Source organism: Emydura macquarii, unplaced genomic scaffold (assembly GCF_026122565.2).
Source record: "Emydura macquarii macquarii isolate MOO-44397 ecotype Brisbane River unplaced genomic scaffold, CSIRO-AGI_Emac_v2 contig_2932, whole genome shotgun sequence".
NCBI classification, from domain to species: Eukaryota; Metazoa; Chordata; order Testudines; family Chelidae; genus Emydura; species Emydura macquarii.
Genome location: NW_027133069.1, coordinates 1 through 59,599, shown reverse-complemented (window position 1 = coordinate 59,599; position 59,599 = coordinate 1). Strand labels below are relative to the sequence as shown.

General features: G+C 50.0%; 1 protein-coding gene and 1 pseudogene across 1 annotated transcript; one reads left to right on the top strand and one right to left on the bottom strand.

Annotated features, from left to right (window-relative positions):
* The first annotated feature begins 2,097 nt into the window (after nt 1–2,097).
* On the top strand, nt 2,098–3,031 carry LOC137167536 (olfactory receptor 8S1-like; annotated as a pseudogene).
* Nucleotides 3,032–16,120: 13,089 nt separating this feature from the next.
* On the bottom strand, nt 16,121–45,536 carry LOC137167537 (butyrophilin subfamily 1 member A1-like). The gene is made up of 9 exons (XM_067569752.1): nt 45,459–45,536; nt 38,212–38,328; nt 34,343–34,690; nt 29,818–30,099; nt 25,237–25,353; nt 20,588–20,608; nt 19,808–19,828; nt 19,677–19,703; nt 16,121–16,680 (listed from the first exon to the last, which is right to left on the bottom strand). Exons 2-9 carry the CDS (start codon nt 38,315–38,317, stop codon nt 16,121–16,123), a joined length of 1,482 nt encoding a protein of 493 aa, XP_067425853.1. The 5' UTR covers nt 38,318–38,328; nt 45,459–45,536.
* Nucleotides 45,537–59,599: the final 14,063 nt, after the last annotated feature.

Sequence of the window (59,599 nt, the reverse complement as noted above, 5' to 3'; positions counted from 1 at the left end):
TGGTTACTCATACATCAATCTCTAGCTCCTTTTGGATTGTTCATCTCCTTTTAGTTCATCCATGTCTAATAAATGGCTAACTCAGAGTTACTCTTTGCTGATACAATAACCAAAATTTATCTCACAGAGCTTCCACGTCTGTGGCAGCATGGCTACCACAAGCTGCTCTAAATAATCTTTGGATGAACCCCGTGCATTTTCAGTGTCTCAACGGTCAATGATTGTGAGAGTCAGTTGTACTTTTTTTCTAGTAGTCTACCCACATAATTCCTGATTCTTTTCTTTCTTTCTTGTGTGTCTTCTGTGTTGCTCCCATTCAGCCTAAGGTGATCTTTTGTCCCTTTCAGGTTTACTGAGGTGTCTTTTTGCTCAGGAGGCAACATTCCACTGTGAGATAAAGATCTTTGCCAGAATTGTTGATAGAAATTTCCATATAGTTAGTAAAAAAGTGGTCAGTCCATAATTCATAGGATCACTGCAGCTTTCTTATACTTTCCAACCCATACTTCTTTAACTTCCTGGAAAGAATACTGTGGAAGACCATATCAAAAGCTTTGCTAAAGTCAAGGTATATCAGGTCCACTGCTTTCCTCACATCCACAGAGCCAGTCACCTCTTCATAGAAGGCAATCAGGTTGGTCATGCATGACTTGTCCTTGGTGAATCCATGTTGACTGTTCCTGATCACCTTCCTCTTTTCCAAGTGCCTCAAAATGGATTATTTGAGGACATGCTCCACGATTTTTCCAGGGATTGAAGTGAGGCTGACCGGTCTCTTGTTCTCCGGATCCTCCTTCTTCACTTTTTTGAAGATGGGCACTATATTTGCCTTTTTCCAGTCATACGCGACCTCCCCCAATCACCACGAGTTTTCAAAGATAATGGCCAATGGCTCTGCAACCACATCAGCCAATTCCCTCAGCACCTTCGTATGCATTGCACCCAGCCCCATTGACTTATGCATGTCCAGCATTTCTAAGTAGTCCTGAACCTGTTCTTTCACCACCGAGGGATGTTCACCTCCTCCCCATACTGTGCTGCCCAGTGCAGTAGTCTGGGAGCTGACTTTGTCCGTGAAAACAGAGGGGAAAAAAGCACTTACTACATCAGCTTTTCCCACATCATCTGTCACCAGGTTGCCTCCCCCATTCAGGAAGGGGCCCACACTTTCCCTGACTTTCTTTTTGTTACTATCATACCTGTAGAAACCCTTCTTGTTACCCTTCATGGCCAGTGCTAGTGGACTATCACACAAAACACCTTGCCAGTGGAGGAACCTGTCACACAGCTTAGCTCTTCCAAGGTCATCTTTATGAAATTTGTAATATTTACCAATTTGTCTGTATTCTCTGTGCTTAGTTGGGTTGTCAGCCTCTATCAGGCTGGGTCCCAAAACAGAATTTCTAGGCCTTGGAGGTTATTTCTTATTAATGATACAGAAATCTTAATTTTGTTGATAAGGATGATTCCAGTAAGACACGACAGATATTAAATACTCTACAAAAATTACAACATGTAACAGTGAATTGGCCAGATTCCCAGTGGGTGTGAATCAGCCATAGCTCCATTGGAGTTAAGGGGCCAGATCCCCTGCTGGAGTCAGAACAGCTGTATCGCTATTGATGTTAGCGGGACAGATTAAAGAGTTATTAGGCCAGAGAGCGGATGATTTTATACCAGGAGACGCAGTAACCAATCTCCTCTCTCCAATGCTTCTTTAATTATTGAACCAGAGTGGAACAGGTCCAGCAGGAAAGACGAAGCAAGGCCCACATCAGACTGTCCCATGGTCCCAGCTGAGCTGAGATTTTGTGAACGCCTGTGTGGCCTGATTCTGGGATTTAGGTGCTTAAAGGGGCAGTCAGGTGCCTAAATCCTTGTCTGAATCGGGCCCATTTTGTCTGTGTGAAACACACAAATTCCAAACAGCTTATCACTACCTGTTTCTCTAAATCTTGTCTATTTAAAAAAAAACCCAAAACATTCATTCATTCTTCTGACTAGATTATCTCCACAGGCCCTTTCAATTCACTTTTTTTAAGATGTTTTATTTTCATTTTTTTCCTTACAGCTCACAGTTTTCCTGAATAAATATCAATGGAAAATCAAACAACAGTGGCTGAATTTATTCTCCTGAGACTTTCCAGTGACCCACAGATGCAGATTCTCCTCTTCCTGGTGTTTTTTTGTTATTTACCTAATCACTCTGGTTGGTAACGTAATGATCATGGTGGTGATAAGAGCTGATTCTGACCTTCACACCCTCATGTACTTCCTCCTCTTCCATTTATCCTTTGTTGATAACTGCTATTCCTCAGTCACGGTGCCTAAGATGCTGGTCAACTTCCTAGCAGAACATAAAACTATTTCTGTCCATGGCTGCATTGCCCAGATTTTCTTCATCCTCTTCACAGCTGGTGCTGAAGTTTTCATTCTCTCGGCCATGGCTTATGACCGCTACGCTGCCATCTGTGACCCAATGCGTTACATGGAGATAATGAGCAAAGGGATCTGTGTTCTGCTGGTGTGTGGGGCATGGACAATAGGCTTCTTTCATGCACTGCTAAACATAGTTTTTACATTTAAGTTGCATTTCTGTGGGCCCAGTCAAATCAGCCACTTCAGCTGTGAGCTCCCTCATATAATACAATTGCCCTGCACTGAGACCCTCACCAATCAAGTGGTGTTTCTCACTTCTATTGTGATATTTGGAACAAGATTGTTTCTGCTCACCCTGGTCTCCTACATTCACATCGTCTCTGCCATCCTGAAGATACACTCTGAGGATGGAAGGCATAAAGCCTTCTCCACCTGCAGATCTCATCTTATTGTGGTTGGTCTGTGGTACCTGACAGGTTTTTTCCAGTACACAAAACCCAACTCACTCTCCTCTGTGTTGCTGGATGAAATGTTCTCCCTCCAGTACAGCATCTTGACACCCATGTTCAACCCCATCATCTACAGCCTGAAAAACAAGGAGGTGAAAAGAGTACTAAGGAAAATGTTGGGGAAATGGATCTTTCTCAAGTAGTGTTGATGATCTTATTTAATTTATTTTTAAATCATAGAGCATTGAACTGTAGATAACTAGGGTTTGAGACATTCAGAGCTCAGGTAACTGACAGACTGGTTGGGACAAAACCTCAGTGGACCTAAATCAGTGTGGTTCTAATGAAATCAATGGGCTAGATCTGCAGTTACACAAGAGTCACTGGACTGGATCCTGGGTCTCCAACATTCAGAGTGAGTGCGCTGGTCACCAGGCTGTTGAGACATTCATCCACTTCTCTCCTGCCTTTCTCTGAATAGCTCTTTAATCTGGCCCACTGACTGCAATGGAGCTATGGCCAATTTATAACAGCTGGGGATCTGACCATTTCCATAAAAAGAATCTCTTCATCTATTAATTTGTGTTCTCTTTTTTGGCCTAATTTGTTGGAAACCCTATTTAATATTTTAGTACCTTATTGAACTGTACCACATTGAAGTCTCAAGGGGATTTCAGTAATAATGGGTGGGACCAATTGGTTTGCTCCCCAGGTAGGGTTATATACATAAAGGGACTAAGGCTTGAACAGGAGTATTTGAGATCCAGCCACATCAGGATAGTCCATATCCCAGTGAATAGGGAACCCACATGGGAGGAGGAGGATTTGTTGGACAGTCAGTGTGTTAGGGTTTCCCTGTCCCGTCTCTCCCATCTCCTAAGCACAGTTCACCAGAAAGCGAGAGTCCAGAGTCCAATCTCCAGGCAATGCAATGGGTATAACTGGGGCTAAACAAGCAAGCATAAAACCATAGCACTTCACACTAGTCAGCCTTCCTTTCCCATAAACTTATCTCAATATGCCGATAGAGTTTCCTTCCACTCTTGACCCTTTCCTCTTGTCTTTAAACAAATATTGAACTTTATAAATAAGTGAGGGACCCAAAGGATTACATGCTTAATAACAAAGCCAAAGAACACTAGCTGGCTGTTTTTGGCACAAAGTGCTTATAAGTTCTGCAACTTTGAATGAAAAATTCAAATGGACCTGTAGTGGAATATCCATTTTAAACATAAAATAGGGTTCCATAAAGCAGAAGTCATATTACATTTTCGAGAGTCTTGAGTCTAGGGGTTTTGGTATCTCCTCTTTTGTACCTCGTGTGCGGGATTGGAAGCAAGGTTACATAGACAAAGATATAATTTGCCAGATCCCCAGTAGCGGTAAATCATCCATAGTTCTCTTGGTGTCAAGGAACCAGATCTCCCGCTGGTGAAAATCTGCTGCGACTCCATGAAGTCACTGGGCTAGACTGAAGTGCTATTAGGCCAGAGGGAGGGAGCGAAAGAGACAGAAAGTGAGAGAGAAAGGGAATGACCCTATTGCCTCATGGCTAGAGCTCTCACCCAGGATGCAGAAGACCCATTACCTGGTATGGCTGCTCCACTTCCTCTCTAACTCATTAGTCAGAGTGGAACAGATTCAAGAGGAGCGACTGAGGGAACCCCACATCATCCTGTACCACAGTCCAGCTGAGCAGGGTATTTAGGAATCCCAGTGGGGTCTGATTCTGGGTTTTAGGCATCTAAAGTGTCAGATAGGTGCCTAAACCCTCTTCTGTGTCCAGCCCATTTTGTCTATTTAAAACACAAAAATGCCATCCAGCTTCTCTCTCTGTCTCTTGCTGTGTCTCTAAATGCAATCTCTTAAAACACACATTTATAGGCTGGAACAGCTCTCTTTACATTCATGCTGCTGATGAGATGATCTCCACATGCTGTTTCAATTTACTTTTATTATAAATGCTAATGTCATTTGTTTTTTCTCAACTTCCAGGTCACAGTTTTCCTGAATATATGTCAATGGAAAATCAGACCAGTGACTGAATTTATTCTCCTGGGACCGTCCAGTGACCTATGGATGCAGATTTTCCTCTTCCTGGTGTTTTAGTTATTTACCTAATCACCCTGGTTGGTAACATAGTGATCACTGAGGTCAAAAGAACTGATTCTCACCTTCAAAACCCTCTGTACTTCTTCCTCTTCAATGTATCCTTTGTTGATATCTAGGATTCCTCAGTCAAGGTGCCTAATATGCTGATGAATTTTCTGGCAGAGCAAAAAAACTATTTCGTTCAATAACTGCATTGCCCATATGTTCTTCTTTTTCCTCCTGGCTGGTACAGAAGTTTTCATTCTCTCAGCCATGGCTTATGACTGCTATGTTGCCATCTGTGACCCATTGCATTACTTGGAGGCAATGAACAGAGATCTGGGTTCCGCTGGTGAGAGATCACGGGCTTCTTTATGCCTTGATTAACACAGTTTTTTTCTTTCAAGTTGCACTTCTGTGGGCTCTATCAAACCGGCCATTTCAGCTGTGAGCTCCCTCCTCTGTTAGAACTGACAACTTTTACCAGTCAAGTGGTGTTTCTTACTTCTCTTATGATACGTGGATTGAGCTCCTTCCTCTTCATCCTGATCTCTTACATTCACATCATCTCTACCATCCTGAAGATATGCTCAGCGGCGGGCAGATATAAAGCCTTCTCCACCTCGGTTCCCAACTTATTGTGGTTGGTGTGTTGTACCTGACAGCTTTTTCCAGTACACAAATCCAAACTCAGTCTGCTCTGTGGTGCTTGGACGAAATGTTTTCTATCCGGTACAGCATTGTGACCTCTGTGTTAAACCCCATCATGCACAGTCTGCAAAAGAAGGACGTGAAAAGATCTCTAGGGAATATATTGGGGGAATTCAAGTTTCTCAAGTAGCCTTGATATTCTTTTTATTTATTTATTTTTAATCAAAGAGCACAAATTAGTGGATAACTAGAGTCTGGGACATTCTCAGCTCAGGTATTCGACTGACACTTTGGGCCAAATCTGCCCCTGGTCTAAATTGGTGTAGAACTCAATTGGCTGGATCCCCAGTGCATATCCATCAGTATAGCTTCACTGGAACCAATGGGTCCTGAGCTTAGACTCACAAAGGGACTTGAACAGGAGAAATTGCGAGAGAGAGAGAGAAAGAGCTCAGACATTCCAGTCGTCAGGGCACACACATGGGAGGTGTTTAAATCATTTCTCCTCATCAGACACTTGAAGCAGGGGTTTCCCACATCCCAGATGAGTACCCCAGCCACTGGGATAAAAGTTATATGGGAGCACCTCTGTCTAACTCCATCGCCTTGTTGGCACAAAAAAAAATAGCTTTAACTGGCCAAGAGAGGAGTGAGGTTCTGGAAAAAGCTTCCAGCTGGAGCTGTAGGGACACACAACTTCATTAGTTTTAAGGGAGAGATGGATAAATTTTTGAGTACAGCTGTGTAGGAAGGCTCTGTGGCCTTTCCCAGAGTCTGGACCCGAGGCAGGACCACAGCGACATGGCCGGATCGAAACAGGCCCAGAAAACAAATCTGCCCGGCAACAGAAGGGCCGGGCTGCGATAGGGCTGGCAGGCCAGTCTGCCCAGCAACCACAAGGCCGGGTAGTGATAGGCCCACCCGGCCAGCCCAATAGGCGACAGCAGGGCGGAGCCCCTACAGGAAGGGACAGTATAAAAGGCAGGCCCTAGAGCTCAGTCTGGGAGAGACTGCCGCCGGAAGCAGATGTACTGCCCAGCCGGCTGAGGCCTAGGCCAGAGTGGAGGCAGGCCGATACCAGGGAAGCTCACCTCCTGGAGCAAAGACTCTGACCATCCCTGGACCAGACCGGGACTGGAGACTGGGTAGGTCTTTCTTGTAGCTGGACCAGGCCATCTGGCCCCAGTGAGTGGTCTGAGCCATCTGATCCCTGCGACTGGACCGAGACCCCTGAGCAACCCGGATGGGAGATACCCCCCAGGCCGGACGGGGCCTGGAGGAGCTGCTGGCTGTCAAGCCCCTAGATACGGGGCAGGATCTGGAAGAGCTGCTTGAGGCTGAGCCATTCCCCGATCCCTGTGACCTAGAGGAGCTTCCCCTCGCAGAGGAGCTCTCCACCTTGCCCCCTGTGGACGAGGAGGGACTGGCAGGCCTACTCCGGACCGAGCACCTCAGCGACCCCGAGGACCCAGATGAACCAGGTACCAAGACCCCAAGACCAAGACCAAGACTGCTTGCTTGCCCGCCCTGCCAAGGGCCGGGGCGATAGACTACTTGACAGTCCACCCTGCCTGAGGGCCAGACTACATCTCCTCCGAAGACGCTATTTCTCCCATTAGGAAGGTGCTGTGACCTTCCCCGGAGTCTGGACCCGAGGAAGGTCCGCAGCGACCGGCCTGGATCGAACGGCTGTCGAACAAGCTGTATGATGGCATTCCTTGTGAGGGTGGGGGCAGGGCTCAGCAACTCTGGATCTCGCTTCTGGTTTTTTTTCTTGTGTTCCTAAGGCCATGCTTCAGACTATAGGATTTCGGTGGACACTGGCATGCATTAGGAAGGGGATCTCAACCCCTCCCCCCAGTCATGTATTCGGGAGGGGGCAACACGGTGGACCAGTTCTTCTGTGAAATCCCCCAGCTGCTCAAGCTCGCTTTCTCTGATTCATACCGTACTGTAATTGGGGCTCTCACATTTAGTGTGTGCTTGGTCTTAAGCTGCTTTGTTTATATAATTGTGTCTTACATTCAGATCTTCAAAACAGTGCTGAGAATCCCCTCAGAGCAGGGCCGGCAAAAAGCCTTCTCCACCTGCCTGCCTCACCTCACTGTGGTCTCCTTGTTTGTTTCCACTGACATTTTTGCATACCTGAAACCCACCTCCAGCTCCACATCAGGTCTAGATCTCGTAGTGGGCGTTCTCAATTCCACTTTGCCTCTGGTGATGAATCCAATCATCTAGGGCATGAGGAACAAGGAGATCAAAACTGCATTGTGGCGACTGACTGGGTGGAGGTTATTCACTAAGAATTAATTGTCTATCTTTCTCCAGTGAATACTCCTGGTCCTTGTCAGTTGTTTCCACAACAACACCGTTTATACACAAATGGAGTAGATTCCGCTCTGGGGTGCACTAATGCAAATTCAGATTAACTCCACTGATGCCAATGCTGTTGGTCTGATTTATACTTGCAGAAGATCAGCTGCGATAGATAATTCACATGTCCTTTTTGCAGAAGAGAAGAATCAGGCTTTCACTCAGTGCCCAAGTAATACTTATAAATCAGGAATGGCATTGTTATACTTAGAAAATAAACAGCAGGATCTTATTCAGGGGATAAGGCAGTATGCTGCGTTTATTATGAATACAGAAAAGAAAAACATTTCAAAAAGCAATTGCCTAAAACACACTCTCATTCACACACACACACACACACACACAGAGTTCTGCAGGAGGGATGTAATTACCAGTCCCTTGTTGCCCATGCTGAATCACTGGCCAGGTAATTCAGGCACGAGATTGGAGACAGGCCCTTGTCAGTCACAACACAACGCTCCTTGGGGTATGCAGAATGAGCCCGAAGTCCAGGTTTCTTCTTCCCATTTTTATATTAATCCATTCCCATTTGGGTCTATGGATCTTGTCATGTCAGATAGTCTCCTTGTGTGATGTAATCAGCAATTACATTTGATATTGTAAATGTGACAGCTTTCTCATCATTCCTTCATTCCTGTTTCACTCTTTGACTTGTTTTTGTCCTTGGGTGTTAACTCCTCTATTTTCCGGGGTTATCTTAATCTTTGGCCTTCTGGGTTGTAAAAGTTATTTAAACAAAAACATCTTCTCTCCCTCCTGCCCTCGCCATTACCTCAGCAATTATTTTCTTGCAGTCTTATCTCAGTTCAAACTACATTCATCCTCATTCATACTTACTGAAAAGCATTACATTCTTATTCCATTTAATTGATAACATTCTTATCTTTACCTTATTCACTAACTTAATAAAATCTTATACCTACACCAATTTTGCTAATAAGTTTTACCAACAAACAAGAAAGACAAGAAATATTTGCCCTCTCATTGCCCCATGATTTACATATCAACCACATTTCTAATATGCATTGATGTAAATTATCACAATCAGATTTCAGGATGTTCCCAAACATTCACTCAGAGATGTCAATCAGGGCCCCAATGTGTCATAAACGTTAAATCACAGAATGTGTAGGCAGGATGTTACCACTTCAGTTAATTATCACAGTGGAGCCTAGGGTGGCATGAACAAATAATTAATGTGTCTGGAACATTCTTATCTATAATACCTAGTTTTCTTCTCTCTTAGTGTAAGGATTAACCCTTAAGCTTCAAATAGTATCCATGGTCCGGGCCTGCTCTGGTTCAGACCTATATCACAGTGCTGCTGTGATATGCAGCATCATAGGAGTCAGACTGGTGTAAAACTGGTATGTGTGAGAGAAGAATCAGACCTTAACGTTTAGGGCTAGATCCTCAGCAAACCAGTCGAGTTCCATTGACTTTGATAAAGCGTAACCAATTTACACCTATTGACTCCAATAATGTATGTTTAAATATCCAGGAGCTCAATCTATTTAGCTTAACAAAGTGAAGGTTAAGGGCTGACTTGGGCACAGCCTAAAAGTATGGCTATTATCTTTGAAAGCTCATGGCAATTGGGGGAGGTCTTTGATGATTGGAAAAAGGCAAACGTAGTGCCCATCATTAGGAAAGGGGAGAAAGAGGATCCAGGGAACTACAGACCAGTCAGCCTCACATCAATCCCTGGAAAAATCATGGAGCAGGTCCTCAAGGAATCCATTTTGAGGCACTTGGAAGAGAGGAAGGTGATCAGGAACAGTCAACACGGATTCACCAAGGGAAAGTCATGCCTGACCAACCTGATTACCTTCTATGAAGAGGTGACTGGCTCTGTGGATGGGGGGAAAACGGTGGATGTGATATACCTTGACTTTAGCAAAGCTTTTAATACAGTCTCTCACAGTATTATCAGAAAGTTAAGGAAGTACGGGTTGGATGAATGGACTATAAAATGGATAGAGAACTGGCTAGATCATCGGGATCAATGGGTAGCGATCAATGGCTCAATGTCTAGCTGGCAGCCCGTAACAAGCGGAGTGCACCAGGGTTTTTTTTGTTCAACATCTTCATTAATGATCTGGAGGATGGGGTAGATTGTACCCTCAGCAAGTTTGCAGATGACACTAAGCTAGGGGGAGTGGTAGATACCCTGGAAGGTAGTGATAGGATGCAGAGTGACCTAGACAAATTGGAGGATTGAGGCAAAATAAATCTGATGAGGTTCAACAAGGACAAATGCAGAGTACTGCACTTAGGAAGGAAGAATCCCATGTACAGCTACAGACTGGGGACCAATGAGCAGCAGTTCTGCAGAAAAGGACCTTGGGATTACAGTGGATAAGAAGCTGGATATGAGTCAGCAGTGTGCCCTGGTTGCCAACAAGGCTAATAGCATATTGGGCTGTATTAGTAGGAGCATTGCCAGCAAATCAAGGGAAGTGATTATTCCACTCTATTCGGCATTGGTGAGGCCACATTTGGAGTATTGTGTCCAGTTTTGGGCCCCCCACTAGAGGAAGAATGCGGACAAATTGGAAAGAGTCCAGTGGAGGGCAACAAAAATGATTAGGGGGCTGGAGCACATGACTTATGAGGAGAGGCTGAGGGAAATAGGCTTGTTTAGTCTACAGAAGAGAAAAAGGAGGGGGGATTTGATAGCAGCCTTTAACTACCTGAAGTAGGGTTCCAGGAGAATGGAGCTAAGCTGTTCTCAGTGATGGCAGTTGACAGAACAAGGAGCAATGGTCTCAAGTTGCAGTGGGGGAGGTCCAGGTTGGCTATTAGGAAAAACTTTTTCACTAAGAGGGTGGTGAAACACTGGAATGGGTTAACTAGGGAGGAGGTGGAATCTCCATCCTTAGACGTTTTTAAGGTGCAGCTTGACAAAGCCCTGGCTGGGATGGTTTAGTTGGGATTGGTCCTGCTTTGAGCAAGGGGTTGGACTAGATGACCTTCTGAGTTCCTTCCAACCCTCATCTTCTATGTTTCTATGAAAACAAAACTGGCCCAGTTAGCTTTATTATCAAGGCTTCTATTTAATTGCCTCTGGGCCTCTGCTATTGAGCTGTGCAGGGCTCCAGGGAGTGTGTCCCACTAGTGTACAGGAAATAGACCTGGATAAATCATCTTCCCACAACATTAGTCCTTTAATGCCGGTGATGCACAAAGCCAGCTGCACACAGCTAATCTGTAGAGAGCAGCAGGTTTGAGTGTGGTTCTGTCAGTTCTGTCTCAGAATGAGGGGGAAAAGGATTCTCAGATACCTTGTCTTCTGGACTCTGGTACTGAGATAGATACCGACCAAAACTTCTTGGTGCTGGATGACTGAATTTTTCATGTGCTGGGGAAAAGATCGACAGAGATCGCTACAGTAAGTTTGCTATTTCAATTAAATATGTTGGGGGATCAACACACAGGGGGAAATTAAAATGTAAATATGAATTACAATATGAACTCATTAAGAATTTTACTCGCAGTTTAATCAAATATCTACTGCTGATGGGAATTCACTTTTTATTTCAGTTTTTGGCAAATGAAAACTTTCTGCTGAAAACTGGATATTTTTGTTTTAATCTCAAAACCAAAAATGTTTGACTTTAGGGTTTTCAGTTTCTTTACAAAACAATCCCAAAACATTTGAGGGAGGCAGAAAGATTCTAAGATTTTGCTGGTGGTGTTTAGCTGAAAACCCAATCCCCATTAAAAAGAACACAGCTGAAAATCCAACTGGCCTTGAACTTTAAATAAATCGGGGAACATCAATATTGATTGATAGGCCCTTGATTTCAAACCCATTTATTCTTGTGCATTTCTGTGATTTCTCTTTCAAAGGGAATAGTTGCAAGGAGGTAACAATGAATAATCAGTAAAGCTGATAGCACACAGGGTATGTTTTATACAGACTAGCCCTTTTAAACCCTGGGTTAGAGGAGAACCAAGCAGCCAAAGCCTGTTTACCCCGACTCACTCAAAGATGTACAGAAGATCCCAGATCTCCTGGTCTAGCTCCACTGTAACCAGATGAGCATAAAAGGTATAAATGGGTGTGCAGGAGATAGAGAGAGTAAGACAAGGACCGATGTATTCAGAGATATTTAAGTGCTTTCATGGGATTTTTTTATAAGCACCTAGAAGCTTACAACTCATTGATTTCAATGTGTCTTGAGTGCCTAGATGTTTTGAAAATCCCTCCAAGTGCCTCAACACCTTTAAAACCCTGGCCTGTGGCCCCTTTCCAAAAGACCTTAAAATCCTAGAAGACAAGACAGAGAAAGGAGGGAGGGGAAACAGAGCCACAAAGAGAGAAATGACTGTCCCAAGGTCACACAGCAGATCACTGGCAGAGACAAGAGAAGAGCCTAGGTGTCCTGACAGCCACTGCACCTCACACACACACACAGACAGTCACACACACACACGCTCATCGCAGCCGGTGGCAGGGCGCGAGGTCCCGTGAGCAAGAATCCGACCCCGCATCTCTCCTCTGCCTGTTCCGTGTCTGGCAGCCCCACGGAGCCGGGCTGCTGCCGTTGCATGGCTGCTTCCTGCTTCGGCGAGCGGCAGGGGAGGGCGGTCGGGTTATTCATCGGGCAGAGCAGTTCCAGACCAGTTTCCGCGCAGCCGGGGAGCCGGTTCTGTGCCTAGCTCTGGGCGGAGCTTGGCTCGATTCAGACCCAGAGGCGGGGGTTGCCCGGGATAAATGCCGCGGCGCCGGGCAGGGCGCTCTCAGGGCGCAGGAGTGACTGCCCCGGACACAGACACCGTAAATCTACCTCGGCTCCTTCCAGCGCAGGTCCTGCATTTCAGCGCCCGCCGCAGACCCTGCATCTCACACAGCTGGCTCCCGGAAACGCGCCTGGCGCATCTGCACTTCTAGGCTGCGGCTGCTCGTACGTGCGGAGCGTTTACACTGCAGATTGCCAGCATCGTCATTCGTCGCCGAAACAATCTGCTCCCGCTGCTCAGCGGCGGTGCTGCCGCAGGTCTGAGTGGATCCGCAGCTGGTCCAGAGCCTGTGTCCAGAGCCAGAGACAGAGCCCGGCTGCGCGCAGACTGCGGTGTCATTGCTCGCTGAGTCACCCGGCCGCTGCCCCCTCGCTCACCGAAATACCGAGCTTCCCCGGCGATGGCGGCAGCAGCCTGGAGCTGGGGCACAAATGCAGGACCTGCGGTGCAAGGAGCCGAGGTAGATTTACGGTGTCTGTGTCCGGGCGAGTCGCTCCCTGCGCACTGAGAGCGCCGTGACTGGCACTGTGACATTTATCCTGGGCAACCCCCGCCTGTGGGTCAGAATCGGGCCAAGCTCCGCCCCGGGACAGGCACAGAACCGGCTCCCCGGCCACAGCGAAACTGCTGTGTAATTGCTCGCTGCGTCACTCGGCCGCCTCCCCCTCGCTCACCTAAACACCGAGCTTTGCGCTCGGCAGCCTGGCTCCGCGGGGCTGCCCGGTGTCTGTCACCGTCAGGCCGCTCCCCCAGTACAAAAGAATTTCCTCATATGCCAAAAACCCATCGCAGCCTGTGGCGGGGAGCCGGGAGCACGAATCCAACCCCCGTATCTGTCCTCTCCCTGTGCTCGGTGTCGGGCAGCCCCACGGAGCCAGGCTGGGGCACCGCCGGGACGCTCGGTGGTTCGGTTCGCGCGGGGCCGGGTGACTCAGCGAGCGGTTACACAGCGGTTACACCGGGGAGCCGGGTCTGTGCCTAGCCCTGGGCGGAGCTTGGCTAAGCCGCTACGACACTTATTTATGTGCCAAGCTTCAGGCTCCTGAATTCAGCCCTAACTGCTCCGCACCTGAGTCTCTCTGTGTCCGACACAGAAGCAATGGCTCACCTACTGCAGAGGGAGCTCACGGGGCTGGTTAATTAACATTTCTCCAGGGCCTTGCCTGTGAAAAAGAACTAGACACATTTCATCAGCGGCCCTGTACCGGACTATGTTCAAGCAGCGATTTGCTCAGGGCTCCCTGTGGGTGATGGCGATAGAGTGGCTTTAAAGGGACGGTCCCATGCAGCCCGTACCCCCAGAAACAAAGACATTCAGGGCTAATGTTACCAGTACAGCCCTTCTCCACCCATTTAGCTGTGCTGTGATCGCTGCTTGGCCACAGATTCTCTGCAGTGATATTAAGGAGATCGAATTTCTAAGGGGCATTGTAGCATCAGCAGTAATCCTGGATTTCTAGCAGTTTTGGGTAAACTTTCCTCCACATCTCACCTGTAAGTTTCTTTTTTCTGCTGCTGCTGCTGCATCCACATCAATGGTGGGAGATTAGAGCACTGGAAATGCCATGCTGCTGCTGCTTCTTCTTTGAAAAAGTACATTTCCCCCCAAAGGCTTTATATTGATATTTTTCCTGATTTTCCTCTAAATTCCTGCTGTTCTATTTTTCCTGTTTACGTCTGTGATGGCGTCACACAGGAACAGTGCTCTGCTCTGGAACCACCTTGACAAAGCCAGTCAGGACTCTATTGCTCGGAGTCTGTCTCCCGCGCCCCCCTTCCCCCAGTCTCCACACACCAGTGCAGCTGCCTCCGGAACCTGGCCTCGGAGGATTCAGCACCCCTGCTCCCTCCGGGGGTCCCCCTGGATGGGACCCTGGGGAGCCCTTACATGCCCCCAAAGGGGCCATGCACCCCACCTTGCAGTCAGAAGCGATTCACAGCCAGTGTGGAAGTCGGAAGGGTTTATTAGTTCTCAGGGTAACAGCATAAAAAGATTTTTTTAGCAGATGAATTCGAAGTTACAGCAGTAACCAACTAGGGAGCCTCAGAGCCTATGCTCAGGTCCTGCTCCCAAGCCCCCTTATGGGGGATGGACTGGCCCTTTCAGCCAGCCATGCCCCCAGACCCATCCCCTTGTCCCCCCTCCAGTCCTTGGTCTCCTTCCCAGTCAAGGTGGCCACTCCTCCTTGTCTCTGCCTGACGCAACCCATTGCAGCTGGTTGACCCATAGGGCAGAGAGGTCTGGTCTGCGGACCTGTGCCTGGGGAAGGCCCATCCACCCTCTACCCATCCACCCTCTACTGGCCTCTGCAATGATCACACACCCAGATCCCATCACTGAAATACATGAGTAACATATGGGGTAAACTGAGGCACACACGCTGCACTCCAAGAAAACCCCAAGAATATCTCCACTTCATCACAACGTCTAAGTTCCTTTGTTATTGGACCATGTAGATCTTAACAGCCTTCCTATTCATTTTTTCAGCTGGTTGAAAAATGCAGAACCTTTCTTGCAATTTTTTTCCATCCAAATCATCCACCGACTCTATTCCTGATCAAAATCAAGAAAAATCTTTGCAAAAACTTCCATCCAAATTTAGAAAAATGTTGATCATCTTTATTTAATTTCAATGTCAATAGGTGCCCAGTTAGGTAAATTAACATGCACAATAGAATAGAAAGGGCTGCTCTTCCCACTTTAGGACCGAAAGCCTTTTTTTTTTTTTTAAACAAAAACCAGCTACCAACTAACAGCCTTACACACAGCTCATGTTCCAGCTTTGTCTCTTGTTTACCAGTTTTCCTGTTTGGAACTCAATACATAACAAACATTTAGTGGCTGCAGGTGAACATATCATGACAGGGCCTCAATATCCATCAGCAGATATAGCAAGCAAATAAACCCACTGTGAGTCTGTGTACCGCATTTCCAAGTGGGATCACCCTGTGCCGGGAGCCATTTGTCGCACTGCACCGGGGTGGGGCAAATACTGCACTGGGGTGGGGCAAATACAAGGAGCTGCCTGGGCTCCTTCCTGTGAATGGATCCTATTCGCCCAGCCTGGCACCTCACTCACACAGCCCTGGTGCTGGGCTCTCACCTCCCTTCCCCTGCCCCAGCTACTGAATCCCCTCCCCCAGATCTCCCCACCGCCCCACCATCACGCTGGGACCAGCTCTCCACACAGGCTGAGGCTGCAGCGCAGAGTGGCCCATACAGCAGGGCCCCGGTGCTCTCACCCCTGCCCCCGCGCTCCCCCCTGTGGCCGTTTCATCCCCGCCATGGGCAGAGACTCCCCCAGGGCAGGAAATGCTGGGATCTTCCCCCCACCCCCTTCTCTGTTAATGCCCTTTAGACCCTCCCCTGGGAACAGGCCTGGGGGCTGCTCAGCGCTGGGAGGGGACAGTCTCTGCTGCGGGTGTCGCTGTCAGGGACAGAGATTTCCTCCGGCCTGGGCTGGGACTGGGCAGATGATCAGGGGAGCCACGTTTTTACCCCCATTACTGTAACCAGGACAGAAATAAGGGCGAAGCGTCCCAGAGAAGGTGTCAGTGAAAGTGAAGAGCTGGGACCTGTCAGTCACATTGTAAAATGAGACCTCGCCTGCCTCATAGTCCAGGAAAATCCTCACCCGGCTGGGCCTGACGCTCACGGAGAGGAGGGTCGAAGGGGAGGTGCAGGCCTCGTATTCCCCATCCAACAGCCCCATGGCCCAGTATCCATCCTCAGGTGAGAGTGTGACCAGCCCCTTCCTGCTCACAGATTCCCTACAGACCCCCACGTCCCACTCAGGCTTGTCTCCCACCTCCACCTCCCAGTAACGCCTCCCGCCCGGGAACCCCTCAGTGCCCAGCACACAGGGACTAGTATCAAATCTCTCAGGATTGTCGGGCAGATCCTGGCGTGTGTCTCCGCATCTCACACGTTTCCAATCCTCAGACAGGATGAGTTCGGGATTTGCCGTGTCTGGATCCAGAGTCACGTCCACTGGGGAGAGAGTCACAGAGTAAGAGCCGGGGCAGGGGCTGGTCACGGGGATCAAAGGGAAATTAACCTGCATCCCCGTTAATTGCAGGGGGGGGGGCGTTGTTGCCCGTTAAGGGGAGTCAGGGCCCCTCTGCCCATGGGAGCGAACTTGAGGGGAAGGAGAGCAGGAGCGGGGGAGAGGTGGGGTGGGAAGGTGTCAGTGGCGGGAGGGCAGCCCAGGGACAGGGGAGGGGACAGGCTGATGCTGGGAGAGGCAGAGGAGGGGCAGGCACAAGGGCAGTGGGGGGAAGAGAAGGAGAAGGCACCAGGAGGACAGAGGGGAGTGAAGAGGAGAGTCAGGTGCCAGGGGGTGGGGGGAGGGAACGGGCAGGCATCAGGGGCACAGAGTGAGGCAGGAGCCGGGGGCAGCGGGGGTGTCTAGGGCAGGGGTGATCACTGGAGGGCAGAGCGAGGGCTGAGGCAGGTGCCAGGGGGCAGAGTGGGGTGATGGGAGGGGCGAGTGTCAGGGGGACTCAGGGGAAAGAGGAGCCCCAAGGAGGCAGAGGGGGAGTAAAAGGGGGGGGCTGGCCCCAGAGGACTTGAGGGAGTGGGGGATGGGGCAGCCCCCAGTGGCAGAGGGGTCACGAGGGGAGTGGGGGCACCAGGTGGGCCAAGGATGGGGCAGGGGAAGGTGCAGGTGACAAGGGGACTAAGGGGGTGAGGAGTGGGGCAGGCACCACAGGGGCATGGGGAGTGAGGGGTGTGGTGGGCACTAACAGGGAGATGGGGGGAGGGAAGTGGCAGACCACAGGGGGCAACAGGGGAGCAAGAGAAGGGGCAGACATCGAGAGGCAGAGGGGGAGGGTAGTAGGCACCAGGGGCAGACAGTTGTGAGGGAATAGGGTGGCAGGAAGAGGTGTAAGTACCAGGGATGGCAAAGGGTGTGGCAGACATCAAGGGGCAGAAGGGGCAAGAGAAGGGGTCGGTGTCGGGGGGGGGCATCTGTTGGGGGGCAGAAGGGGGAAAGGAAGGGGCAGGTAAAGGGATGGAGCGGGGGAGGGGAGGAGTGGGTTCCCTGGACAAAGAAGGGGGTGAAAGGAGGGTTAGGCACCAGGAAGGCAGGGGGTGAGGGAAGCCATGGATGAAGGGGGGGCAGAGGGTGGTCAGGGGTGTGGGCATCAGGAGGGTAAAGGGGGGAGGGGCAGGTACTGAGGGGGTGGAGCAGAGACTCTGACACAAGGAGGGCAGAGGGGGAGGGGCTGGCACCAGGGGGGAAGAGGAAGGTGAGGGAAGTTGGGGGCAGAGAGGGGTGGGGAGAATGGCAGGGGCAGGGGGGCAGACATAGCAGGGAGTCTGAGGGGGATGAAGAGAAGGGCAGGAGGCAGGACAGCAGAGGAGGGTGAGGGGTGGGGTAGGCATCAAGGGGCAGTGACAGGCACCAGGTGGGCAGATGGGGGCAGGGGGGAAGGGGAAGAGGTGGATGCCAGGGGGCAGAGGGTGGTTGGGGGTGAGGGGCAGGTGCCAGGAGAGCAGAGGGAGAAGGGAGGGTGAGTTCCAGGGGACAGAGGGGGGTGAAGGGGAAAGGTATGGGCCAGGGAGGCAAAGGGGAGTGAGGTGCAAAACCCCACCTCTGTCACCCGGCTCTGAGACTCGCTGCCGCAGGTCTTGTAGACAAACCCTTTGTGTTTATAACATGAGACTTTTCTCAAAGCCAAACACTTGATTTTCTCCCTGTGCCCGGCCAGATCGGCCTGAAATGTCCAGCGTTTTCTCCCTAGTCTGGAGAGCTCTGAGGGGATCTTGTAGGGGAAAGCAGTTCAGTGTCACAGGCAGGGGGCGTGATCAGCCCTAACATGGGAAGCGTCTACAAGTGCCGGACAAGTTCCGGGTGTGTCCGTGGCTATGGGACGTGGGGAGCTGCAGGGTGGTGGTGCCAGTGCAGAGGGAACCTGGATCCAGAGTGTCTGGGAGCCGTGGGGACGGGGCAGGGTGGGAGCAGGGAGTGAGATGGGGAGCTCCGGGCTAGCAGGGCCCATTCACCACCTCGCAGGCACTGGCTGTGGGGCTCACCTCCAAGGAAGGAGTAGATCTGGCGTCATGTCCTGCTTGGCATGGTTGGTACCTGGGGCAGCCGCAGAGCAGGAACCTGCAGGGGCTGGGCGCTCTCCCGGGATAGGCTGGGCAGACAGTGCGGCGGCAAGGGGACAGGCGGGGTATGTAGAGCAGGCAGATGTCCCGGTTTTTTGAACCTCAGAGGTGGCAACCCTAACAGGCCCCCCAGCGCTATTTGTGTGACTCTCCTGCCCCCCCACCAGCTCTGTGCGGTAAGATACCCCGGAGTGCAGGGACCCCTGGGCCAGTGGTGCTGCAATGTGTGTGCACGGCCCCTTGGCTCTCTGACCCCTGCTGGGGCTGCCCCAGACTCTCCCAGCATGCACCAGTGCACACACAGCCAGGCAGCATGCTGGGAGCAAACACACACACACACACACACACAGCTCAGCCACAGCTGTGAGGCAGAAAAGGTGCCGTGTGGGCACAATTTGCTGTAGCTGGGTCTGGGGAGTGTCACAAGCTGGTTATAAAAACCCATCTGCTCTTGCAATGGGGCAGGGCCTTCATTGCCCCAAACCCATAGACACAGAACAGCTCTTGTCTGGTCATGTTATGTTAGCAGCAAATTACCAAAGCCCAGTCTGAGCATGTGAATCCTGGGAAGAGAGAGCTGGGTAGTTCAGTGCCAGTTACGGACAGGTGAGAATGTCCTGCAGAACCCAGCTACCGCCCTGGACAGCTGACAGCAGGGTCAGTATTTCCTCACCAATCAGCCCTTTCCCTGTCCCTGCCTTGCAATAAACCCAGGTGTCGTCTTCCCCTTTCCATCTGCCCCAGTGACATTGCTGCTTCTAGCCTATTGAATGTGGTAGGAAAATGCTCTGTGCAGGGATGGGAGCAGAGAGCCCCCAGGGGGAGGAGGGGTCTCACCCTGGATAAAATATCAGCGGGATGTACAGTACCTGCGTAGGGCAGGGACATTCTCCACCCTGCAACAAAGCACAGACAGAGGGGTAAGAACGCCCCTGAACACAGACAGGCTGAGCAGGAGACAATGTCAGACAAGGGTGATACTGTGGGGAATGGAACTTACTGAGCTCAGCCTGGAGTTTCTCTAAAAAGAAAACAAAGAGAAACGCGTCAATATCACATGATCTCACCAGGGGAAGCAAGTCAAAAAGGCCTTAAAGCAGGGAAGTTAAAATCCTTAGACTAGCCTGGAGGCTACGTCAGCAACCAGAGCCTGGCACCCCCTGGGCAACAAAGGCATCAGGAAGGAGAGAAATACAGTAACCCCGTCCGGCCACCTGGCCAGGTGCAAGAGAGTGTTAGAGCCAAACAGGGATCCCTCAGCACATGGCAAATATTAACCCTGTGAGCCAGGAGAAAGGAGCGTACAATGCATCAGGTGACATGTATGATGGGAATTAAGAAGCTAGAATGGAATTAGCAGAGTGAATGGCCTGAGATATAATACAAATACCAGGGAATCATTTCAGTCCATCAGAATCTATCTGTAGAGAATTGATGGAACCCTGATTCAGCAGGGGATAAAGGGAGCAATTGGGGAGGATAAGGACAATGCTGAGAGACTAATTGATTTCATTGCATCCGTTTTTACCACAGAGAGTGCAGGGGAGAGACCTGCCCTCGAGCGGCTCTTTTCAGGAAATAAAGATCAGGGGTTGAGATGTGAAGAGGATATATTGGAATAATCTGATCAATGAAAGAGCCAGCAGCCACCAAGAGCAGAGGAGAGCTCTCCCAAATATCTGCTGGGAGAGCAATGCAGCAGAGCACAGACAATCCAGGGAGGTTTTGGAGTGTTGCGGACAACGTCCTGGTGCAAGTGCTGGAGGAACCCACTAGGGGCCGTGCTCCTTTTGACCTGCTGCTCACAAACAGGGAAGAATTGGTAGGGGAAGCAGAAGTGGGTGGTAACCTAGGCAGCAGTGACCATGAGATGGTCAAGTTCAGGATCCTGACAAAAGGAAGAAAGAAGAACAGCAGGATACGGACCCTGGACTTCAGAAAAGCAGATTTTGACTCCCTCAGATGGGCAGGATTCCCCGGGAGGCTAATATGAGGGGGATAGGAGTCCAGGAGAGCTGGCTGTATTTTAAAGAAACCTCATTGAGGGCACAGGAACAAACCATCCCGATGTGCAGAAAGAATAGCCAATATGGCAGATGACCAGCTTGGCTTAACAAAGAAGTCTTCGATGTGCTTAACACAAAAAGGAAGCTTACAAGAAGTGGAAGCTTGGTCAGATGACTAGAGAGGAGTCTAAAAATACTGCTTGAGCGTGCAGGAGTGAAATCAGGAAGGCCGAAGCGCAACTGGAGTTGCAGCTAGAAAGGAACATGCAGGGTATCAAGAAGCATTTATGTAGGTATGTTAGTAACAAGAAGTAGGTCAGGGAAAGTGCGGCCCCTTACAGAATTGGGGAGGAAACCTAGTGACAGATATGTGGAAAAAGCTGAAGTACTCAATGCTTTTTTTGCCTCTGTCTTCACAGACAAGGTCAGCTCCCAGACTACTGCATGGGGCAGCACGGAATGGGGAGGAGATGAACAGCCATCAGTGCTGAAAGAACAGGTTCAGGACTATTTAGAAAGGCTGGACATGCACAAGTCCATGGGGCTGGATGCAGTGCATCTGAGGGTGCTGAGGGAGTTGGCTGATGTAGTTGCAGATTGAGGGGGTCCCGGATGATTGGAAAAAGGCAAAATAGTGCCCATCTTCAAAAAAGGGAAGGAGGAGGATCCGGGGAACTACAGACTGGTCAGCTTAACCTCAGTCCCCGGAAAAATCAGGGAGCAGGTCCTCAAGGAATCCATTTTAAGGCACTTGGAAGAGATGAAGGTGATCAGGAACAGTCAGCATGCATTCACCAAGGGCAAATCATGTCTCACCAACCTGACTGCTTTCTATGAAGAGGTGACTGGCTCTGTGGATGTGGGGAAAGCAGTGGATGTGATATACCTCGACTTTAGCAAAGTTTTGATATGGTCTCCTACAATATTCTGATCGGCAAGTTAAAGAAGTATGGTTTGGATAAATGGACAATAAGATGGATAGAGAACTGGCTAGATTATTGGGCTCAACGGGCAGTGATCAATGGCTTGATGTGTAGTTGGCAGCTGGTAACAAGTGGAGTGCCCCAGGGGTCAGTGCTGGGGTCAGTTTTGTTCAGCATCTTCATCAATGATCTGGAGGATGGGGTAGATTGCACCCTCAGCAAGTTTGCAGATGACACTATGCTTGGGGAAGTGATAGATATGCTGGAAGGCAATGATAGGATACAGAGTGACCTAGACAAATTAGAGGATTGGGCCAAAAGAAATCTGATGAGGTTCAGCAAGGACAAGTGCAGCATCTTCCACTTAGGATGGAAGAATCCAATGCACTGCTACAGACGGGGGACTGATGAGCTAGGCAGCAGTTATGCAGCAAAGGACCTGGGGGTAACAGTGGATGAAAAGCTGGATATGAGTCAGCAGTGTGCCCTGGTTGCCAAGAAGGCTAATAGCATATTGGGCTGCATTAGTAGGAGCATTACCAGCAGATCGCGGGAAGTGATTATTCCCCTATATTCAGCATTGGTGAGGTCGCATTTGGAGTATTGTGTCCAGTTTTGGGCCCCCCACTACAACAAGGATGTGGAGAAGTTGGAGAGAGTCCAGCGTAGGGCAAGAAAAATGATAAGGGGGCTGGAGCACAGGACTTATGAGGAGAGGCTGAAGGAACTAGGCTTGCTTAGTCTGCAGAAGAGAAGAATGAGGGGGGGTTTGATAGCAGCCTTTAACTACCTGAAAGGGGGTTCCAGGGAGGATGGGGCTAGGCTGGTCTCGGTGGTGGCAGATGACAGAACAAGGAGCAACGGTCTCAAGTTACGGGGGGGAGGTCTAGGTTGGACATTAGGAAAAAGTTTTTCACTAGGAGGGTGGTGAAGCACTGGAATGGGTTACCTAGGGAGGTGGTGAAATCTCCATCTTTAGAGGTTTTTAAGCTGTGGCTTGACAGAACCCTCGCTGGGATTATTTAACTGAGGTTAGTCCTGCTTTGAGCAGGGGTTGGACTAGATACCTCCTGAGGTCCCTTCCAACTCTATGATTCTATGATATTCCAGCCAGGCCCCTCGCCTCCCCAGTCTGGTCAGAGCCCCATTGATTTGAGTGCAAATCAGAAAAGCCTGATGTAAGGGCAGGTATTGGGAGGGGGGCAGTGGGGCAATGGCCCAGAGACTGATTTCCCCACTACCAGCTCAGATTGCAGAGTCTCTAGGGCAGTAGTTTTCAACCTTTTGTCATTTGTGGACCTCTACAAAATCTCAAATGGTGGGGCAGATCACTTTGGAAATCTTAGACATAGTCTGCAGCCCTCCAGGGATTTGTGGAGCACAGGTTGAAAATCACTGCTCTAGTGGGAGAAAAGGATGAGAGGTGAGATACCCCCCTTCATATTTATGGGGATCACCATTACGTCAGTTAATGTAACTGGCCCAGACACTGACCTGTCTCACTCTCCAGTTCCAATCGCAGCGTCTCTAGAGGGAGAAAAGGGCGAGAGGTGAGATTTCATTCTGTCATGTTTATGGTGAAGTTCCTGTTATTGTTTAATGCAGCTGGGCTGTCGTTATGAAATAGAGAAACAAATAGACGGACACATGGAGAGACACAGATAGGTCCCTGCGGAGGTCCCTGCACTCCCATCATAGGCCAGCTCCTGATCTTGGGGATGACACTTGCCCCCTGGTCCCAGTGACACATGGGAACAGCTCTCTGTAAGGCCAGGCTAGTTGGAAGGTGCCTAGCTAAGAACACAGTGGAGGTGCCTTTCTTTAGCTGGGTGCTCAGCTCAGCATGCGCTGAGGAGGGTGTGGATGGACCCTGCAAGCATCACCTCTATGATCAGCTTTTTCCTCCATGGGGCTTGCCCACTGGGTGTGTCAGCCTGGGATACAAACACTGCAGGAAATGGAGGTAGTGTCATGTCTGAGACTATGTTTATACTGATGGCAGCTTCTGAGCACAGCGATGAGTAGTCAGACCAATTGATCAGGAAGTCGACTGAGTAAGTCCACCCTCTGAAGTAGCGTAGCACTGAGCCAACGCAATGTGAACAGCGCACAGAAGGAAAGCAGAGCAGTCAACGTGAGTGTGTGTTGGCGTAACTCCTGTCAACAGCCGCCGAATTGCGCGGTAAATGTAAACCAGCCCTGACAGTCACTTCTGAGCACAGCCTGAGCTAGACCATCTTGTGCCCCAGTGCGAGCAGCGTCTCAGGGCAGCCGTGCAAATCCTGAGCGTGTTTGTTTTATTACAGCACTCCTAGCCAGACCGCGCAGCCGTGCAGCTGGAGCAGAGAATTCTCTCCAAGGCCCGTGAAACAAGACAGTGACAGTTAATTGTCCTGATTTGTTAGTGTTTGGAAATGAGCCCAACATAGCTCTCTCTGCGCACATAGACACATTTTACATACAACTCGAAATGAGATAATCCCTGTCACCTAAACATGGGCTCAATGTGCATCCTGTATCCATTCAAACCACAGATTAACCAGTTCAAACCTGGTGCTGACAGTGTGGGAAGGTGACAGGTCTAAACACACAACATCCAGTTCCAATTTTCACATCCATCTTGACTTGAAAATCATTTTACAGACATTTCCCCTTCCCAGTTCTTCCTACACTTGCAAATTTCTACATAAAGTTCACAGCACGTCAGGGAAGAAAAACCCTCTGGGTGGGACTTTCAAAGGTGCCTTTGAGGTTTACACACCAGTGCTCATTAATTTAAACAAAAACTGAGTATTCAGACCCCCTAGGCAGCTTTGAAATCTGCAGCTCCCTATAAACACAGAGATCACTGAAGGCCAATTTCTGCCCTTTGCGACCAGAGAGAAAACTCCAGCTGAGCACTTACACTGCAGTAGAGAGTTCATTGCCCTGTTCCTGCAGCAGGATCTCAGGCTGGGCAAATCTTAATGTAGATAAGCCAAGGTAACTGTTACCCTTTACACTTGCACAGCCACTACTTTGCCCATCTACAGCTCCTACTTACCTAGACAGGGAAAAGAGGGGATCCATGCACAGACTGAGGGACAGAACTGGGCCCTAAGAAGCCCCTTCTCTCCTATTTTGCTTTCAGGTTTTCCTGCAAGCAGCCCAGTTACACATGTCGGAGCTCCAAGCCCAGCTCACTGAGCCTCACGTTTGTGTTTCAGCTGGAGCAGGGCTGATCCCACGGAATAGCTCAGAGTCACATTCCATTGGGTGCCTTGGTGAGAGCCAAAGGGGTGAAACCACTTGACGCTTCTCAGTTCAAATGTTCAAAAGTCATAATTTATTTAGCTCCCCCTCCACCCTCAGCCCAGCTCCCACTGCCTGAAACTCCTCCAGACATTAAAAAAAAGCCCCTTAATACCTGTCTCTCTGCTTTTGGTTTTAAATCTGTCTGTCTGTCTCTCTGTCTGTCTCTCTCTCTCTCACCAAGACCCTCCAACCCATTGTTACTTTACCTTTCGCTCTGTGTTCCCTCCAGAAGCAGTAACTGGCCAGGGCACTGAGAACAGCCAGGAGAGCCAGGATCACCCCCAGAGCCACCATCCCGGGACTGACCCTCGGGAAAAACAGCTCTGCAAGAGAAAGTGTCATTAACTAGTTGGAAGCAAACACGTGGAGAATGAAGGCAGGACACGTGACAGTGGTGACATGGACAGTTACAAGAATCTCACAGGGAAATACACAGCGAGATGTGGCTTCTTTGTGTTTTATTATTAAGACAAAGAAAGTCCAAGCTTTAGTCTTCTTACTGACTATGGTTAACTCATGGGAGGAGGTGTGTTGGAGACAGGGAGGGGGCAGGGTGGAGCTATGCTATGTGTAAGCGGGAGATAACTCCAGGTCAATTTGGGGAATCTGGCCATTTTTGTTGGGGTTTGGGCTTGCCCCATTGGTTTCAGTCTCCTTGGGGCATGCTGGTGTATGCCTCCTATGGGCCCTGATTGGCCTAAAAGTCCAATGTTTTAGCTGTTCCCTATGTACTACTCTCTCAGGACCTCCTCGTTCAGGCCGGATAGTGTAAACTGGCAGTTCAGGATTGTGACGAGCGACCATAACATGGGGATTTGACTCCCACTTGTCCTATATTTTATTACCACGCCGGCATCTATGGTTACGAACTGGTACACGGTCACCAGGCCTTACGAGAGCCCTGCTGGACAGAAGATCATAAGTCCTTTTGTTACTTTGGGTTGTGTCTTTAGTTGTACTGAGAGCAAGTTACAAGCTTCACAGGTTGTCTTTAGCCTGCCATGAACACCTTTGACCCAATCATCAAAATCGGTCGCCTTATCTTTAGAAGAGAAGACTTCTTGGTGCTTCTCTGGCAACACCCTCAAGTTAGCCACCTGGGCAGGAACCAACCCCTGGGGCTCCACTTGGGCTGGAACTGGCAGTCTCCCACCACACCTTTCTTGACGAAAGGTAACTTGTTCTCCCTTCTTGTCACCTGCCGCTCATTTCTGTCTTCTTCAAATGTTACCATCACTCGAGGAACCACCTCCCCAGGCCGATGTACCTCTGCAGTCCTGTTTTGAGGGTACAACTCCACAGCCTTCGCACTTGAGTTTAGAAAAATCACTGGTGCTCTTCCTTTGGCAGCACTAGTCAGTACATTGGCTGGCCAGAAGCCATAAGGTAGACTTGCCTCAGATGTCAGATCTACAAGCACTCGATATTCATTGGTTTTTCCTGCTACCCAGCAGCGTTCATCAGGGATCTTTCCCCTCCAGGGAGGAATAACTGTCTTGTGTCTTCTGCCCACTGTAACATTTCCAATCTGCCCAGTGGGGCCCAGGGAACGACTCTGCCACTCCATTTGAGCCAGTACTCTGCTCAGCACAGCATTCTTCTTAGAGTGCCCATGTCGGTTCATCTTCCTAGTTCCTTCTCCTGGCAACAGTAGCTCCTTCAGCTCACTTATGATGTTCATTCCGAGAATCCCTGGGATTCCTTTTCCCATATGACTTCCTTCAGAGACTGTGTCTTTCAGGATGAAGATGCATTTTCTTTGCATTGTCTGGCCCATGTACTTTATGTCTGCTTCCAGGCACCCCACCACTGGGATTGCGAGCTGTGCATGAGTAGCTCCTTGTCCTTCAAATATTGTTGAAAATATGACTCAGTGATGGTGGTGACTTCTGAGCCAGTATCTAACAAACATCTGGTCTTTACCCCTGCTATACATACTTCAGCGGTTAGACAGTCTCCAAACGCTCACCACAGAAGTCACTGGATATTCTGGCACTGTCAGCGTTCCCTTCAACATCGTATGCAGACTGATTTTCCACCAAGGACAGGCCAAGGAATCCTTCTGCTACTGCTTGACCTTCTACTATAGATGGGCCACTCGCTCCTGGTGCCCCATTGGTTTCAAATGCCTGGGACTCTGTTCTTCTTCTCACTGGACATTCTCGGCTAGTATGCCCTGGCCTTTCACAAGTGTAACAAATCAACCTTCCTAGCTCATCCTTCAATGGGGGCCTTCGGGGTCCTACCGGGTCATTGGATACATTGGCATATTAGTGGGATTTTTTTCTTTCATCACCTCGGTCATCACTTTCAGCATCTCCTCCTGTTGGACCATCAATTTCTGGACAGCTTCACTTAAACTTTCTAGTGTTAACCCTACTTGGGGCAGGGCCTTTTCCCCAGTAGTTGCATTCACTAGGCCCCCACTTGGTGTACGGATGGTACGCTTGGCTCTCTCTCCCACCAGAACTTTGGACCATGTAATAGCAGCCTGCATTAGTTCATAGAACTTCTTACCAGGCTCTTCCTTAAACCTCCTTTTCATTTCCCAGCGGAGAGAGTCATCTTGGAGCCCCAGCACTAACCGCTCTTTCAGAACCATATCTGGGTCTGGAACTCGTCGAGGATCTCGCCACTCCACTTTGCTCATTTTCTCCTGGAGACCATATGCGAATGCCCGGACAGTTTCACTGGGCTCCTGTTTTCTCTCGAAGAACTCCTTTAGTCGGGTTCCAATAGGTACCTTGTCTCCATACACTTCTATGAGGAGTTCAAACACTTTTTCCACATCTGCTTTGTCTGCCTGTGTCATGAACTTTACTGTGGCCTTGGCCTGGCCCTTAAGGTGTTCCTCAATGAAGTCCACACGATCTTCTTCAGGTACGTGTAGCACACGCATAGCCACCTTCACAGACTTGATCCATTCCTCTACTGTAATGTCTCCTGGTCTAGTCAGGAAGCCACTGAATTCTGTGATCTTCTGCTCCCGTGGGACATAAATGGTAGGAGGTTTCTCAGCTTCTGCTCTCTGTTGGTCTATTATTGCCTTAGCCAGCAATAAGGTTTCTCTCTGTTCATCTCTGTAATGCCTCAGCTTGGTCTGAAAATCTGCACTGGAGTTCAGCAAACTGGGCCCGTAATTCTTCAATCCCAGCCACGGTAGGGCTCTCAAACAGACCTGGACCATGCTACCAGAACTCAACCAGTTAACCAATGAGGTGGATCCTATGGCTAGGATCCTGTTCATGACGCCAATTATGTAAGCAGGGGAATGGGTCCGCTATTGTGGGGAACTTTCCTTGCTTGTACACTACCCCGGTAAAGTTGGATAGCAAAAGGATCTGAGTCCCTGCTCCCATTCTCTTTACCCAGAGGCCCCACCTGACCTCAAGGGCTCCCCTCCCACTCTCCTGTGTGGTGGGGTGCCTGTAACCCCAACAAGGCTGGACCCAGGATTCCTGTGGCTCAATCCCCAATTTTGCCATGGTCCCTTAGGGCAGGGGCTAGGGTGTCCCCACTCTGGGCACTAACTCTGCATTTGGCACTTGCCTGACCCACTGATAGAATCATAGAGTTGGAAGGGACCTCAGGAGGTCATCTAGTCCAACCCCCTGCTCAAAGCAGGACTAACCTCAGCTAAATAAATCATTGCATACAATACAAAGCAATACAATTTATTACACAAACAGCAATCAAATGAAATAAAAAAATAAGAAAAGAGGAGAAAGGTTAAAGGAAAACACCCAACACTGCCCCTGGCCCGGGGCACCACAAACAGTGTCTCTGGGGTTCACAGTCTGTGTCACATGTTGCAGAACCACTGTCCAGGCTCTGGCTGCGCTGAAGGGATGCAGAGTCAGCCCCCTGCTCTGCCAGTAGCCACACACTCCCAGAGAACCCTTCACTCTCCACAGCTGCTCACCACACCCAGTTCCAGACAGCTTCTGCCCCAGATCGCTCTGCTTCAGTGTAGCTGCGCTTCGCTCTCTGGGATACCCCTCTGCTCTGCTGCTGTGGGTCGGGTCAGCTCGGCTCCATTCAGCTTTTTGTGCTCCTCTTCCAGCTGCTGCCTCCTTTGTACTTAGCTCCGGTCAGTTCTGCACCAGCCATGCAGCTCCAACTCACATGGAGGGCCGGACTCCCTGCCCCCCATCTTGGCTCCCTCAATGGCCTGTCTGCCCTGTCAATCAGGCTGACCTGAGTTGGCATCTCTCCACAGGCCATGGGAACTGTCCGTTCCAGGGTCCTGTTTCCTCCAGAGATGGCCAATCAAAAAGACCCTTTATGTTTCAGTAAGGGGCTGATAGACCCCTTACAAAGGCACAGCTGAGCTGAGGCAGATTTACCCCCCAGCTTGAACTAACTGTTCCTGTAAACAAACCCTGATTCTGTTCCCATGCTGCAGAGCCCAGCTCTAACCTGAGAACAGGACCTAGAAAACCCCAATCCCAACCCTCATTCTTAAATTGACATCTGGCAAATCCAGCTTAGTCCTCACTGCACTGCAGGGACAAAGGAGAATTCCCTCCCCCTACCCCACAGAGAAGAGATGAGCACTGGATACGGAGCTGCTCTGAGAATCTGGCCAATGGCAGCCCAGCCTGCAAAGTCCTAAACACCCTCAGCTCCTGCTGGAGTCACAGAGCATTGAGGCTGCTCAGGATTTACAAGAAGCGCTCGGCACCTTGAAGGTTCAGGCCAAAAATGAGAAGATACAATTTTAAATACCCTCCAACAATGTCTGCACCATCTCAGTCTAGCCACGTGCGGCTTGGACGGGCACTGACCTGCTATGGAAATCTCTGACTGCCTCTCCTGGTTGAGTCGGGGGTTCCTGACACAGCAGGACACTTTCCGGTTGGACTCCTCTGTTAGAACAATGGCAATCTCTGTTTGAAACAGGCCATTGGCCTCTTGGGATATGTTTTCAGAGGCTGATGGTAAGAGCTGCCCCTGGAGATCTCTCCACAGCACCTCGGGCTCTGGGAACCATCCAGATGATCGACACACAACCCGGATCCCTCCATCCTGATGTCCCTCCACAGAGATGGCAGGAGCAGAGCCCAAACCTACAGAAAAAATGAATGAACTTGTGATTACCCTTCAGAGACCACTAATGAGCAAAATGTTTTTCCACTATTATCAAAAGCTATTTCCGATTAAACTAATAACTGAATGTGAGCCCCAGGGTGTGGCTGGTTAGTTAAACTGGCCAGATTCCAATTTGACACACAGTAGAATTAATGTTAATGTCACTGTTCTGTGCACAAACTTGCTCCATTTTAAAGTGGTTTAGTTAAACCAACTAAGCCCCTGTGTGCACACTCTTAAATCAAAAAGGAATTGACTCAAACTAAATTAGTACAAACCATTTTGAAACCATGTAAGAGTGTCCACATAGGGTTTTGCACTACTTCATTGAAACCAGTGCATGTGTATGTGTAGACAAGCCTTCAATTAATTCACTACCAAAAACTTTGTTACTGGGGAGGTCAGGTTGCCTTAGCAGTGCCTTCTTCCATTCCCAAGTGCAGAAGTTGGCAAAAGAAAATTGGACTCCTCTGAGAGCCAGGAAACACACCCACATCCACAAAATGCAGACATTTGATAAGAAGGCAATGCAGGGTTACGGTATGCCTCCCTCACCAGACCTCATGTTTACTGATGAGCTAAGCTGCAATAAAATGATCTTCAGCTGAAATAAGAGGCTTCAATTTACCCAAAGGTGTGAATTCAAACTGATCTGGTAATTGCTGCAGCTGGTGTGCAGAGACGGCCTTAAGCTGTTTGGAAATTTCACAGAGATGAACCTCCATGGAGCAGTAGAGAAGGGACACATGTCTGGGGCCTTCCCTGCTCAGGATTCTTTTTTTTTTTTTTTTACTTTATTTTTATTGTTTTTATGTAAACACATAATGAACAACACAGACAGGTGCAGATAATGCAAAAATCTGCACTAGATGGAAGTAGCAGATAAATATCAAAACACAACATTCATTATTTGCAAAACCTGGTTCGATGAGGTCTGACCCCACTTCCACACACACACACACACACAGCCTCATGTGAACTGGGTTGGGGGGTGGGGCTTGTCTCTCAAGATCTGAGCACTTCTCTCTGCCCCATGTGCACCAGGATGTGGAGAAGCTCTGCCCTCTGCCCTGCTGGGTGTGGTGAGGAGGAGCTGAGGAGATGCATGCTGGGAGCATGTGCCAAAAACACACTATGCTGGGACTGGGGTGAGGGGCTGAGAATGGGCCATGCTTCATGCATATCACCAGCTCTCCAGCACTGGGGAGGGGGGATGGGAACACCCTCTGCCATGAATGGAGCAGTTCACACCTCTCAGAGCCATGGTTTAAGGCTGTATTTATCTCCACTGGGGTAGCCTCATTAAACTGAGAACATCTAATTAGGATGAACATGTCACAGGGCTCACCTCACTGAGGCTCTGATACTGGAGATGGCTGGGCAGACCCCTTCCCTCCTCCTCTCTTTATCCTGCCTAAACAGCCGCCTTTCAGCATTACCCTGTGCTGAGGAATGAGGATCTGGATACAGCAAAGCAGTTGCTGATGGTTAATTCCATACAGTGTTATGGCGAGCACCAGCTCTGCTTCAGTTCAGATTGCAAAGACTTTTCTGTTTAAAGGAAGATTCTTCTAAGTGCTCTGAAATCTGCAGGCACACCTGGGCTGTGGTAAAGTTTGCTGTGACTTGTAGGAGGGCAGGGCTGGGAATGATCCAAATGTGGAGTCATTTGAGCAAAAGATTCCCAAGATACAGACCCTGAAAAAATCCAGCCTTTCAGAAAGTTCCCAGATTGTAGCAACTTTGAAGTTTGAAACCCACCCTGGGAAGAAATCTGCGAGTGACCTGTGAACATGTGGGGGGAAACTCAGACTATGTCAAGGTGGGTGGATGGTTTCTTTGTTTTTCTTTTTTGAGATATCGTCTGCATACAGCAGATAATTCAGAAGATGCTGAAACTATGTTTGAAAAGACAATAAATTACACATACAAGTGTTTGTTGGGGGCGGGGGGTGATCGGGATGGCAGAAGAGACGGGGAATGAGGAGAGGGAGAGGGCTGCAGCAAGGAATGTGGGTATTAGGGGAGGGGGATAATTGGAATGGCTGGTAGGGGAGGAAAGAAGGGTTGGGGCCTCCTCAGGTGAGGGGAAGGAGAGGGACGGGGGGATGTGATATTTTGAGGGGTGGCAGTAAAAGTTGTGGGATTTGGGGAGCCCTTCCCCTCTGCAGGGCTCTGAGCTCCCTTTTCTGCTCCCTGCATGTCCTGGGATCTGGGGCCCTGCCCCTTGTGGAGTGTCTAAACCTCTCATGTGATCTGTGATCAAGGGGGTTAGACGGGGGGGCTGAATGTGATGAAAATGTGAACATGGGAAATGCAGGAAATGAATAGTTAAAATACACATCAACCCTGTGTGGGGGTGGGGGGTTGGCAGAGTGTGGGGGGAGGTGGAGTTGGATTGGGGGGCCTGCAGCATGGTTGGGGAAGTCTTGCTGGAACAGGGTCGGGTGCCCAGCTAGGCATGACTGTTGGGGTGAGGAGCCCAGCTCAGGGTGCAGCTCAGGCTACGTAACCAAGGCAGTGTCTGGCCCACCAGTGCGCTGCTGCCTGTGACGTGTGCACCAGAAATGTAGGGCAGAGGGGGAGGTATGTGTTGGGGGGACGGGGGCAGGAGGTGGAGAAGGCGCCAGACACACCAGTCTTCTCTCACATGGTGCAAGTAGCTGCTGTACAATAAAACTGTCAGGTGCTGGGACAGGGACAGGACTCTCTGAGCCATGTTACCGGCTACAGCAGACACTGCAAAGCACTCACACTGTCACAGAGTGCCCAGCGGGAGCACTGTCAACCAGGAGCAACTGAGGGCCTGCAGAGAGATCCTGGGACTGGGACTATTCACTGACCTGCTGGTGACCTTGGGCAACTCACTCTCTGACATGCCTGTTTCCCATCTGAAAATGGGGATAATGATGTAACGTTCTTTGAGATCTACTAACTATACAAAAGTTAGGTCTTTTGATTATTACCTAGGCACAGTCATGTGGCAAAATGCAAACCCAGGTGAGAATTACAACTGCCTAAATGGTTTCCCTTGCTGTTTTAAAAACCTTAGAAAATGACAAAACCTTGGTTAGCGCAGAGTTCAGGCTGCCTGGTGATATTATCTCCTGCCCTTCCAGAGCGCTGAGATCAGCAAAACTCAGACCCCTGAAAACCAGGAAATCCACAGTGAAGATAAACACCTCAAGAACCTTAACTCTGCCTCCTTGGAGCTGGCAATAACCACTGGGAATTGGCTGCATGCACTAAGGCTGCATTCACGGGATTCAGTGTAGCTGTAATAACCAGTGGAGGGATTATTCGGCGCGCACTGGCAGAGCTGTCCCTGTGACATGCGGAGACGTGCAGGTGTACCGGGAGGGATCAATCATGCCTCATTTCAGCGCTGAGTTGTGCAGGTTGTGTCAGTAGCAGGGCACAGACTTCTTGCCATGGGGATTGTCAGCAGCCTGGTGTCAGAGATGGCTTGGTGAGGGGCCAGTGAAGGCACCGTCCCAGAAGGAATCCTCAGGGCAAGGGTGATGGGGTGGGAACATTTTACAAGCTGGGGGTGGTTTGCGTGGAGCAGGCTCAGTGTTTGAGTGTAGAGCAAGTGTTCGCTGCACCTGCCCTGAACCTCATGGCACGGCTGGTTACAGAACTAGCTGCACCTCTGCCCCCTTTCTGCTCTCTCTGGCAGCACCTTCAGGGGTCAGGCCTCCTGCCTCTCCCTGTCCTGGGGGCAGGGAATTCCTCAGTTTTCCCACACTTAGTCCAGGCTCTGGGCCACAGCACCCTGTGTATCAACCACTGTTACCCTGTGGGTGCCAGACAGCAGCCGAGATCAATCCCAGCTGGTGACATCAGTGTGGGGGGATCAGCCATTGTTCTGCCCCAGGTGTGCACAAAAACAGTTGTGATAAGCACATGTTAATGTCACGGGACTGTTTAGAGGTGTTTGTGTATCTCATTAACTCCTTGCTCTAACGAACTTAAATTTGGACCACTTATCCTACCCCAGACTCCAATGAGTCACAACAATTTTCAAGACAATCGGAGTATGTGCCTGGATTTCAGAGACCTTAGAAAAACTGGTTGTTAAACAGTAAACTAGAATCAGCCTTACCCAGAGCAGAGCTACCGACCCAACATAACGGGAAAAATCATGAATCTCGCCATGAACCCTCTGACTCCACTTATTACCCTGTTTAACACATTAAAACATCAGCAGAAGTTACTGACCTGCCACCTGCAGTTCCAATAAAGCTTCTTCATAAGAGACACCAGACTGAAATAAACACTTGTACTGCCCATCGTCTGAGGGCCGGATATCGTATATTCTCAAGGAAACTCTCCCATCGGCGATGTTGTCTTTCAAGAGCTCAGTTCTTCTTTGATATTCCGGCATCTGCTCTCCATACTGATCCTGCCCATCACGGTACAGGTGCACGACTGCAGAGAACTGGGATCGGAACCATCTCAGCTCCATGCTCTCAGCGCTCATCCTGGGGGAGAGGTGGCAGGGCAGGACGGCCTCCCCACCTACAGAGGCAGTGATTGGACGGTCAGGTCCTGTCACTGTGAACTGTGCTGTGAAATGTGCAGTGATAAATGGAAATTAAATCAGGTAGGGGCTGGGGGTGGCATGAATTCAGCAGCAAGACTCGCAGTAAGAGAGCGCCCTGCGTTAGAAGTGAGCACCATGTACCCATGCAGTGCCCTAGACATGTCTGTGAGTGCAGAGAGTCACAGGCTTGGGGTAACTGCACCTCTGACCTCCTCCGTGGTCTGCTCAAGGATTGTCCCCTCAGGCCTCCAGCCATCACCTCTCTCTGGGCAGGGACCCACATTCGTCTCCCTCCACACAGCAGGCCTGACCAAAGTACAGGACCTGCACTTTGCTTTCTCTCCCAGGGCTATGAACCGTGTCTGCCAGCAGCTACCAGTTGTCACGCTGGCTGGATCAGTGGGGAGGCATTTAATATATGGTGTGACATCATATGTCAGAATCATAATAAGGCATGTGAGATATGCCATGTCAGGTACGGATATATTGTGCTGAGTAAGATACTAATACTTATGTTCATGTATTATATGTGAAATGAAAGTTATGGATGTATTTGATATTTCTATATGTCAATTTGGGCTGGCTGGGAAGTACCCCAGACAGAGAGGCGGCAAGACAACGGCCTGCTTAATGGCCCATTAAGACATTCACAGATGCAAAGGGCCCAGGAAGAAACTAAAGGCATACCTGAAGAGTTACCAGGATTGGCCCATGTGACTCTGGACTCCATTTTAGTTCTTGTAATATTCCACAAGACAGCATGGCCAGGGCCAAAGGATATATAAGGCCGAGCCACAGAATCCATTTTGTCTTCTATCCTGAGCATCAGCCACCTACCTACCTCTGGAACAAGTCATCTGCAACTGAAGCTGCGTAACTGGATGTATACTGGATGTACACCAGAGGAGACTATACAAGCCTGCAAATTCCACAATTCTTCTAGAAACCTGATGTATAAGGACTTTCAATCATTTCTATGTATCTAATTTGCTTTAACCCTTTAACATTTCTCTCATAATTTGTTTCTTTCTTTTTACAATAAACCTTTAGTTTTAGTTACTAAAGGATTGGCTGGCAGCGTGGTATTTTGGGTAAGATCCAAACTTCTATTGATCTGGTGCTGTGGCTGACCCTTTGGGGTCAGAGGGAACCTTTTTAGTAAAGAGCATAGAGTTTAAACAACTGGTCTCTTTACTGGACCTAGTGGCTGATTTGGGAGCCAGGAACTGGAATGCATTTAAGGGGGCTGTGGGCATTTGTGAACTGGCTTCTTGATAACCAGTGTGGGGAAATCAGAAGCCATTCGTGGCTGGTTAAGGAGCCTGATTTCAGTGTCACCCAACAGCGCTGGAAGAATCTGCTCTCCTTTTGCAGCCTGCCCTGATCTTGGCATTCTCAGGTGGCTACCCTGAGCACGGATGGGTCACACCAGTAACCAAACGGCTCTTCCACAGCAGAGAACATTTAAGGACAAAAGCCTGACAGAGGAGACATACCATAAACCAATCAAAGGGCTGAACGCATGTTACGTTTATACCAAAGGATTCTCATCAGGCCCATGGGACTCTCTGATACGTTCCAAAGTCTTTCAAACCTTTCTCTAAGGCAGTGGGCCACAAACGTTTGGGGTCGAGCCCCCTCCACAAGAGCTGGAAATGGGAGCCGGGGCTGGGAGTGGGTCCAAAGCCATGGACGGGGGCTGGGAACTGGGGCCCAAACTGGGACTATGGTGGAGGCTGGAGGTGCAGCCACAGGCCCTGGGGCCAGAAATGAGGCCGCAGGGCCCAGGGCTGCGACAAAGCCCAGGGACAGTAATGGGGCTGGGAGCTGGGGCTGGCCAGGAGAAGGGCCTGAGCGTGGGACATGGCCAAGACCGTGGCACGTGGCGCGGGGGTTGGGGCCGCAGCTGGGAGCTGAGTCTGAGGCTGCAGCTTGGGCGGGGCTGGAGCACAAAGAGGAACAGAGTGGGGATGGGTGGCGCTTCCTCGCCACCCATGGGGGCTGGCCCATGACCTGCTACGCCTCCTCCCCCGAAGGTTTCTCCACACTGGCCTAGCGGGGCACGCCCCAGTTTGGGGACCTCTGCTCCAAGGCTTTGTCCTCTTGGTTACCAGCTCATGGCACTTTGTAGCCCAAGATCTCGGCCTCTGGTCAGTTCAAATCCAGCTTTTATACCAAAAATCTTTGTTCTCTTGGGCTTCTGGGACCTGGTCAAACCCAGCTGATGCAATTCTCCTGAGGGGTGGCACTTCTCTGGAACTGTTACCTGTCCCAGAAGTAATTCCAGCCCATGGATTGTAAATCCTGAAGGAGATTGGGTAACCCTCCCCCATGGCATCGATTACAACCCCAAACCCACAGAGCTACATATCACATGTACAGATACACTGAGAAAAGGGGACACAAAAATGAACAGAACATGCATGAAGTGAATTCGATAGTCTGCAAAATACCCCATGTGGCTGCAGAATCTGTCACCCAGAGCTCACAGGTGAATGTCAGACACTGTCCCTGTTATCTCTGAATAGGGCTTGAAACGTCTCATGGGCACCCTGGGGATAATGATACTGGGGGCCTGGTTCTCTGATACCCCAAGGCCTTTTTGTGCTCACACACAGGGGCCATCCTCCACCCCAGCAGGGATGGTGGATAAAGGCTGGCAAGGGGTAACAATATGAAAACAGATCATCATCACTACACGATGGCTTAAAGTTTAAGTCAGAGGTCAGATAATGGAGAGAGAGAAGGAGGACCAAAGGATAGAAAAGTGCAGGAAACAGGGAACCGTGGTGACACAATACTTGTTCAACGGCACAGAATGGAGTGGTTTCTATGGGGGGTGTCTCAAAGGGCAGAGACTCAGCATTCAGAGAGACAGAGAGAGCTGGTTAAATTACAGGGCTGGAAACCACAGCAGGAGGGAACCAAAAGCCTGAGTAGTGTGGAGCCAGCTCTGGGGCATCCTGTGGAGAGGGTCACTCTAAGGCCTTCACCAAGGGCACAGAATGAAGAAGCCGGCAAATGTCCTCACATCCTCATTGAGATACAAGGTTTTTGTGCTCTGAGCCCTAATCAGACGTGTCCAGTGCAGCAGCAGTGACTTGTGGTTTGTCACTTCTCTTTGTAACTGGAGAGTCATCACTGGGATTCAGGACTCGTTCGTGGCTGCAGAGTCTGATTTGGGACGTGCTGGTCTGGCAGTGCGTGTGTGGGGAAATTGGGAAATGTCCTTTAAATAGTTTGTGAGCCCTGCCGTGGCGCTCGCTGGGTTCTGTGTTTTAGAAGCTGCCAGGACCCAGCCAGAGCCGTAGGATGGTGTCGTGTCCAGGCCTGACAACGTTGTGTGTAGCTAGTAACCATGGTTCCTGGGGACCCAGCTGTGCCCTGTGGTGTCTCCACGTGGCCGGTTGCTGTGTAAAGAGCAAAGCCACAGCAGGCGGGTGGAGCAGAGGCGGGTTATCAGACCAGGCCGTGACGCGAGAGGGACGGTGATGACCAGCAATAGCAACGGGCAGCAAACCCAGCGAGGGGCCGGAGCTCCTACCTGACGCCAGCCTGTGAGCCTGCAGAGCGAGGCAGAGAGCGAGGTAGCCGGGCAGAGCGGAGCTCACTGTGCAGCCGGGGGAGAACGAGGGAACCTTCCCCCTCATCGCAGCTTGGCCTGGGGAAGAGGAGAAATAACAAACCAGACGGCGAGTGAGTGTGACGCAGGGACAGGGACACGGGCAGTGGGGAGGAGGGAACAAGCCTCACTGCTGCCGAACACACACCGGCAGGGAAGGGATTTCCCCCATCGTCCTCGTCTGCCCTGGCTCGGAGCTGGTTCGATGTCGCTGTGGCTAAAACCCCAGAGCTGCCGGCAGCCGTTCCACACCACGCGCACACCACGGCTGGCACCTGTGGGGCTGTCTGCTCTGTTAGACTGTGATAATCTCTCCAGGGCAGGGATGGTCTCCCACTATTGGGGTATCCTGTGCCCAGCATGATGGAGCCCCCATCCATGTAGGCGCTACCATAACACAAATGAATACATAAACGAGAAAGAGACGTATTAAGGAAAACAAGCCCACGCAGGCAAGGCCCTTGAGTGTGGTAGGAATGGCCACTGATTGCTGTGGGGAAAGCAGCTCCATCTCCCAGCCACTCCTGTCCCAGGTGAGGGCTCTCTGGGGATCTCGCTATGAGCGGATCAGTCCCTGGCCCTGTGAGGTTGTATGATCGAACTACAACGATGTATAACATTGTTGCTACCACTGTTATACAATTAGAACAAAACTTATACCAAGTATGTCATATAAGGTATCAATGGAAAAATGACAATCTATCCAATAGAATTATCCTGTTTGTATGCATGTGTCATGTTTGTATCTAAAGTTATGAATATTAACTGTACATCTGTATTTCAAATGTGTTTGCTCCTGGGTAACACCCACAAGCTAGTTTGCATACAGTCCAACTAGCCCATTGGGAATGGACTATGCAAGTAATGGCCCATTAAAGGACATTAAATAGACCATAGAAGAAGCCTGTCCCCACCCAATGGGCCTTCCTGTGAAGGTGTTATCCAGAATATGGACAATGGCTGCTCCCATGACTTAACAAGGCATGCAAGGTCATGTGACTTGCTCATGTGACCCTGGACTCCATCTTGTGACTATAAAATTCCACAAGCTAAGGCTAAAAGCATCCACTCACATAGGAGAAGGTGTATACGGCAGCTTTACCATCTGCATTTGGTCTTCATTTCCTGCTTCATTTCTCTGGACCGGATTTTTAACAAAGAATCTCTGAACAAGGACTGGTGACGCCCAAACTGTTTGGGTAATTTCCGGAGACTTTGCAAATTAGCAATTTATTCCTCCATTGCTACAAACGTGATCCATGAACTTGGCAATGATTGTATGTGATTCTTTGACCATTTTAATACTCTTTTCGTTCTTTAGCCTATGACATACCTTTAGATATTGGCAACAGTGTGATTATTGGGTAAGAGCTGAGTTATATCTGGGCCTGGCTGTGTGGCGGATCTCTTGGGATTGGAAGAACCCTTTGTTTGATGACATTGGTTCTAAATAACCACTCATCATAAAGTCAAGGGCTGGGATATTAAGGAGATGGCTTTTCTGACTTCTTGTTAACCAGGGTAATGAGGCAGAGTTTACTTTTATTGCTGTCTTTGTGTATTTTATGGAAGAATAACCCCCAGTCTCAGGAGAGGGGGCTGCCCCATTTCTCAGCAGTTTTCCCTGAATCTGGTATCCTCAGCTGTGACCCACTGAGGCATGGGACAGACCCAGATATTTTACATGTGACTGAGTGATCCTCCCTCATTGCCCCCAGCAGCGGTGCAATGGTAGGGATGATTCTGATCAGAGTCACCACGTCTCTGTGCCCCCTGGGATCTGCAACATTTAAACCACTCTCAGAGACAAAGGACTTTAGACCTTATCTACATGGGCCATTCATGCCACTATAAACTGTGGTGCCCTTCCAGACAGTCCATCAGCTCCTCTGGGAGAACCATTCTAGTGAATATCCGCACAGCTTAGCGTGCTGGGCTGCCCTTCGCCTTTCTGCCCCTTTTCTGCCCTGGTATCATGCATCTGGAGGAACAAGCTGCCAGCAGGCGTGGTCTCAGGAAAGGAGGGGCTCAGCCATCCAGATTGAAAAATGCTGTGAGAAGGACTTTGGGGTGAGCAGCACCTTGTCAGACAAGAGGCATCTCATTAGCTGGGGTTAGGCGCGGTTATTTTATCTGTAACCATTTGGTTCCATTAACCCCACTTGCTTCTTCTTGAATCTCTGTTCTCTGTTAAATAAACATGTTCCTGTTTCCGTTACAAACACGGCTAAGTGCTGTGTGTTCACTGAGCTGTGCTCTGAGGGGAAAGTGGGAAGCCACACTGTTCCTTTGGGAGCAGCGGATCTGTGAACGCTGCGCGTGTCCAGTGGAACAGGATGTTCACTCCCAGGGGACGCTTGGCAGAACTGGGGGTTGGCGCGTGCCCATCGCTAACCTGCAGGGGGTGGCGGAGCCTGTGTGGGTGGAGAGGAAAGTTTGCGGTGCCTGTGGCTGGGGTTGTCAGGTAACGAGTGCCGCACAGCCCTGGGTACCCCCAGGAAGTGTCGCACTGGGGTATGGCCCTGACCCTGTGAATCCAGCCCAGCCAATGTGCTCCAGACACTGCAATAACCTGCAGAGCTGCAGCTCTGGCGGCTGCACTGGGGAATGTGAAGGGGAAAGGACGAGCTAGGCCAGGCCTCAGAGTGGGCTGGAAATGGCCCCTCCCCGTCCAGCCCTGTCACTAACAACTGCCAAGTGCTGGTGGGTCAGTGACCCATGGCCCAGCTGTGCTCATCCCAGGGGAGGGTTCTCCATGGCCTTCCCTCCACAACAGCTCAGCCCCAGCCTCTCCCCTGGACGCCCGTCCTGTGTCTGTGGCACCGGTGCCCCAGGGTCCGTGCGCCGGCAGGGATGGATTCGGTCACAGGCGGCAATGGGTGAACGTCGCAGGCTCAGCACAGCGGCTCCGGCTGGACCAATGGAGACTCCTCCCCTGCCCTGCCCCCCACTGAGCCAACGGGAGCTGCTCCGAGCCCGGAAACCTGCCGAAACAGGTGCCGACGGGAGCAGTTCAGAGCTGAGCTCTTTGGGAAACGTGGCCCTCGGGCTCTGCGGCCGCTGGAGCCTGCAAGAGGCTGCGTTGCTGGGAAGGGCAGCGGGCTGCCGACAAGGGCTGACTTCACTCGGGTTCACACCACGTTACGCCGATGGAAATCTGGCTCGGTCCGGATTGTGACAGGGCAAAGTGTATGTAACCTGCCTTAGGCCAGGACAGCTGCAGGGGCCGGCAGGGCCCAGAGAGCAGCCGCACTGGGGAGGAAGAAGGTGAGAGCAGGCGGGGGTGAGTCACTCCCTGAGCACCTGCATTCAGTGGCAGTCGCTGTTACAGTCCCAGTGAGAGGTAAAGCGGCCCCCCCCCCCCCCCCGCCAGAAACCCCCGAGGGCAACAGCAGCCTCCCCTGCCCTCTGTGGGGTGACCCCCCCTGAGATGCAAGAGGCCTCGTGGGCACCTGTAGGTAAAATTTACACTCAGAGGGAGAGATTCTCACAAACACTTAAGGGAGTTAAGATCAATGTGGCTTGTGTTCCTAAATCCCTTAGGCATTTTAGAAAATCTCCCTTTCCCTGCATCAATTGAACCCAATCTGGCCCCAGGTGTTTCCCTTCGTATCTTTCACTCTGGAGTTTCACAATAGTGAGCTGATGATGAAAACACCTGCACACAATGGTGTACTGAGGATGGGGTTGGGGGAGGGAGCACATCCCCAGGTGCCAGCGTGGGGGAGGGGCACTGGCTGGGCCCTCGGTGGAGGCGCCAACCCCACTAACATCCCCGGCGGCAACGCTGACCCGGCCCCTCCGCCTCCCTTCCTCCCAGACACTCCAGCCCCACACTGGGTGCACGGAAGGAGCCGCGGGGATCCCAGCTGCGCAGGGTCCAGGCAGCCAAAGCTGGGGCTCCAGGGCAGATCCCATCATGCTCCCCACACCGTCCCCACCACCAGACGGCCCCCTCATACTTACATTTGTGCCTCCTTCCCGTCGATGGCAGCGTTAGCAGCGTTAGCAGCTATCCCCCACTACTGCTGCCTGCACACCTGCTGCCCCCACTGCGGGGGAAGCAGCAAATGGGCCCACAGACACCCCTCCCCCCCGCAGGGCACTGCCGCTGCTGCCACCAATGGGGGGAGGAGAAGGCTGCAGATTTAAGTATTGGCCCCCGGGTGCCGGAGCCCCACGGTGCGGCACTGCCCGCTCACAGCACAGGAACATGACAAATGCATGACAAAGGGGGGAGGAGTTGCACTGTATGTAAGAGAGCACTATGACTGCTCTGAGCTCCAGTATGAAACTGGAGATAAGTCAGTTGAGTGTCTCTGGGTTAAGCTTAGAAGCAAGAACAATAAGTGTGATGTCGTGGTGGGTGTCTGTTACAGACCACCAGACCAGGAGGATGAGGTAGATGAGGCTTTCTTTACTCAACTGGGGAAAGTTTCCAGTTCACAGGGCCTGATTCTCATGGGAGACTTCAATCACCCTGACATCTGCTGGAAGAGCAATACAGCAGAGCACAAACAATCCAGGAAGTTTTTGGAGAGTGTCGCTGACAATTTCCTGGTGCAAGTGCTGGAGCAACCAACTAGGGGCCGTGCTTCTCTTGACCTGCTGCTCACAAACAGGGAAGATTTGGTAGGGGAAGTAGAAGTGGGTGGCAACCTAGGCAGCAGTGACCATGAGATGGTCGAGTTCAGGATCCTGACAAAAGGAAGAAAGGAGAGCAGCAGGATACGGACCATGGACTTCAGAAAAGCGGACTTTGATTCCCTCAGGGAACTGATGGGCAGGATTCCCTGGGAGGCTAATATGAGGGGGAAAGGAACCCAAGAGAGCTGGCTGTATTTTAAGGAGACCTTATTGAGGGCACAAGAGCAAACCATCCCGATGTGCAGAAAGAATAGCAAACATGGTAGGCGTCCAGCTTGGCTTAACAAAGAAGTCTTTGGCGAACTTAAACGCAAAAAAGAAGCTTACAAGAAGTGGAAGCTTGGTCAGATGACTAGGGAGGATTATATAAACACTGCTCGAACGTGCAGGAATGAAATGAGGAAGGCCAAAGCACAATTGGAGTTGCAGCTAGCAAGGGACATGAAGGGGAACAAAAAGGGTTTCTACAGGCATGTTGCCAACAAGAGGAAGATTCGGGAAAGTGTAGGCCCCTTAAAGAAAGAGGGAGGCGACCTAGTGACGGAGGATGTGGAGAAAGCTGAGGTACTCAATGCCTTTTTTGCCTCTGTCTTCACAGACAAGATCAGCTCTCAGACTGCTGTACTGGGTGGCACAGAATGGGAAGGAGGCAAACATCCCGCAGTGCTGAAGAACAGGTTCAAGACTATTTAGAAGGATTGGACATTCACAAGTCCATGGGGCCGGATGCAATGCACCCGAGGGTGCTGAGGGAGTTGGCTGAGGTGATTTCAGAGCCATTGGCTATTATCTTTGAAAGCTCGTGGCAACAGGGGGAGGTCCCTGAGGACTGGAAAAAAGCAAATATAGTGCCCATCTTCAAAAAAGGGAGGAAAGAGGATCCGGGGAACTACAGACCGGTCAGCCTCACCTCAATCCCTGGAAAGATCATGGAGCAGGTCCTTAAGGAATCCATTTTAAGGCACTTGGAAGAGAGGAAGGTGATCAGGAACAGTCAACACGGATTCACCAAGGGAAAGTCATGCCTGACCAACCTGATTGCTTTCTATGATGAGGTGACTGGCTCTGTGGATGTGGGGAAGGCGGTGGATGTGATATACCTTGACTTTAGCAAAGCTTTTGATACGGTTTCTCACAGTATTCTTATCAGCAAGTTAAAGAAGTATGGGTTGGATGAATGGACTATAAAATGGATAGTGAACTGGCTAGAGCATAGGGCTCAACGAGTAGTGATCAATGGCTCCATGTCTAGCTGGCAACCGGTCACAAGCGGAGTTCCCCAGGGGTCGGTCCTGGGGCCGGTTTTGTTCAACATCTTTATTAATGATCTGGAGGATGGGGTAGATTGCACCCTCAGCAAGTTTGCGGACGACACTAAGCTGGGGGGAGTGGTAGATACCCTGCAAGGTAGGGATAGGATACAGAGTGACCTAAACAAACTGGAGGATTGGGCCAAAAGAAATCTAATGAGGTTCAACAAGGACAAGTGCAGAGTCCTCCACTTAGGAAGGAAGAATCCCATGCACAGCTATAGACTGGGGACCCCTGGGCAGCAGCTCTGCAGAAAAGGACCTGGGGGTAACGGTGGATAAAAAGCTGGATATGAGTCAGCAGTGTGCCCTGGTTGTCAAGACGGCTAATGGAATATTGGGCTGCATTAGGAGGGGCATTGCCAGCAGGTCACGGGAAGTGATTATTCCCCTCTATTCGGCATTGGTGAGGCCGCATTTAGAATACTGTGTCCAGTTTTGGGCCCCCCACTACAAAAAAGATGTGGACAATTTGGAGAGAGTGCAGCGGAGGGCAACCAAAATGATTAGGGGGCTGGAGCACAGGACTTATGAGGAGAGGCTGAGGGAACTGGGCTTGTTTAGTCTGCAAAAGAGAAGAGTGAGGGGGATTTGATAGCGGCTTTTAACTACCTGAAAGGGGGTTCTAGGGAGGATGGGGCTAGGCTGTTCTCGGTGGTGGCAGATGACAGAACAAGGAGCAACGGTCTCAAGTTGCAGGGGGGAGGTCTAGGTTGGACATTAGGAAAAAGTTTTTTACTAGGAGGGTGGTGAAGCATTGGAATGGGTTACCTAGGGAGGTGGTGGAATCTCCATCCTTACAGGTTTTTAAGCTGAGGCTTGACAAAGCCCTGGTTGGGATGATATAGCTGAGGTTAGTCCTGCTTTGAGCAGGGGGTTGGACTAGATGACCTCCTGAGGTCCCTTCCAACTCTAATATTCTATGATTCTATGATTCTATGAAATGGCGATCGGTGCCTGCGTCTGTCAGTGAATGAAGCAGGGCAGCAAACAAACATGCCGCTGGCAGTGGAGAAGTGACGGGGCAGGTCTCTGAATCTGTGTGGGCATTTCTACCGCCACAGCTGAGTTCCCGTAGGAAAGTGACACTTTATCCCCAAATCCCGGGCGTGAGGCCCGTTGATACCCGCAGCTCTTCTGACTAATCAGCGCCATAAGCCAGCAAATACCAAGGGCAGCAAATCAGCTGGAGTTGCAGTGAGTGACCCCTACCTGCCGAACCCGGGGGAGTCGTTCCTGAGCAGCTCCGATCTCTCCAGGAGGCTCCCAGCTTCACTAGCACCCGGAGCCATTGTCTCTAGGGAGAGCTCCTGCTCCCAGTGACGGCGTCCCTGTCCCAGGCGGTAACAGCCATTCTGCCGGTGGGGTCAGGTAGCGACAGGATTTAACGTCAGCCTGCTCCTAAGGTTTTCCTTCAGTTAATACATTTGATATGAAATGGCAGCGCCGGCCTCTCTCGGCACATCCCCCAGCTTCAAAAGTGAAAGAAGAACAGAACCTGGCAGGTTCCTGTAACTGGATCCTCCTCCCAGCGTGGTTACAGCACAAAGGTCAAATTCCTCTGTGAGAAACACACCTGGAGGGCTCGTGAGAGGGCAGCTTTGGTGCCAGCAGACTCAGTTCTCCAGTTCGCCTGGTGATGGCCAGTTCTGCAGGCTGCTTTTCCTGTGCTCCAGGAGTCACTGTAATTATCTCTGCCCTGTGCAAAGAATGGGACCAAATTCTGCTGCAGCAGCCCCAGACTCAGTGGCAATGTAAATTTATTCCACTTCCCTGATGTACAATGAAGCAGTGATTATCTGGTGAGAGGGTTTTTCACTATACTCTCCAAGTGCCCAGCTCCATTCCCTGGGCCTCCACTCCCGCAATGTCATTCAGACAGTGGTTCAGAACCTCTTTCCTGGGCCCCAGCTGCTGTGCTGTTCTCCTGGCAGCAGGTCCCAGCGGGCAGGGAGACAAAAAAACCAAGGTGGTGCCTGGCTGCATGCAACAAACCTGCTGAATTCTCTGGGATCTTGGAGAAATGCAAAATCCCCTCAGCGTGGAACGTTGTGATACACCCGGGCTGCACAGTCACCCTAGTGCGAGCTCGGCTGGGAGAAGCGAGCAAACATTAATAAAATATCACAATAACCGATAACAATAAATGGTGACAGGAAAAGCTGCAAACAGAGCCAGTGCGAGCCCACTAGGGGCCCTGAGCAGGAATAGTGGGGGTGGCCCTTACCCACCCCCTGAGAATTCTCACTGCATTATTTCCACAAATCGGGGCCTCCTGAACTGCTCAGAGCCCTAAGCAATTGCTTGATCTGCTTATGTGGAGCGCCGGCTCCAGTGGGAGACAGGCAGACTGAATGAATCCAGACAGAAAGGCCTCCAGGACTCTGTTAAGATCATGCCTGGTAAACATGAGAAGTGTGGGATGGGAAGTCAATGCACCATAGTTGGTGTGTCTGAAATTAGGCCTAGCTGGTGAAGTAAATAATGAAGGGATGAGCCATTCCACTCACCACTGCCTTTTGGGGTCCTCTAATTTTGGGGGAAATTAGCAGACACTGGCTGAGTGGGAGACGGGTGGACTAGAAAGAGCAAACTTCTCCATCATGGCTGCCACCCCCACCCTCGCCTGGGACCTCAGAACCCACCATTGCATTGTTGGGCCTTCATAGTCCTGATCCAGAGAGATGCACTGACCAGGCCAAGCAAGGAGGGACCCAGATGACATCACCACCTCCACCGACTCTGGCTAAATCCCAGACATATCCTGGGATATGAGACTTTGTCTCTCTCTCACACACACACACATACACACACACATCGCCCCCCTGTGTGTCCTTTTCCTTCTCTACTTTGTTTTTTTCTCTGCCCTGTCCCTCTCCTTTTGCCTTCTGTATATTTTGCTACACAGCTGTAAGCCTGTGGCCAGAACAAGGCAGCTCAAAGCAATGCCCTAAGCAGCCCCATGCTGGTAAAAGTTTGCTCTGTCCTCTGAGCGGCTGATCAGACCATGTGCTGTGATTCTCCAGCAGTGAGGCTCCAAGTCAGAGTCAGACCCAAAGACAGAAGCTGCATTTTCTCTCTTTGCTGGTCTTCCCCTCTCGTGGGCTTTTGTTTGGTCTTGTAGGAAATGGGATCAGACTTTCACAGCAGCAACGGCGGCTCCAGCCTTTCTCAACTATTAACGTCTTCTCTTTTTCTCAAAACAAGGACACCCATCACCATCTGTAACACCAGCGACAGACTGTCCTGTGGGGAGTGTTTCCATCTAAAATCTCTCTGCAGTGAAGGGGAAAGGGAACGAGGGATGTTGTTAAAATGTGAGCCTGACTCAATTCTTTATATTTCAAATATTTTAACGGTTTGTCTTTCTTTTCTGTATCTTTAATAAAAAGTTAAAGGGATTTTTAATGGCGTGTTTGTTGTGGGACTAAGCTGGCTGAGGTCTTCGAAAACCAAACCCCAAACCTTGTTTAAAACTGTTTAATGTCAGACAGTGACAGGGTCATGTTAACACCTTTCACTCTTTGGGCCCATTTATTCCATCAACATCAATACTACGTATAATATAACATACAGTCGTAAACTCCATGGGGGTCTTGGCTCAGATGCCTGGGGCAGTTCACTCCTCTCAGAGCTACTGTTTCAGGCTGTCTGCAGACTCAGGCAGCGATCACCTGTTCTCATTATCAAGGTTCTCTCTACAACCATAAGGCTAGAAACATAGGCTGAGATTTCAAAGCCACCTAGGGAATGACAGGATGAGATTGTCTACAGTGGCCGATCTGCAACAGTTAGCAGTAAATAACTCCAAAGACGGGACATTAGAAGAGGAGGGCTCTGAGTAGTGACAATGAATTATTTCCCAGGTGTCCGGCTGGTGGGACTTGCCCACATGCTCACAGTCTAATTGATCACCAAATCTGGGGTCAGGAAGTAATGTTCCCTCAGGTCAGACTGGCAGAAAGCCTGGGGCATTTCACCTTCCTGTGCAGCATGGGGCATTTGTAGGTTTAAACTAGTGTAAATGGTGGCTTCTTTGTTACTGAACGTCTTTAAATCAGGACTTGAGGACTCCAGTAACTCACCCAGAGGTTTTGGGTCTATCACAGGAGTGGGAAGGTGAGGTTCTGTGGACTGCAACGTACAAGAGGTCAGACTAGATGATCACAGTGATCTCTTCTGGCCTTAAAATCTATGAGTCTATGAATTAGGTGCCCAATGCCCATTAATTTCAAATGGGAACTGGGCATCTAAATCTTTTATATGGCATTGAAAATCCCACCTGTGATTTTTGAGGATGAAGATGGAGATTCCGGAGCACGGTTCTGCAGCAAGAGGTGAATTCTGCAGCCTAAGAATTAAGGAATACATGAGGCCTGACTATGAAAAGGGAAATAATGTTCATATTACACCCACCTGCCCAGGCTTCCCTCCGCACTAGAGAGAAACACCTCCAAGTTCTGGTTATAAGGAGGGTGACAAGGGCAGGCAGACAGCCAGGAGCTCAGCAGCAGCCCGAGATCTGCAGGGAAAACCCTGTCCACAGTGTCAGTTTCATTCAGAGGTTTCCCGGCACAAGCAAAATCAAACAAGGTAGCAGCGTCTGTGGCCATGTTCCCCACATGCAGCTGCACAGGCTGAGACCCAGTGGGCAGGGCTCTGGTCCCCTCTAGGGATCTGAGTCAGTCACTCTGCGTGTCCGGTGGATGTTTAACCCCTCTGCTGAGACTCCAAACAGCACCTGCGATGGTGCCGGTTGTGTGGGTGGATGAGGCGATGTGGGCACCAGTTCCCTGTGAAATCAGCTAAGACCCAACAGCTAACATCACACAGGTCACCAGACATCGTCCATGTTTCACTGGCACTGCGCTACGACTGACCGACTGTACCAGAGCCCTCGCGGTGACAGCCACGAACGTGTCAATGCCCAGCCACTGCTCTGTAAGAGAAACCTTCTGAGGCAGGATCACCGGATGCTGTTTGTCCTTCTAATAGCTTTGATTTCTAGGTCTGAAACCTCGATATCTCTCCCCTGCATGTCCCTATAATCTTTTATATAAATTATTGCTGGGAACATTGGTCTTCTACTGTCCAGTCACGTTTGTTTGTTGTTCTTTATTAAACTCCTCCAAAATTAATGAAAGAATAAATATATAAATAATAAGGGTCCAGAGACCACGGTGATGGGTGCAGGGTAAGAGCCTGAATGGAGCAGACGGGATCACCTCTGTTATGCTAACACCTGCCAGAGAGGTTGTAGCTGGAGGAAGTCTCCGGGGGGATCCCCTATGGGATCTCCCTTTACATAGCTCTGTCAGTGGGTGGGGGTTGTTCTCCCATAGACTGAGCTAGAGACTTGCCCCAAAACTGGCAGGTGACAGTGATCAGAGGAAGTCAGGACCATCTGTGTGGAGACCCCAAGCCCACAGCAGTCCCCATGGCCACTCCATGGAAACACAGCTCTGAGGGAGCTGCACCTTCAGGGAGTCCCCTGTCATCACAGCTGCCCGTGGGGAGCCCCTGAAATGGGGAATCCCCACCATGAACGGGAGGGGGAGGAACATGGGAACTGGGAGACCCTGGTGCAGAGGTTTCCTGTGAGAGCAGATCTGGGAAGGGGGGACATGATTCACTCCCTCATTTGGTAACTTTTCTTCACACCAGTTTGTGCTGAAAAGCGCCTTGTCGCTGAAGGCAGGAAGTGTTGTAACCTTCAGACTTTACAGCAATAAATTCTATGGGTAACACCATAAAACATTCCCTTATCAGGTCAATGGCTGCTTGATGGAAAGGGACACGTTAACTTGCTGGCTCTTGGGACGTTTTATTCTTAACAAGAGAAGGAAGAAACGTTAGAAAACTTCATCTAAAACTGAACAACGTAATAAGAGTAAAGTCGCCTTCTTTGTTCTACTGCTTCTGTCTGGGGAATTCTCTGTCCACCTGCATTTCTGAAGGGCCTGTCGCTGCGGGATCCAGCTACCGATGAAACCTGTCTCCTTAAAGGCCCTTCACATCGATCACTGAACATCAGCTTGCTCCTAAGCTGGCAAGAAGGGAAACTCCCCGAGCTGTGGCCTCGGAAACACCAGCAGATGCTGCTCAAATGCCCAGTGACACTTTGGGATGAGTGGCCGGATCCTGCACCCCTGAAATCGATGGAAGCTTTGACTTTAACTCCAGTGGGTGCAGGACCTAGTCTTACTCCTGCAGACCTTGCACACTCAGAACATCCACCATGTTCTGTGGAAATATAGACAGCACCAGGACTGCAGGATGGGACCCTTGAATACACTCAGCCTTTGATCCCAGAGCTTGTGTCCTCCCAGCCACCTTCATCCACCCCGGGGGCCAGGCATCGCTCTGGTGTAACGTGAGAGTGGGTCTATCACTGCTCTCCCCAGTGCACACTGTGTGTTCAACACACTTCTCACTGGTGTAACAGGGCCATTGTACTGCACAGCTCTCCTCAGATTGCAGCCGCCCTGTCAATGCAGAGTTAATTCATAACTCTCTTCGCACTGGGCTGCATTGTTTGCAGGGCGACATTTAGGCAGGGCAGGGTTTGGCATTTGCCCTATTCTGGTTTTAGTAACAACAGCTGGGAGCGACCCTGCTTGCTCGGCTCCTCTTCCCCCCTCCCCTCACTGGCCTAGTCTGTGCTCAGCCAATAAGAAGGCAGCGTGTGGCAGAGCCAATAGCAGGGCTGGGAGCCTCTGCAGCACTTTTCAAACTTGAACCAGGCTCAGCTGGGGAAGCTCTGGGCAGGTTCTGGGCTTAGTCTGAAGATGCTGCAGATTTCCCCAGGATCTGCCCCTCACCCTCACATGCCATTGCTGACCTGCTCAAAAGGCAGGAGCCAGCCCCTTGTGACACCAATAGACCCAGCGCTGCTCAGGCGGGGGAGGGGCTGCTGCCCCAGGCACATTCAGGGGATCATTATCCGCACAGACAGCCCCGCTTTGGAAGTTTCAGGCTGCGAGAGCAGCGCTGCAGAATGACCCGCTGGGATCTTTCCCTGCTGGGAAGAAATAAGCAAGTGCTGACACAGCACAAACAGTGTTTAAATTACACTTGAAACTTTCCCCCCAATGCTCTGTGTTTTTAGTGACTGGCAGTACCCCAGTGTGGCCATTTATTCTGCCATCTAATCCCACTTGTGAGAATCTTTCCGTCCCCTACACTGGGCTCTGGCTGGGTCCGGTTACCAGCTAGGCCCACACAGGCTGTTACACACAAATGCTGTGAATGCCTCGATCTTACCAAACCTCCCCAGGGCTGCACTTTGCTAGGACCTTTTTCCCAGAAAACCTTCTGAGGAGTTGCTGGTCCTTGGTACCTGCAGATACAAGCAACTGCTGCCCTGAAGCAGCCATTTTGTAGCTGTGTGTCTGCTGTGCTGTCTGTCCTTCTCCTCCAACTGGTAAGTGATCTTAGCTCCTCTTGTACTTACCCTTTAATATAAACTCATAAACTTGAGCACCTCAGTGAATTTCATTGAAGTTTCATGTTTACTCTCTCATATCCTTACAGCTACAGACTAGAAACCTACACCAACTTAATCCTTTTTATTTATCATAATTATTTGTATAAAACCTTCAGTGCACAAAAACCCAAACCAGTCTGAACAGTTTGCAAGATTTGGCTGCCAAAATTTGTTCATTATAGATCCAGGCTGTTAACATCCATCATTTAATTATACACTAGACAGAGATTTTTAAGGAGTTTTTTTTTTTTTTTAAAGGTTTGGTATCTCAACTACTTTTGGGCCATCATTAATTTATTCTCCTCCGTCATTTGTTAATGCACATAATTTCTCCCTACTACTACTTTCCCCCTTGACAAACTTTTAAATGTTCATCTTAACCCTGTAGTTTAGCATCAGCTCATTTATGTTAGTGGTGAAAGATCAAATTACAAACATAATCTGAAATTTTTTTCATGATAGATTAGAAAACACTACAAAAATATCATGCCCAGGAATAATCTAGAGATCATGCATCTTCTTACTGTGCTGACCCTGTACATAATGGAAACCACTTCAAGCCAGGGGGTGCTGCACTCCCAACACCCTTAGTTCCAGCACCTATGACTTATCTTTTTTTAAAAATCAAAAACAAAAAAGATTCCAAAATCTTTTAAAAAGGCTACTTATCGACTGAAAATAGTTCTTAGACCAAGATTCCTGCGCAGTGTTTGCAATGCAAACATTGGAGCACTTACTAGGACACTGAAAGTGAAATGAATTACAAGTAGTAGAACTGATGTTTTTTCCTTGTCTACACTTAGAGAAATGCAGAAAGTAAAGCATATAAGTAGTTACCAATTACATTAATCTGTATGAACCAGTGGTGGATGTGTTATGCTTATGGAAATAAGTAAGATCTTTTTCAGGGGACGAGGCAATATGACACATTTATTATGAGAAAACACAATTCTATTAACTACTAATAATTGGTATCTAATACATACATGCACATGCACACATGCCAAGTGCTCTGCAGCTCCTTGTATATAGTACCCAGTCCTGATCGTAGCTTGTGATCGCAGCTTGAGTTCGTAGCTGGTGTTCACAGCTTGTGGTGGCTAACTGGCCAGGGAAGCCGGGCACGAGGAGGCGCTGGGTCTCTGTTGGGCACGCACTGATGCTCTTTGATGTTGCTAACAGAATGTTACCCAAAGTTCTTAAACAATCAGATAAACAAAGCTGACTACGATGCTCTAACCTGATCCGTCGACTTTTGATGCTGGTGATCTGGTTGTTCAGGCCCCCTTAATACTGGCATTTTCTCATGTTTGCAAGCTTGACTTTGCCACCCAACATTTTTAATATAGTTCTCTTGTTATCAAAATAACAAATGTCACAGGATCTTTTTCAGGGGATAAGGCAACAAACCATGTTTATTGTGAATGCAGAAAATTTGGTAAATAGTATCAATAATACAAATACCAGGGAAACAGGATCAACACGGTATCAATATTGTGCTTTACAAATACAGAGATTCTTGCTAATAAAGTATACTTCATTGACACATGTTTCAATTGGTACTTTCATTCACAGTCATTCACACAGAAAGACATACACAGACAGGGAGACAGAAACATACACAGGGGTCTCACAGACGTTATAGTTACCAGCCTCTTGGTGCTCGTTGTAGTCACTGGCCAGGTGACTGTAGCACAAGGATGAGGAGCAAGGTTCTGCCAATGCGCATCGGTACTCCTGGCAGGTGTGGTGATGTAGACCCGAACCTCCAGCCTTCATCTTTCGGTCCCATTTTATAGGAAAAAGATTCCATGTGAGTCTATGGGTTTTTGCTCTGTCATGCTGCATCTGCATTTGGTGTGATCCTTAATCACCCACATTGTTGCAAGCCTGATCAGATTTTGTCCTTTGAAGTGGGCTGACTCCAAAGTTATCAGGGCCAGTTGAGTGGTAAAAGTTATTATCTTCGCTCCTTTCTTCCTCTCTCAAACGTTTGAGGTGAGGCTGGTGTTTTCTTCATTGTGTTTCGACATCCCTTACTCAGACCAATTGTTCAATCACTCTCCCTGTCTACACCCACCTCAATTTCTCAGCCATTCACACTCCAATCACTCAGTACCAACTCCTAGCTGAAGAATTCACATATTTATTTTTAAAAGAAACATTATTTCATTTTTGTCAGTGTCTTCCACAATTAGGTCGGTATATTACATTTCACAGTGCGGCTTCTTATACTTAAAATAGAGTTTTTACAAATATATTGAAAGTGGGTAAAATTAACAGATAAAATGGTCAGTGGATGGTTTTACAAACAATCTTAAAACAAATAGAATTATACAAAGTACAGACAGACTTGAATTATTATGCAGTAAATGGGTATTTTAAAAAGACTGAAGTGAACATTTCAAAGGTTAGACCAATAAGAGTCAGTTGAGGTTTTAGCTTTTGATTAAAGTTACAGTGTGTCAGGCTGAAGTGCCGCTTGGTGGTGGTGGGGGGGTGTTTGTGGCTCTGTTCTTTCATGTATTTCACAAAAACAAGATTTAGCCAACACTCAATGTAATTGTGAAGTTTCCCTGGTGCAATCTGGTCTGGTGAATCGCTGTGTCACCCCAATCCCCCACTCCAGGAGTCGGTCTTACTCTGCTCTGCTGGGAGAACCCCCACTCCTGGGGCTGTTCATGCATAAGCTCCAGCATGTAAGCTGCCCCCAACTAAGTGAATGAGTGCCTCTAGCCAGCCACTCCTTGGATCATACAATACAATGACACTAGGCATACCCTCAGTCCCAGATACAACCATAGGAACCTCCATGTTACAATGTTCAGCTAAGCCCATTGACCAATGTAAGCTCATATAAATTCCTCAATTTAACAAAGAAATTGATATGCACCAGCCTTGTTATTCCAAGTAGAGTCTCCAACACACTTCAAACCAAACTCTCTGCTTTAGATAGAACAAACAAATGAATGTATTAAGTACAGAAGGATTTTAAATGATTATATGTCAAAGCATAACAAGTCAGATTTGGTCAAAAGAAATAAAAGCAAAAAGCATTCTGAGCTAAGCTTAACACTTTCAGCAACCTTACAGATGTAGGCAATTCTCACCGCAGGCTGGCTGGTTTCCCTTCAACCAGGCTCTCCCCTCTGGTCAGCATTTCAGTTGCTTGGTGGTGTTTGTAGATGGAGGTGGAAGAGAGAGCGAGCATGGCAAATGTCTCCCCTTTTTATAATGTTCCTACTCTTCTCTGGGGCTTGCCCCTCCCAGGGTCAGGTGACCAACAATGTCCTTACATGGACTCATCCATGTCCTGAGTCAGTGAGCATCACCCCCTCAGGGTTCCAAGCTGCCCAAGGGAAGGGAAGTGACTCCTTGAGAGTCTAATTGATCCTCCCTTGATGTCCAGGCCAGTCCTTTGTTCCTGGAATGCTGAGCTGGGTTTGTTCTATACACGCCTTGATGAAGTGCGAACTGCCCCTCTGCTCCTGGAGAATTTTGCCTGGATCTGTTTCAAGCCACGAGGACACATCTTTGCAAATATTACCTAGAGCAGCCTCATAACCATATGCATGAAATTGCAACCAACATATTACTTTAACAATAATGATCAGTACCTCATGAGCATTCCAAAGACATCTAATGTGACATACTTTGCATTATATAATACACAATTATACTCGAAAGGAGAACACGAGGGTGTGCAGAGCATCACAGTAATGTAATATCAGCTGTGCACTCACGCAATGCCAGTCTGTATTGTATTGTATGCTTGCAGAGTGCCTTCACTGCTCACAAGGCAGAGTTCAGGGACTAAATGTTCTTCAGTTTACACTGTCTAAAGGACAGGAGAATTTGGCCAAAGCTTACCATACAAAGGAAGAGAGGTTCAAAATGGGAGGGGCTTTGAAAATCCTTAATGTTCTGTAGCATTAACTTTTATAGAAATTTCCAAAGTATCAGTAACCCTGACTTTCTGTGTAAGTGGTGTGATCCCCCTCCTCTCCCGGGGGAGCAGAAAGATCCCCTCACTGCACCTGTAACCCTCTGGTGAAAGTGTGTGTTACACATCCCTCTCTATGGCTGACCCACAGAGTTTGTGGGTCTTTTACAGCTCTGAACTTCACAGGCAGACTCTTTAGCTCAAGCTGCAGAGACTTGCACTTTTAGTTCTGTGGGTCCCCACTTCAGTCACCAGTGCTGGTGGGTTAGACAGTTACAGAAACCTGCCTGTGGAGCAGGGGATATACTACCCACCCCTGCTCCCCACCTCTGTCCATTCCTGTTCTGTTTGCCTCCCTCCTTTATTCCTCCTCTTTTTCTCTCATTCGGTTCCACCTTCCTCCCCTTCCTTGTTCCTCCTCTTTTTTTTTTTTTTTTTTAAACTTTATCTTCTCTCCTTCTGTGGCTGAGAATAGCTGATACCTGCAGTGGCCCCTCCCAGTCTACACACAATCCCACACCCTACAGAGCAAAGGGCAGAGACACAACCAGGAACTCACCTGGCTGCCATGGCCTCCGCAGCTACAGCAGCAGAAGTGCAAGATGACACCATTTGCTCTATCTGCCTGGGGTACCTAACAGAGCCTGTGACTATCGCATGTGGGCACAACTTCTGCCGAGTCTGCATCACGCAGCACTGTGAGGAATGGGAAAAGGGAAGAAGGCCAGAGCTGAGCTGTCCCCAGTGCAGAGCCCAATTCCAGAAAGGGGAGTTCAAACCCAACACGCAGCTGAACAACATAGTGCAAACGATCAAACAACTGAGGACAAAACCAGGAAAAGAGCCAAAGGAGGATCTGTGTGAGAGACACGAGGAGCGCCTCAAACTCTTCTGTGAGGAAGATGGAGAAGCCATTTGCTGGGTGTGTGAAAAATCCCGGGCTCACAAGTCTCACACCGTAGTTCCCATTGAGGAGGCTGCCCAGGATTACAAGGTAGGAAATTGACCTTGCTGAATTAAACCCTTTTAGGACACCAGGTTTATCTCCTATTAATACAAGGAGAAAGTTTCAAACATGGCTGTCTAAAGTTAGGCACCAACATGACAGGGGCTTGGCTTTCAGAGGGGATGAGCACTGAGGGTTGTGGGTAAAGGGAAAAGATCCAAACTTTTTTGCTCCAACACTGCAAGTTCCAAAGCCTCACAGAGAGAACAGGGCTGACGGCTCCTTGTGCACCAAGACAGTCTGGGCCCGGACACATCCCTGCACGCCAGTGCACAGAACCCACAGCTGGCACCTGCCTCCTGCTCTTTTCTCTCTCCCTGTCCTGCTCTTCTCTCCTCCTTCAGCTTTTCCCAGTCCAGCAGCCCTACTCCACCCATATTAACTCTTGCATCTGCTCTGCCAGATCAAATTAGTAGGATGTGGGGTGGCCTTACAGCTTAGGTACACCATGTATTACACACCTCGTTATTGTGATTGTTTTCTAAAGTTCACCCTGCTATTACCCACCATGTATAGATTGGTGCTATGATTGTCTGACAAAGTTAGGGCCAGCTGTGTTCTAACACGCTTGGGTTTTGGCAGCATGGATGGGACAACTGGGTTCGAGAACTACATTAAAGAACTGTGTTAGTGCTCCCATCCCCTGTCTAGGGCTATATCTGCACTAGAGAGAGGGAGGCTGGGGATGGGAGGTTGCTGAGGTTTCTTGCCCTCACCCCAGGAGAGAGGGGAGGACATGGCTGACTTTAGGCCCCTACCCAGGGTTGCAGAAGGAAGGAAGGGAAATGACCTGATTTCCCTCCCCACAGGAACCAGATTCACTGACAATCTCAGTTTGGTCTGAACTGTCCCAAATTTCTGCTCCAAGCCCTTTGTCCACTGAGGGTCGTCTCTGCCCCAAGAACACCAAGGCTACGTCTACACGACAGGACGGCGCTGCAGCGAAGTAGCTAGGGCGACCTAAGTGTTTAGGTTCAGACCAGGCCCAGCCTCTGTGCTCACTTACAGGGCTCAGAACCAGCCAGGAAGTTCTGGCACTTCTCCGAAGAGACTGCCTTGTTCTCCAGGATCTCAGCTTTTGTTATTTCTAAACTGAGTCTCCAGCTGTTCTGCTTGCAAAGAAAACCTGAAAAATTGTGACCCACGTGTAGGAGATGCAGAGAGCTGGGCACAGCAGCTCAGAGAGGTGTGAACTGCCCCAATCCCTCTGGGAGGGTGAGCTCAGGTGCCCAGAGAAGATCATTTAAATCTCATCATTGTTAATGATTTTATTCCCCATGTGAGATCGGAGAGGGAGAGTTACAGCTCAGCCCCATTTACTGCCAATGACGCCTCCTGCCGATGCCCCTAGTGGGTGATGTTTGGAAGATGCCACCCCTTTTCTTGTTACCAGTAAAAAGGGGCCAGGGCCAGAGAGCTCAGTGGCATATTCTAGCCCAATGAGGGGAGCCAGTCCCAAGGAGCTCGTGGAGCCAATCAGCAACACCGTCCTGTTCTGAACATTGCACCATCTACTGTGAACAGGCCACGGTGTCTCCTTTGGTGACTCAATGGGCAGAGATTATTTTGTGGGCGGAACTTCAAAAACTCCAGCCACCTTTGTCCCTCTGCCCTCACCCCCGGCTGATCCCAGCTCATTTATGAAGCTGTCTGCTGGATGCAAAGGCTGCCTCTCCTTCTGTTTCTCACTAGCCCCTGCTGGCCCTCGCTCAGCACGTCCCTGCAGCAGCAGGGCAGGGGTGTCAGCCCAGCAGCAGCCCAGGAGGGCAGCCTTGCCCCCCGCTGCTCAGGTCTACCTCGAGTGGGTCCTGGGAGAGGGTGCTCCCCGCCCGCCCCTCAGCCCCGGCCCTCCGGCACTCTTCATCGGGCCCCGGCCCCGCGAGCCCGCTCGGCTCCCCCCTTCCTACGCACCCAGCCGGCTGCACGATATGCAGCCGGTCCTTTTCCGAACCGCGCCGAGAGACCACCTTTACACGCTCGTGCTCCACACCCTTCACTTCCCCGCCCTCGTGTCCTGCCCCGATACCAAATGGCGGGACCTGTTGCCACCTTTGGAGGGCGGGGACCCCCGGTGGGCCAGCCTGTATTCCACATCGACCCCACGGCCCGCCGGGGACATTGTTGGCGGTCCTGTGTGTGAGCCGTGAGCACGGGCGTGTACCTGGCGCGGTTCACCCCCCACCCCGACACCTGCCCCTTCTGCGGCATGAGGGAGACCCTGGCGCACGCATACCTGGAGTGCGCCAGGCCGCACCCCTCTTCCGGCTCTCCAGAACCTCCTGCTGAGGTTCTGGCTGCACTTCTCCCTGCACTTGTTTATTTACGCACACCCCGTCCATGGCCCCACAAAGTCGCGGGACCTCCTCGTCAACCTCCTCTTGGCCCTGGCCAAAGTCGCCATCTTTAATACCAGGGAGGGGAGGTTGGCTGGGGAGGCGCCCTGCGACTGTGGGGCCTATTTCCGTTCCCTTCTCCGATCACGTCTCCGAGCAGAGTTCTTCTGGGCGGCGTCCACCGGCTCCGTTGACACCTTCCGGGAGCGGTGGGCGCTGTCCGGGGCTCTCTGCTCGGTGTCCCCTTCCGGTTCCCTTCTTTTATACCTTTGACCCTCACGCCCCTTCCTGGTTTTACAATTGTTGTCCCACGGAATCAGTTGCTTCTAGGTCCGGTGGCTCCTCCCCTTAGGCTGGGGGAGGGGCTTTGAGCGGTGGGCGGGCGTCACCCTCGTTTGCAAATAGGGGGGACCATCTGGTGTCTGCTCCTGTGCAGGTAGGAGCAGGGTGTCCCCCCCTGCCTGCACACATGTGGGGTGAGGGTGAGGATGAGCAGGCAGGGACTGAACAAATCCCAGTGCTCCTGGACCGGACCTAAGGCTGTTTTTTATTACCCCCCAGGTTAGCAGCTGCAGCCACCCTGCC

What these genes read in the sequence shown, in the direction of transcription:
- LOC137167537 (XM_067569752.1), bottom strand. Translation starts at nt 38,317, where the DNA reads ATGAGGGGGAAGGTTCCCTCGTTCTCCCCCGGCTGCACAGTGAGCTCC. An exon ending in GGCTCACAGGCTGGCGTCAG is followed by an intron (nt 34,691 to 38,211) that starts GTAGGAGCTCCG and finishes CACATTTCACAG; the next exon opens with CACAGTTCACAGTGACAGGA. An exon ending in ATTGGAACTGCAGGTGGCAG is followed by an intron (nt 30,100 to 34,342) that starts GTCAGTAACTTC and finishes TTTTTTCTGTAG; the next exon opens with GTTTGGGCTCTGCTCCTGCC.